This window comes from Triticum aestivum, chromosome 2D (assembly GCF_018294505.1).
Source record: "Triticum aestivum cultivar Chinese Spring chromosome 2D, IWGSC CS RefSeq v2.1, whole genome shotgun sequence".
Lineage (NCBI taxonomy): Eukaryota > Viridiplantae > Streptophyta > Magnoliopsida > Poales > Poaceae > Triticum > Triticum aestivum.
The window spans coordinates 132,918,588-132,990,676 of NC_057799.1; positions in this window are offsets into that span (position 1 = coordinate 132,918,588).

The following is a 72,089-nucleotide window of genomic DNA, read 5'->3' on the forward strand; positions in this document are numbered from 1 at the left end:
TATTCAAATGTACCACCTCCATTCCAAAATAATCGTAGCTTTAGGATTTTCAAGATTAAAGATTTGTGAAGTTTGACAAATCCTGAATGTTCAATTCAAGAGAACCGAAAACGTTAATGCTTCTGCTCCCAAATATTGAACGAAGCACCAAATAGGCCTCTGGTCACCCGAAACCGCGCGAGACTAATGTTTGGTGGTAGGAAATTACCGTCCTGACTTTGGCCCGTGTAGCTTATCGGCCCGATGTCCAAAGGTCTAAACCGGGGTAGGTTTGTAACTTCACCAAGATGCTAGTCTCAACCGCCTCCGAGAGGCATTCATACGCCGTGGGCACCTAAACACCCATGCGCTCGGCCGAAATCTATCCAGCCAACATTTGGGACACCTGAGATTACTATCCTACCCCCAACCCGCAATATGTCTGAAATTTTTGATGGGGGCAAAGTTTGTAACTTTCCCCAAATTTCAAACAAGCGTGTACCAAACCAAAAGATTGTTCCCCCTTAGTTCCCCTCCTCCCTCCGTTTCCCCATTCATACTCCGTGGGCGACAAAACGCCATCTCCACCAGCCGCAAAACCCCAGCCTCCTCCGTCCTCCACCCCATAGCGCCCAATCCACCACCGCCCTCCTCCATCACGCCGGAGCCGGTACCCCGACGTCGTCGTCCAACGCAACCGCAACCGCAACGCCCTCAAGGACTTAGCAGCTGAAGCCGAGGTAGAGCTGCCTGCACGACGCCGACGCTGACATGCGCCGTACTAGAACTACTCCGACCACGCCGTCCTGCGCCTCACTGCTGCCGCTCCACTATCGCAACCGTCCACCGCACCGGAGCTGTTCCCACTACGCTGTCGTTCGCCGCCTCGGATCTGCTTCCCCGCCGCCGACAGACCGCCACCGCACCACACTCAACAACTTGGCCATGGGTTCGTCCAAGGCTGCACCGTCCTCCACAACTTCTCGTTTGCAGCGAACCACAAGAAGATCGTTGGAAAAATAGAAGGAGGACACAGCACTGCCAGTAGAAAGAGGTACTCCTCTTCCCTTATTCGTGCAAACCTTACGTCTCTGCTCACACCATATTCATCCCATGAAAGAAACTAGTTGAGCGCTTCTTACTGCATCTTCTTTGTGATACTAAATGCACAAGGTTTCCTTCCTTTACTATTTCACCTTTGCTAGAGGTCAGTAGCCCGCCTGGATTTCAATTCAGGGTCAGTCAAACCGCAATTAAAAGAAGCAGCACCCGCTTAGGCGCACGGAGCACCTAGTCCGCATGTTCGCCAGGGAAGCGGCGCATCGGTGTCTATCATAGGGGTGTGGGCGCAGGAGCTGCTTGCGCCCGATCTGGAGGTCGGCGGGGCTTGAATGGATGCCCGGGGGCGGTACCAAGCACGGCGGTGCGGTGAGGTCGAGGGGAGGGCGCAGGCCAGGGACTGGGCCGGTGGTCGCTGCCGTTTCAAGGAAGATCGTCAACACTGACTGGCTGGAGGTAGATGAAGGTGATCTGCCCGTTCTTTGTACATCGGACGGTGCAGAAAAAATGGACTGACCTATTTGTTTTCAATCGAATGTTATTTTCATAGAATCCTGTAGTAATTTAGTGTGCCATGCATGTTCTAGAGCTATCATATGTCTCCCGTCATTTATTTCTCACCGACCTGCTATCTGCTACCTTTACACTTTACTAATTGTGCACACACTTCACCCATACTCACACTATTGTTTTTTATGCATGGGTATTTCAGACTCTCACGCAGTGTTGATGAATGCTGAAAAGAAAAGACAGAAGTCGCTCCAGTGTAATTCGAAGATAAGCACTAAGCGTTTTAGCGCTCTAAAGGATGCAGTGTCAGCAGTTGGAGACAGTAAACGTAGCTCTACAGTTGATGATCTCAATTGCCACACACAACCATCCCAGGTGCTTGCTTTAACTTCGCGCTGTCAAATGTGGTTGCATGTTGCATATGGTGTCTAGCTTGTATTGCTTCCAATTTGGTTAAATTGCATCTGCTTACTTTACACATTATACCTTTGATAATGACATGCCTTCCTGTTTTTGATACATACTACATATGTCTATTAACCATATTCGTACATCAAACTAATACTCTTTTGTATCCCTCGTCAATCACTTATGATGAGACAGTCACCCGAGTGGGTTACTGTGAGACGCCATACTCGTTTAAAGAGTGCAGTGTCATCCTCCCCACATGATTCTCAAGAAACAGCAAGGCTAAATGAAGATAGTCAATGTAGCTCTCTAGTTGATGACCGCAATTCCCCCACACCACCATCACAGGTGCTTGCTCTAACTTCGCAGTGTGATATGTGGTTGCATGTTGCATATGGTGTCTAGCTTGTAATGCTTCTAATTAGGGTAAATTGCATCTGCTTAGTTTACACATTATACCTGTGAATATGACATGCCTTCCTATTTTTGGTACACACTACATCTATGTGTTAACCTTGTTCTTACATGAAACTACCTCTCTTCTGTATCCTGCATCAATCACTTACGGTGAGTCACCTTTATTCATTGCATATTGCATATTATTTCTAGCATGTTGCCATGTATTGCTTCTAATTTGGTCAAATACATTTGTTAGGGCACCCTTTTAATTTGGCAGAGTGATATTGGTTTCATCTTTCATATTGTTTCTAGCTTGCATTGATTCTAACAAGTTCAAGCACCTTGTGCTTAGTTTACACTTTATACATCATACATGTCAATATGTCACGCCGTCCTGTTTTTCATACATATTCCATCCTCCTATCATGCGGCTGCCTTACATGAAAGTAGTGTTCGTCAGTATCATGCATAAATGAGTTCTGAAGAGCAAATTTTATTCCTTTTTCTTGTGGGTTTGACTTGACAAGGCAAAATCAAGAAAGAGGAAGGAAAAGAGTAAGGAGGGCGATGATGGTGGTCCTCTGCAGCAACGTAAATGGAGCATCTGTACCGATTCTCCTTGTACTGATAGTGCATTACAAGGTCCAAGTCTCCGCTCCCCTACTCCACCATCCAAGGGGCTTGCTCTAACTTGGCAGTGTGATATCTAGTTGCATGTTGCATATGGTGTCTAGCTTGTATTGCTCCTGATTAGTGTAAACTGCATCTGCTTAGCAACATGATACGTGTGAATAGGACACGCTTTCCTGTTTTTGGTACATACTATCTGTCTATCATACCATGTTCTTACATGAATCTACTCTTCTTGTGTATCCTGCATCAGTCACTTATGATGGAACACCTTTAAGTTGGCAGTGTGATATTGGTTTGCGTCTTGCATATGATTTCTAGCATGTATTGCTTCTAGTTTGATGAACGCCACCTATGACGAGACAGTTTTAACTTGGCAGAGTGATATTGATTGCACCTTTCATATGGTGTCTAGTTTGAAGTGCTTCTAATTTGTTGAAGTGCCTTCTGCTTAGTTACCACATCATAGGTTGAATATGTCAAGCCGTCCATTTTTTCGTACATATTCCATCCTCGTATCATGACTTTGCCTTTCATCAGAGTAGTGTTCGTCAGCATCATGCATGAATGAGTTTTGAAGAGCAAATTATATTCCTTTTTCTTGTCGGTTTGACCTCACAATGCAAAATCAATAGAGCTGAAGGAAATTGGCAAGGCATTGGATGATGGTGGTCTTTCCGAGCAACTGAAACGGAGGTTCTCTACATATTCTACTCCGCCATCCTCCCAACAAGATTCACAAGACAACGCATGGCTAGACAGTCAATGTAGCTGTGTAGATGATGAGCACATCTCCCCTACTCCACCATCACAGGTGCTTGCTCTAACTTGGCACTATTATACGTGGTTGCATGTTGCGTATGATGTCTAGCTTGTATTGCTTCTAACTTTGTTGAATTGCATCTGCTTACTTTACACATAATGCCTATGAATATGACACGTGTTCCTGTTTCTAGAACATACGTGTACATGATGAGCACATCTCCCCTACTCCACCATCACAGGTGCTTGCTCTAACTTGGCACTATAATATGTGGTTGCATGTTGTGTATGATGTCTAGCTTGTATTGCTTCTAACAACTTTGAATTGCATCTGCTTACTTTACACATAATGCATGTGAATATGACACGTGTTCCTGTTTCTAGAACATACGTGTACATGATGAGCACATCTCCCCTACTCCACCATCACAGGTGCTTGCTCTAACTTGGAACCATTATATGTGGTTATGTTTTCCGTATGATGTCTAGTTTGTATTGCTTCTGATTATGTTGAATTGCATCTGCGTAGCTTAGAACTTATACCTGCAACGATCACTTACCCATAAGACACGTTTAACTTGGGACTGTGATGTAGGTTGCATATTGCATTGTCTTCTAGCTTGTATTGCTTCTAATTTCTTGAAATGGCACTTACGATGAGACACTTTTTACCTAATAGAGTGATATTGGTTGCATGTTCATATGGTGCCTAGCTTTCATTTCTTCTAATTTTGTTGAAATGCCTTCCGCTTACTATTTTTTCATACATATTCCATCCTCCTATCGTACGTGTGAATATGAAATGCTGTCTTTTTTGTATATATTCCATCCTCCTATCCTGCGCTTACCTTACATCAAAGTAGTGTTCATCTGTATCATGCATCAACAAGTTATGCAGAGCTACATTTGTCGGTGCGGAGGACCACCAACATCCCCTAACTTACTCTAAGTTGACAGTGTGATAATTGGTTTCATGTTGCATATGTTGTCTAGCCTGTATTTCTTCTATTTTGATTAAATTGCACCTGCTGAGTTCAAACGTTATACATGTGCATATGACATGGCATTCTGTGACTAGAATACACTGCATCTATCTATCATACCATGTTCTTACATCAAAGTACTGCTGTTGTGTATCCCGCATCAGTCACTCATGATTGGACACTTTTAACATGGCAGTTTGACAGTGGTTGCATCTTGCATTGATTTCTATGTTGTACTGCTTCTAATTTTTCGAATTTTCACTTATGACAAGACACTTTTAACTTGGCAGAGTAATATTGGTTGCATCTTTCATATGGTGTCTAGCTTGCATTACTTATATTTTCTTGAAAATCCTTCTACTTAGTTTACACATCGTAGCTGTGAATATGTCATGCGCTCCTGTTTTTCTTACATATTCCATCCTCATACGGTTGTCTTACGTCAAAGTATTGCTTGTCTGTATCATGCATCAATGAGTTCTGAAGAGCGATTTTATTCTTTTGTGTTGTGGGTACGGCTGGCAAAGTCAAAAAAGAGCAAGGAAAATAATATAGTAGGGAGTGGTGTTACTCGTCGGGTGAAATGGAAAAGGATCTGTCGTCCAGATTCTGCTGCTACTTATAGTGCAGTAGAAGGTCCAAGTCCACCGGCTAAATCTACAAACACAGTATCACCTGCTCCACCAGCTGTAGCATCCGCTTCAACTGTACCAGCATCTCAATGAGTTACTCGTTCGTTTGCTCCGGAACTGGCCAGTTCCCAAGCTGCCTTCACACCTAACACTACTTCCGAAGCACTGCTGACACAACAGGACTTGGCAAGATCAGATGAACCTCATGAGCATCAACACCAAGATGGTACCTGACTGAGTAAAGTTGCAGTTGCATGCTCCTTTATATGTACTCTCACAGTTTGATGTACACTAACACTTTCCATATTCGTTGTTGAACTAGCACCACGATGCAAGCGGAAACAGACATCAGGGATAATGCTTGACAGATTAACAAAATCTAAAGGAGGAAGAATGGAGATCCATTTTGAGGCAGGTTTAAAAAGGCCACGTGATGCTACAGAGTCAGCCAAGTTAGTATCAGAGGCAGCCGTTGCCGTTAGGTGTCATGCACGTATTCTCCCAACGTGGATCCAGTACAGGAATGAGAAAGACAATACCCAGTTTAACACCTTCCTTGACCATTTATCTGTAAGTAATGTTATTCATCGCAATTAGTAATATTGTCTTGCTCTGTCCCATGCTTTCTAGCTTCCTCCTAATAAGACTCACATTCTTTTTTCAACAGATGAGGTTCAAGTTGGATCCGAAAGATGATGCAACTAAACAAGCATGCACTCATGTTTTTTAGTTTGCTCTGCGACAGTATCGGTACCACCTTAGAAAATATCACTTTGAAGGCAAGGCTAACAATGAAATCGCCCAAACATCTCCAGTGGAATATATTACAGATGAAGACTGGACAACCCTCGTTAAACACTGGTCTGATCCAAAGTATCAGGTAGGCTATATGTATTTGATCAGACCACATATTGAACTTGTATTTATGTATGTGCCTTACAAGTGTATCTTCTTCTAGGCTAATTGTTTGAAGAACAAGACCAACCGTTCTAAAGTGAAATTCCAACAAACAACAGGATCTCGTAGCTATATTGCACACTGCGAGGCTCTTGTAAATAGCTGCTACTTCCTTCTTTTTTCTGTGCCATATTATCGTATCTATATTGACTTGCTCCAAATACAGAGGAAAGCGTGTGCGGAGCAAAAAGAACCTGAACCAAATGCAGTGCAAATCTTCAAGGATTGGCACACCAGCAAGATGAAGGGCATGAGCACACCAGTTCAAGCCGCTGTTGTAAGTCCTTACTCCTCCTGCCTTTGAACTGATTGGTACTGTGATGTGTTCATTTAACTACTTGGTTCGCAACCAATGTCAGTTACTCTGTTCACTTTTATACACAGTTGTCTTAACGTATCATTTCACCTTACATGGTTTAAAAGAGATGAAGGATATTCTTTTGGTGTTGATCTGTATTCTAGTTGTTATGTTCACGTGCGCACACAATGATAAAATATCATGTTTGTTTTATATCTGTTTGCCCATGATATGAATGATATCATACTATGTTCATCCTACTTTAAACCATGTCTCTTTATCCTTAGATGTCAACGAATGTGAGGAAATAGACAATACAGTAGGCATGCTACATGGACATATGTTCCGAAAGTGATTTTATTATGTAGTTGGCACTACAATACATGCTAATGTATTACAATAGTTCACCAAAATAAGTTATGTATAAACGTGTAACCTACTTTGTTTGTTTTTGTCTCATTAGTAACTTATGTGGTACACTAATCTACAAGTTCAAACTTTCAGGAAGCTATGGAACAAATGATTGAATAGCCACAACCACCTGAAGGTGACGAGGCTACCACAGGCACAATGTCACCTCTTGCTGCAGTGCGTCAGTATCTCTCCACTAACAGTGCAAAAAGCACCTTCCTGCGTAATTCTGGGTTGGTTGTCAAGGTAACCTTGTCCAAATCGCCTACTGAACAAAATCTTCCTGCTAGACAGAGTGATATATCTGTGCTCCAGACACAAGTCCAATCCCTAATGGATGTCGTTTTGGAAACAAGAATAGTGGTTGACAAATGTCGTCAAGATATGAATGGTTTTGAAACCAGACTATCAGACATTCGCTTCGTTGTTCAAGAGCAATGGCGGAAAAAGGTGAAGATTGTGCTGCTCCATCAGATTCTACAGCCTGAAACATTAGCACTCAGGTCAAATGATATGTGCTTCTATACATCTGATGGTGCTTTTATCTGCAAGGACTATAAACTTTATGCCAACAGGCCTTTTGTTGTATGGTTGGAATTTATTTTTTTGTGATACAACATTTATGATGCTGCCAAAGGCTGCAATAATTACGATGCTATTTTTGTATAGTGTAGGTTTATCTTAGTAATGTATCCGGCCGAAAGCTTCGTAGGAGCCCAACATACCAACATCGTCAGGCCCATTCCAATTGGGTTAAAAACGATTATGGGCCAAAATTTGCATGTAGCCCACTAAAAATATTTGGGCCTAAATCAGCATAAGATTTCATATTTTTCTGGTAGGCCTGTGCCCATAGTGGGCCTTTAACAGGCGTAAACATAATTTGGGCCCTCAGTAACAATAGGTCGTCTACAGGTGTAAATATCTCGAGCCCATAAAAAACATGGGCCTTTAAAAGACCGAAAGTGAGATTGGGCCCTGATTGTGCCAAATAACCCACTGGTCTTAGCAGGTCGAAATGGTGGCCCATTTTTGATGTGGATCTTTCACAGGCCGAAATTTGGACGGGCCGTAAATGCGCCGACCTAATACACGGGCCTTTAACAGGCCGGAAGTTTGGTCGGGCTAGAATATCGTCATTTTTATATGGGCTGTTAATGGGCCCGATGTGACGTTGGGCCACATATGGCCCATGGATTTCGTCTGACGTTAACAAGCCAAAAATCACAACAGGCCGAAAGTGGCCCAAATCTATAGTGGGCCTCTAACAGGCCAAATGTCAGACATGACCGGATATGACCCAAATCCTTCACGGTCATTTATGGGCTGAAAGTTTCAATGGCCTGTAAATGGGCCCAAATGAAGCAGGACCTTTAACAGGCCGGAAATACACCGGACCATAATTCGGCCCATATACTTAGCGGACTATTAACGGGCCAGAAGTGACCATGGGCCGAGATGATGGCAAGTTTAGGACAGGCCATTGACGGGCCGATTTGACACTAGCCGTACGGGCCTTAATTGAGAATGTTGGGCCTTTAGCTGTTCAGGCCCATTATGGTCTGCAAAATCTTGTGGGCCTTTAGCTGGGCTGGCCCATTGTGGTCCGCTAAATCTTGTGGGCCTTTAGCTGGGCCGACCCATTATGGTCTGCAAAATCTTGTGGGCCTTTAGCTGGGCCAGCCCATTATGGTCCGCTAAATCTTGTGGGCCTTTAGTTGGGCCGGCCCATTTAAACTTTATGGGCCACTATTGGGCCCGTCCACATGTCAACATATCATAGGCCTATCTCGACCGTTGGATGAGTGACACCTGTGCCAACACGGAGCTGACGCGTGGTTCCATCGGCCAATGAGAATTTTACACGTGGAAAATCGGCATTGGTCGTGGCTGTTAGCGGGTTATCGGATCCAAAACCGGACCCGATAGCTTAACGGCGTCCCGTTATGGTGGATGCCACGTGTCGGTCACCCTTGACGAAAGCACTTCTATGACGCGCGATTTATCGTCATGGAAGTGGACACTTCCGTGATGATAATTTTGGTAATGTCATGGAACACTTCTACCACAACACATGTATGACTATCTTCATTCTGTCATAAATTTGTCATGGATGTACAGGCATGACAGAAAACGTGACCTACTGTGACAAACACGTATCATCACGTAAGTGTATTTTTTTGTAGTGAGAGAGACGATTCGGGCAAGGAATCAGAGCGCCCATGGAACGCAAATCTCCTTCGAAGATTTTACAGTTGATTCAGTATGTACCACGCTACCTTTTGTATTAAGTACAAGACATCGGGGCCCTCGAGGAGCACTCGAGGGCTACCCCTTTTATCTATATGATAAGTTCTATGCCTATGAATGTGTTACTTCATTATTCTGCCTGGCACCGGGTTCGACCAGTCGGCCCGGGGGCTTGCCGCCTTGTACTATGTCAATGCTACCTGCAGTCGGACAAGTAGTCTGCCGGCACCTAAGCCCTTTCTTGCCACAAGCCGTAGCTCACAGAGCGACTGTCCGGCCGGCAAGAGCTAAAGGCAAGAAACGGTGCCCAGATGAAAAAATGGCTACGGACTAAAGCATTTTCATAGGCCAAGCCGGCTTCTCGCCTCACCGACCGACTGCTGAGCAGCCGGCCGACCGGTTTCTAACTTAATTTTCTACACTCTACCAAACGGATAAAGTACTTGCCTTCCCCAAACGGCCAAGTACTTGACCCAGCCATAGACCGCAGAGCGGCTGTCAGGCTGGCAAGGCGGCAGCCAGGGGAAGGCGGCAAAGAAAAAAGCCAAAAAAGTAGAAAAGCAAGACAAGTCGGAAATCAGAAAAAGATATTTTTTATAGCAAAAGGCCCTTGGCCGGCATTCAACGGAGTTTGAATACACCCCCAGCGGCTGGAACTACGCAAGTCTAACAAATTTGTTCGAAGAGATTACAAAACAGGAAAGAAAGATAACTTGGCCGCCTAGGCCAGAGGAGCAGCAGCCGGATCAGAGGGGTCGGCGGAGGTCGAGGCTCCAGGTGGTGGAATGGTCGTCTGGTTGGTCTCATCTTGGTCGGCATCGGCGGTAGTCGGATCGCCGGTGTGCCGTCCGTTGGTCGAAACCTGGTCAGGATGAGGCCGGCAGCCGTCTCCACCATCCGGCGCATCGTCTTCGCCTCCTCGTCCTCATCCTCATCCTCCTCGCCTTCATCACTGGAGGCGATCTCCTTCACCGAGTCCTCGCCGCCTTCTGGGTTCAGCCCGAACCAGTTAGGCGGCACCTCGGCGCCCGCTTCGTCCAGCTCGGGGAGGAAGACGCTATTGTCCGTGTACTCGGTGATCGCCACGGCGCGGTGATAGAGCTAGGGCGCCACTGCCTCTAACTCCTCGCCGGCTTCTGCACGGAGAGTGGCCAGCTGGTCCAAGTTCAGCCCAGGGTACCACCCCTTGACGAACTCCAGGGCTCGCCGTGCACCTGCCCGGGCGCAAGAGCCTTTCCACGCCTCGAAGCGGCCAATGGCCACCTCCAACCAGTCGGAGGTCCAGCTGGTGGTGCGCAGAATGGGAGTACCAGGCCAGAGGGCGGAAACCACCTGGGCTCCAGCGCGCTGAAGACGGCGGAGAGCCCGATGCGCCGGTTGGAGACGAGCCTAAATGGCAAGCATCTGCTCAGCAAGAGTCCGAGGGGCATTGGGCACAATTGTCGCGCCAGCCAGCCTCCGCTCGTCGCGATGAGCCTCGATGGCTTGACTGGCGGCAATGGAGTAGCCAGGGAAATATTCTGCTCAAAGGAAGAAGAAAAGAGTGAGAAGTCGGAGGCTGGCTTGCAGGACAAACCGACAGGAAGAAGAAGGGAAAAAGCAACTTACCATTGATCATGTCCTCGACCTCGCCATAGCCGCCGACAGGGCCTTCTCCTTGTCAACCCAGTTCGAGCGATGAGTCTCGAACTCGGCCTGGAGAGCCTCCTCCACATCTTTGAGCTTCTGCAGCTCCGCCTGGTGCTTGTCCGCCTGGTCAGCCAGCTGCTTGGCCAGGCGGTCTCGCTCCTGCTCCACCTTGAGGCGCTCCTCCTCCTTAGCGTGCAGCGTGGTCTGAGCTTCGCCCATTTGCTGCCGCAAGGTGGCATTGGCTCCTGCAGAAGACAAGAGAGAGAAGAGATTAGCAAATCAACAAGGAAAGAAGTAGTTGCCGGAAGATCCGACCAGATTGCTCAGCAGTCGCCCCGAATCTCGAGGGCTACACCAAGCGGGTGCGCTGGCGCCCGCCCCCCCCCCCCCCCCCCCCGCGAAACTATGGATTGAGCAATTCAATGAAAGAAACAAGAAAAGATAGTTGCCGGAAGATCCGACCCGACTGCTCGGCAGTCGGCCCGAATCTCGGGGGCTACACCCCGCAGGTGCGCTGGCGCGCCCCCGCGAGAATAAAAAATAGAGTGCTTACTCCGGCTATCTGTTAGCTCGGCGGTCCGCTTAGCCAGCTCTTGGACTTGGGAGTTGTAGACGGCCGCTCGAATGTTATGGTAATCCTGCAACAGGATCAATAGAAGAAAAGAAAGGGTCAGCACTCGGAACTTACCTTTAAGTTTCGAGCCGCCTGCTCAGCAGCCGGCCCAGAACTCGGGGGCTACACCCAGTGGGTGCGCTTGTGCGCCACCACAGAAGATTGCAAAGATTGAAAGCAAAAGCATAAGGAGCATACCCGGACGGTGGCTCGCGACGCTAAGAACTTCTTCGTGTAGTCCCGGAGGGCGTCGCCCTGGGCCTGAAGCAGGGAGTGGACTTCCTGTGCAGCCTTGTTCAGGACGCCCGTCCTGCCCCCGGACGTCCACTCCCGCAGGACGGCACTAGTGGCCTCCGCTTCTGGGGCTGATGAGCTCGAAGCTCTGACTTCTTGAGGCCTCGGCGCCGAAATCGCCTTCGCCACATGCCGGCGCATCAGAGTGCGGATGACGGGAGTCGTCCCCACCACCAGCTCGCCGCCAACTCGAGGCGCCGACGGCGTGTCAGGCCGACTGCCCTGAGCCTTGGCAGCCGGCGTCTACTGGGACACCTCCATCCTCGGGATGACGGTGTCGCCTCCCTCCCTCTCCATGACTGGTTGGGCATTGCCGGCCCCTCCAGTCGGCGCCGGGATCTTTGTCGCCGGCGGCATGGAGCGCAGCGGAATGACCAGCTGTGGAGCCGGGCCACCCGGGGCTGCTCCTGCTAGCACCTTGGCGGCCGCGTCCTCCTGGGCCTTGATCGCATCCTCCTCCCGGACCTTGGCTGCGGCATCGGTCTGGGCCTTGGCCGCCGCATCCACCTCCTCCTGCACCGCCTTGGCCGCGTCCGCCTTCACCTTCTCCGCCTGCTCCTTCTCCTTGCGCTCCTCCCGCGTGTTCTTCTCCGTCGCCTCCTGGAGGTCCGCGAGTGGGTCTATGCGGCGGGCATTGGCGGAACCCTCCGTCCCTCCGATGATGGAGGCGGAGGTCGACCGCTCAAGAGAGAGCGGGGCTCTGATTCAAGCAAGACAAGATAAACTCAGAAGAAGTTTGCAAAAAAGACAAAAGAAAACACAAGGAAGAACAAGCACTTACGCGGACACCGTCGGCGACTGCTTCGGGGCCTTCTGTAACCGGGATGCCTTCGCAGCGGCCTCCTCCCGCCTGGTCGCCGCGGCCGAGCCCTTGGGCTTCTTCGGCCGGCCGCCTTGCAGCTGCGTGCCAGCTCGATGCTTCGGTGCGCCGCCTGGTGCGGGTGGTGCCGCTGAGGAGCTCGCCCCCGCCTTGTTAGCAGTCGGCGGGCGGCGCGGCTTTGCTTCCTCCTCGTCGTCATCCGGCCACGTCTCTACACCGCCTCCTCCACCGGAGCCGCCTGCCCCGTCACCACCGCCTGTGGCATCGTCTTCCAAGGCGGCAGCCCCCAAGTCGGGGTCGTCCGCGTCGTTCACCGCTCGATCCGGCAGGAATTCCTGGCCTTGCGCCGGGGCTTCGGCTGCCTGCTGGGTCGTGAGGAACTGTGACACGTCTGACTTATCAGTCGGCAAAGCAGAAGTTGGCAGAAGAAGAAAAGACCAAGAAAGAAAGGAGAGTCGGGATCTTACGGCAGGAGGCGGATGCGCGCGGGAGTACGGCCGCTTGCCGAACTGCCGGTCCGACTCCGAGAGCTTGAGGTTCGTGATCCCATTCACCATAAGGGCCACCTCCATGGCCGGCATCTCCCGGGTGGACAGCCGACACGGGTCTCGGTGCCCACTCATCTGGCTGATCATGTGAGGCCGGCCTTGGAGGGGGAGAACCCGGCGCACCACAAAGGCAGTCAACAGGTCGGACGCCTGGAGGCCCTCCAAGTCCGTCATCTCCTTAAGCCTGGCGACGGCGGCCGTGGAGGCGGGCGACATGTGCTTCGGTTTGAAGGTCCAGTTGGTGCGCGGCTCCGCCGGCGGGCCGGCTTCGTAGGCTGCCAGGTTGATGAAGTCCAGCGCCGGGTTGACGTTCTTCACGTAGAAGTACGACTTCTGCCACAGCTTGACGGACTGGGTCAAGGTGATGGATGGGAAGCGGTTGCCGGCTCCTGGGCGCCGTACCGCGATGAAGGCGCCGCACTGAGCCGCCTCTTCCTTGGCGGAGATGCCAAGTTTGGTGTAGAAGAACTCCCCCCACACCTCGAGTGTGGGGAGAATGCCAAGGAAGCCTTCGCACAGCGTGACGAAGGCCGATAGCAGCACCACTGTATTTGGTGTGAGGTGGTGCGGCTGGAGATGGTAAAATTGGAGAAAGGAGCAGAGGAAGCCACTCGCCGGCTGGCCGAAGCCCCGGAGGAAATGAGAGCGGAAGATGACACGCTCGCCTTCCTCCGGCACCGGCGAGATCTCCTTCTCCGGCACGACGCGCGCCTTGACGTAGCCCTCGCCGGGCAGCCGCCGCGTGTTGCGGAGGTAGGTGATGTGGTCCTCAATGACATCTGAGCCATCCCAGTCACCGGCTCGCGCTCGCACCATGGAAGCTCGAGGTTGACAGAGGAACGGCGCGGTGGAAGGGCCGGGCTTGGTGACGACTGGCCGCGGCGGCACTTCGGCGTGTTGCGGGAGTGCGGCGGCGGCAGAAAGAGAGAAGAGGAAGAGCAGGGCAAAGGGAGAGGAGGGCACGCGAGCCAGATCCGCCCCCTCCTTCCCCTACTTATAGCCCTGGGCTGCGAAGCCGAGGGGACGGGGCATGGGGATCGTGGGATTAATTGTGCCCACGACCCCACGAGCCCGCATTAACCGCGCAGTAACGACGTGGAGTAATCACGCCACGGAATCCCAACCGTTTGCCTCGGCCACAACGGATCCGCGCGCGTGCCGAGGCCCGGTAGTGGTGGGCCCTGGCCTGCGGCGATGTCCCATCATGCGCGTGGGTTGGCAGGCGGCCTGGCCGGCTGGTGACACGTGGCGTGCAGTTGACAGGCAGCAAGACTGCCGCCAGGCTGGCGCACCACCGAGCTCTGGCCAAGACATTTCAAAAACCACCAGACGGCCTGCCTAGACATAACCGACTCCTAGCAGTCGGTACGACGACAGACGGACGGAGCAAGATCAAATGAAGCACTCGAAATAGGAAGCTGCCGAGGCTCCTTCCTTTCACCAGCCACGGAGCCTCATCAGCTTCGGGGACTACTGTCAGAGTAATTGGCCATGGGTAGCCTCATCGGCCCCCCATGGCGCATCAAGACATCGGGGCCGGCTGGTCCGAGAGGCCGGCTGCGGGGAAACAACAAAGCCCAGCAGGCAGCCTCTAGAGAGGCCGGCTCCTAGCAGGCGGCCTCTAGAGAGGCCGGCTCCTAGCAGGCGGCCTCTAGAGAGGCCGGCTCCTAGCAGGCGGCCCTAGGCGTCCTCAAAGTTTGCACCCATATAAATGTGATGAGACAGGGCGTGGCTACAACACGCCTTGCCACCACGAATCTAGGGCCAAGCATGGCCACAGTGCATCGTACCAGACGGAGATCTCCCGTCCGGCGCGACACTGTTGCCATGCAGCCCATGACATCACCCCTGTCAGAGCTAGCCATGCTCCCATGACGGGTTGACGGTACGGCCCGCAGGCGGCGGGCCCTACCTGTGCACAAGGAGCCAGAAGGCGGCGAGCCCAGACCAGTCGGCTCGTAGGGAGGCCGGCCTCTGACCAGGCGGCCTTCCTCTCCTTGGAGTTTGTGCGCCATTAACCAGAAGAGACGGGGAATGGCTACAACGATCGCCCGCCAGGCGGCGGTACTATAGCCACGCCTCCCCCGACAAAGCACGCATCATTACGAGCATCTCTACAGTGCTGAGCAGCCAGCAAGACCCTGCGAGCGGCGGGCGCGGCCTGTTGGCCAAGTACAAGATAGCCGGCGGGGCCCACCAGGCGGCGGGCCCCAGCGGCCGGCGGAGAAGCCAGCGACCATAGACACTGACAGCCGAGGCCTACACCCGGCCAGATTACCTATGTACCCCTGGGGAGTAGGCCTATATAAACCCCCCAGGGCGCCCATGCAAAGGGTTCAGACTCTAGTTCATCCATACACCCATATAGAGAGAGGAAGCTAGGGCTAGACTTGTTCTTTTTCCCCCTCTAGAGAAACAGCTCAAGGAGCAAGCTTGTAGCCACCATTGTTGTTTGAGTGATCATGCGGAGACCCCGCAGAGCAGGACTAGGGGTGTTATCTCCTAGGAGAGCCCCGAACCTGGGTAAGATTTGCCGGCGTACATGTCTACGCCTCATCCCGTTTCCTGGCACCGGCGACGTCTTATTAGCCCCCTCCAAGATAAGCCATCCATTGGCATATGTCGCACGACACCCCCGACAGTGTCATACCTAGTGCATCGGGTCCAATGAAATCTTTTGTGACAATACTGGTGCAATTGCCTTGGCAAAGGAATCCAGATTTCACAAGAGAACCAAGCACATCAAGAGACGCTTCAATTCCATCAGCGACCAAGTCAAGGAGGGAGACATAAAGATTTGCAAGATACATACGGATTTGAATGTTACAGAACCATTCACTAAGCCTCTCCCACGAGCAAACCATGATCAGCACCAAGACTCCATGGGTGTTAGAATCATTACAATGTAATCTAGATTATTAACTCTAGTGCAAGTGGGAGACTGAAGGAAATATGCCCTAGAGGCAATAATAAAGTTGCTATTTATATTTCCTTATATCATGATAAATGTTTATTATTCATGCTAGAGTATTAACCGGAAACTTAGTACGTGTGTGAATACATAGGCAAACAGAGTGTCACTAGTATGCCTCTACTTGACTAGCTCGTTAATCAAAGATAGTTAAGTTTCCTAGCCATGGACAAAGAGTTGTCATTTGATGAACGGGATCACATCATTAGAGAATGATGTGATTGACTTGACCCATCTGTTAGCTTAGCACTATGATCGTTTAGTTTATTGCTATTGCTTTCTTCATAAATTATACATGTTCCTATGACTATGAGATTATGCAACTCCCGAATACCGAAGGAACACTTAGTGTGCTATCGAGTCACAACATAACTGGGTGACTATAAAGATGCTCTACAGGTGTCTCCGACGGTGTTTGTTGATTTGGCATAGATCGAGATTAGGATTTGTCACTCCGATTGTCGGAGAGGTATCTCTTGGCCCTCTCGGTAATGCACATCACTATAAGCCTTGCAAGCAATGTGACTAATGAGTTAGTTACGGGATGATGCATTAGGAACGAGTAAAGAGACTTGCTGGTAACGAGATTGAACAAGGTATTAAGATACCAACGATCGAATCTCGGGCAAGTAACATACCGATGACAAAAGGAACAACGTATGTTGTTATGCGGTTTGACCGATAAAGATCTTCGTAGAATATGTAGGAACCAATATGAGCATCCAGGTTCCGCTATTGGTTATTGACCGGAGATGAGTCTCGGTCATGTTTACATAGTTCTCGAACCCGTAGGGTCCGCACGCTTAATGTTCGGTGACGATCGGTATTATGAGTTTATGTGTTTTGATGTACCGAAGGTAGTTCGGAGTCCCAGATATGTTCACGGACATGACGAGGAGTCTCGAAATGGTCAAGACATAAAGATCGATATATTGGAAGGATATGTCTAGCATCGGAAGGGTTCCGACTGAATTCGGGCGTTTACCGGAGTACTGAGGGGTTACCGAAACCCCCCGGGGAGTTATTGTTGGGGAATACAATAATTTCAAAATTTTCCTACGCACACGCAAGATCTATCATGGTGATTGATGACCCACAAGTATAGGGGATCTATCGTAGTCCTTTCGATAAGTGAGAGTGTCGAACCCAACGAGGAGTACAAGGAAATGACAAGTGGTTTTCAGTAAGGTATTCTCTGCAAGCATTGAAATTATTGGTAACAGATAGTTTTGTGATAAGGTAATTTGTAACGGGTAACAAGTAATAAAAGTAAATAAGGTGCAACAAGATGGCCCAATCCTTTTTGTAGCAAAGGACAAGCCCGGACAAACTCTTATATAAAGGAAAACGCTCCCGAGGACACATGGGATGTTGGAGATATGCCCTAGAGGCAATCATGTATGATGATATTTCCTATGTGTTTATGAATAAAGATAGTCCTTGGACATTACCAATGATGTGTGATGACCCACAAGTATAGGGGACCGTAACAGTTTTCGAGGGTAGAGTATTCAACCCAAATTTATTGACTCGACACAAGGGGAGCCAAAGAATATTCTCAAGTATTAGCAGTTGAGTTGTCAATTCAACCACGCCTGGATAACTTAATATCTGCAGCAAAGTATTTAGTAGCAAAGTAGTATGAAAGTAACGGTAACAGTGGCAAAAGTAATAGTAGCAGCTTTGTAGTAATTGTAATAGTGGCAACGGAAAAGTAACTAAGCAAAGAACAATATATGAAAAGCTCGTAGGCATTGGATCGGTGATGGAGAATTATGCCGGATGCGATTCCTCATGCAATAGTTATAACATAGGGTGACACAGAACTAGCTCCAATTCATCAATGTAATGTAGGCATGTATTCCGAATACAATCATACATGCTTATGGAAAAGAACTTGCATGACATCTTTTGTCCTACCCTCCCGTGGGAGCGGGGTCCTATTGGAAACAAAGGGATATTAAGGCCTCCTTTTAATAGAGTACCGGACCAAAGCATTAACACTTAGGGAATACATGAACTCCTCAAACTACGGTCATCACCGGTAAGTATCCCGATTATTGTCACTTCGGGGTTAACGGATCATAACACATAATAGGTGACTATAGACTTGCAAGATAGGATCAAGAACTCACATATATTCATGAAAACATAATAGGTTCAGATATGAAATCATGGCACTCGGGCCCTAGTGACAAGCATTAAGCATAGCAAAGTCCTAGCAACATCAATCCCAGAACATAGTGGATACTAGGGATCAAACCCTAACAAAACTAACTCGATTACATGGTAAATCTCATCCAACCCATCACCGTCTAGCAAGCCTACGATGGAATTACTCACGCACGGCGGTGAGCATCATGAAATTGGTGATGGAGGAAGGTTGATGATGACGATGGATTCCCCTCTCCGGAGCCCCGGACGGACTCCAGATCAACCCTCCTGAGAGAGATTAGGGCTTGGCGGCGGCTCCGTATCGTAAAACGCAATGAATCCTTCTCTCTGATTTTTTTCTCCCCGAACGTGAATATATAGAATTGGAGTTGAGGTCGGTGGAGCACCAGGGGGCCCACAAGGCAGGGGGCGCGCCCCCACCCTCGTGGATAGGGTGTGGCCCCCCTGGCCTTGATTCTTTCGCCAGTATTTTTTATTAATTCCAAAAATATTCTCCGTGAAGTTTCAGGTCATTCTGAGAACTTTTATTTCTGCACAAAAATAACACCATGGCAATTCTGCTGAAAACAGCGTCAGTCCGGGTTTGTTCCATTCAAATCATGCAAGTTAGAGTCCAAAACAAGGGAAAAAGTGTTTGGAAAAGTAGATACGATGGAGACGTATCAACTCCCCCAAGCTTAAACCTTTGCTTGTCTTCAAGCAATTCAATTGACAAACTGAAAGTGATAAAGAAAACTTTTACAAACTCTGTTTGCTCTTGTTGTTGTAAATATGTAAAGCCAGCATTCAAGTTTTCAGCAAAGATTATGAACTAACCATATTCACAATAACATTTAGATCTCATGTTTACTCATATCAATGGCATAATCAACTAGCGAGCAATAATAATAAATCTCGGACGACAACACTTTCTCAAAACAATCATAATATGATATAACAAGATGGTATCTCGCTAGCCCTTTTCTGAGACCACAAAACATAAATGCAGAGCACCTCTGAAGATCAAGGACTGACTAAACATTGTAATTCATGGTAAAAGAGATCCAGTCATACCCAATATAAATTAATAGTAATGCATGCAAATGACAGCGGTGCTCTCCAACTGGTGCTTTTTAATAAGAGGGTGATGACTCAACATAAAAGTAAATAGATAGGCCCTTCGTAGAGGGAAGCAGGGATTTGTAGAGGTGCCAGAGCTCGATTTTGAAATAGAGATGAATAATATTTTGAGCGGCATACTTTCATTGTCAACATAACAACCTAGAGATCTCGATATCTTCCATGCTACACACATTATAGGCGGTTCCCAAACAGAATGGTAAAGTTTATAATCCCCCTCCACCAACAAGCATCAATCCATGGCTTGCCCGAAATAACGGGTGCCTCCAACTAACAATAGTCCCGGGGGAGTTTTGTTTGCAATTATTTCAATTTGATTTGCTTAGAGCATGGGACCGGGCATCCCGGTGACCAGCCATTTTCTCGTGAGTGAGGAGCGGAGTCCACTCCTCTTGAGAATAACCCGCCTAGCATGGGAGATACAGACAGCTCTAGTTGATACATGAGCTATTCGAGCATGCAAAACAGAATTTCATTTGAAGGTTTAGAGTTTGGCACATATAAATTTACTTGAAACGGCAGGTAGATACCGCATATAGGAAGGTATGGTGGACTCATATGGAATAACTTTGGGGTTTATGGAAGTGGATGCACAAGCAGTATTCCAGTTTAGTACAAGTGAAGGCTAGAAAAAGACTGGGAAGCGACCAACTAGAGAGCGATAACAGTCATGAACATGCATTAAAATTAATAAACATTGAGTGCAAGCATGAGTAGGATAGAATCCACCATGAACATAAATATCGTGAAGGCTATGTTGATTTGGTTTCAACTTCATGTGTGAACATGTGCCAAGTCGAGCCACTTGAATCATTCAAAGGAGGATACCACCCTATCATACCACATCACAACCATTTTAATAGCATGTTGGCATGCAAGGTAAACCATTATAAACTCCTAGCAAATTAAGCATGGCATGAGCAACTATAATCTCTAATTGTCATTGCAAACATGTTAATTCATAATAGGCTGAATCAGGAATGATGAACTAATCATATTTACAAAAACAAGAGAGGTCGAGTTCATACCAGCTTCTCTCATCTCAATCAGTCCATCATATATCGTCATTATTGCCTTTTACTCGCATGACCGAACGGTGTGGATAATAATAATAGTGCACGTGCAATTGGACTAAGCTGGATTCTGCAAGCATCTGACACACAGGAGAAGACAAGATAATATGGGATCTTTGTTAAATCAACAATAATGCATATAAGAGCCACTTCAACATTTTCATTATGGTCTTCTTCTCTCGACCCCCAAAGAAAAGGAAAGAAATAAAACTATTTACACGGGAAAGCTCCCAACAAACAAAAGAAGAACAAGAAATCTTTTTGGGTTTTCTTTTTAATTACTACTACTACAAGCATTGAAAGTAAACTAGCTAAAAGCTACAACTAATTTTTTTGGCTTTTCTTAAGGTTTTTCAAACACACAAGAAGAAAGCGAGAAAAGAAAATAAACTAGAATGGATAGTACAATGAAAAACTATGAGCACCGACAACTAGCATGAGTGTGTGAACATGAATGTAATGTCGGTGAGAAATACGTACTCCCCCAAGCTTAGGCTTTTGGCCTAAGTTGGTTTATGGCCACGGCTGGCCTGGCGGATATCCAAAGTTGTAGCTGGGGTCGTACTGTGATGCAGCAGCTATTGCCTCATGAGCTGCTGCTTGGAGGCGGGCTGCCTTAGCCCTCCTCTTATACTCGTTCGCCTCCTCCCTGGTTATAATATATCTCCCTTTTGTCTTAAAGTCAAAGAAAGTAGGAGCAGGGAGAGCAACATGGAAAATGCGGAGCCTATCAAACATTAGTCGGTACCGGAGAGGTTGTTCATTCCTCTCAATAAACTGATGGTGAACCATAGCCTCATAACATAGATAAGTGGGAGGCAATTCCATATCATTTTCATGTATGGGTATCTCAAGAAAATTAGCCACACGGGTTGCATAAATTCCATCAAACAAGTCTCCACTTAAACCATTATTACGCAACCTTCGTGCAACAATGGCCCCCAAGTTATATTGTTTATCTCCTAAAACAACACTCTTGAGAACACTAAGATCAGGAACACACATGTGACATGCCTCATCCTTACCGTTTATGCATCTACCTATAAAGAGAGCAAAATAATGTATAGCAGGAAAATGAATGCTCCCTATGGTAGCTTGTGTTATTTCCCTAGATTCCCCCACAGTGATACTAGCAAGAAAATCCTTAAACTCAGATTTGTGAGGTTCACTCGCACTACCCCACTGCGGAAGTTTACAAGCAGTATTAAAATCCTCTAAGTCCATAGTATAAGATTTACCATATATATCAAATAGGACAGTGTGAGAATTACGTGAAGATGAAAATTTGAACCTTCTCACAAAGGAATCGGTCAGGTAATAATGCTGAGGGCACTTATCTAGCATGCACCCTCGAGTTCAGCATTACGCACATATCCATAAAATTCCTCCTTAATTCCTGCTCGAACCATGAAATCTTCTCACGGCCATTCACAAGGCCGCACTTGAGCTTCTGTTGGTGGTTCATGGTCCGGCTCACGTATTGCGGGCCTGGGTCCTTGCTTCGTTGAAGAACCACCTTGGTACATTTTCCTAAACATATTTCTTCCTCTGAAAAATTTCTGAAATTATTAGTAACTCAAAATAAAAGTGAACCAAACTCAACAAAATTGATAGAAACTACTCCCACAAGTGCCTAGAGACTATATCATGCATTAGAACTACTTGGGACCATATAAATTTGACATGCAAGCTGAAGAACAGGTTCGCCTAAGCAGCAAAAATTTGCAATGAATAAAGCACTAGAACAAAAACTAATTGGACCATTGGAGGAGTCACATACCGAAGAACAATCCCCCAAAGCAGTTTTGTGAGTGGAGCTTTGAGCAAGGAGATCGAAAATGGCAGCAAGATGAGCTAGAACTCGTGCTTGACCTGGTTGGTGATTTTTTTGGGAGGAAGAAGGAGTGTGTGGTGGCTGGAATAAGTGGAGGGGGGCCACCAGGGGCCCACGAGGCAGGGGGCGTGTCCAGGGGGTGGGCACGCCCTGGACCCTCGTGGCCAGGTGCTTGCTCCCCCTGATGTGTTCTCAGTGCCAGATATTCTCAAAAATTCCAAAAAATCATATTTCATTTTCAGGGCATTTGGAGAACTTTTATTTTTGGGGTATTTTTTATTGCAAGGATAATTCAGAAAACAGACAGAAATACTATTTTTGCTTTATTTAATCTAAATAACAGAAAGTAAAGTGAGGGTACAGAAGGTTGTGCTTTCTAACTTCATCCATCTCATGCTCATCAAAAGGAATCCACTAAAAAGGTTGATCAAGCCTTGTTAACAAAATCATTCCGAATCGCATGAAACCGGAGAATTTTTGAATAGCACTATGTTACCTCAACGGGGATATGCACATCCCCAACAATAAGAATATCATATTTCTTCTTGACTGTAGGAAGAGGAAATTCAAAACCTCTAATAACAATCGATGGAATTTTTCCAGTAGAATTTATACTGTGGACTTGAGGTTGTTTCCTCGGAAAGTGTACCGTATGCTCATTACCATTAACATGAAAAGTGACATTGCCTTTGTTGCAATCAATAACAGCCCCTGCAGTATTCAAAAAGGGTCTACCAAGGATAATCGACATATTATCGTCCTCGGGAATATCAAGAATAACAAAGTCCGTTAAAATAGTAACGTTTGCAACCACAACAGGCACATCCTCACAAATACCGACAGGTATAGCAGTTGATTTATCGGCCATTTGCAAAGATATTTCAGTAGGTGTCAACTTATTCAAATCAAGTCTACGATATAAAGAGAGAGGCATAACACTAACACCGGCTCCAAGATCACATAAAGAAGTTCTAACATAGTTTCTTTTAATGGAGCATGGTATAGTTGATACTCCTGGATCTCCAAGTTTCTTAGGTATTCCACCTTTAAAAGTATAATTGGCAAGCATGGTGGAAATTTCAGCTTCCGGTATCTTTCTTTTATTTGTAACAATATCCTTCATATACTTAGCATAAGGATTCATTTTAAGCATATCAGTAAAATGCATACGCAAAAAGATAGGTCTAATGATTTCAGCAAAGCGCTCAAAATCCTCATCATCCTTTTTCTTGGATGGTTTGGGAGGAAAGGGCATGGGTTTCTGAACCCATGGTTCTGTTTCTTTAGCGTGCTTCCTAGCAACAAAGTCTCTCTTATCATAACGTTGATTCTTTGATTGTGGGTTATCAAGATCAACAGCAGGTTCAATCTCTACATCATTGTCATTACTAGGTTGAGCATCAACATGAACATGATCATTAACATTATCACTAGGTTCATGTTCATCACCAGATTGTGTTTCAGCATTAGAAATAGAAATATCATTGGGATTCTCAGGTGTGTCTACAACAGGTTCACCAGAAGCATGCAAAGTCCTACCATTTTTCTTTTTCTTCCTTTTAGAAGGACTAGGTGCATCAACATTAGTTCTCTGAGAATCCTGCTCAATTCTCTTAGGGTGGCCCTCGGGATACAAAGGTTCCTGAGTCATTCTGCCCCCTCTAGTCACAACTCTAACAGCACTATCATTTTTTTATTTAATTCTTTGAGCAAATCATTTTGAGCTTTCAGCACTTGTTCTACTTCAGTGGTAACCATAGAAGCATGTTTACTAATGAGTTTAAGTTCACCTTTAACGCTGGACATATAATCACTCAAGTGTTCAACCATATAAGCATTACGTTTCAATTGTCTACCAACATAAGCATTGAAGTTTTCTTGTTTAACAATAAAATAATCAAACTCATCTAAGCATTGGCTAGCAGACTTATAACGAGGAATATCACCTTCATCAAATCTATAGAGGGAATTTACCTTTAATACCCATGTCGGGTTATCAATACCACGTATTTCTTCAACAGGTGGCAAATTAAGACCATGTATTTCTTCAATAGGAGGTAAATTCTTAACATCTTCAGCTCTAATACCTTTATCTTTTATAGATTTCTTTGCCTCTTGCATATCTTCAGGACTGAGAAATAGAATACCCCTTTTCTTCGAAGTTGGCTTAGGAGTTGGTTCAGGAAGTGTCCAATTATTTTCATTAGTCAACATATTATTCAGTAGCAATTCAGCTTGATCAACATTTCTTTCCCCGAAAACACAACCAGCACAACTATCCAGGTGGTCTCTGGAAGCATCGGTTAGTCCATTATAAAAGATATCAAGTATTTCATTTTTCTTGAGAGGGTGATCAGGAAAGCATTAAGTAATTGGAGAAGCCTCCCCCAAGCTTGTGGGAGACTCTCTTCTTCAATTCGCACAAACTTGTATATTTCCCTTAAAGCAGCTTGTTTCTTATGAGCGGGGAAATATTTAGCAGAGAAGTAATAAATCATATCCCGGGGACTACGCACACAACCAGGATCAAGAGAATTAAATCATGTTTTAGCATCACCCTTTAATGAGAACGGAAATAATTTAAGGATATAGTAGTAGCGAGTTTTCTCATCATTAGTGAATAGGGTGGCTATATCATTTAATTTAGTAAGATGTGCCACAACAGTTTTAGATTCATAGCCATAGGAAGGATCAGATTCAACCAAAGTAATTATCTCAGGATCAACAGAGAAATCATAATCCTTATCAGTAACACAGATAGGTGAAGTAGCAAAAGCAGGGTCATATTTCATTCTAGCATTCAGAGATTTTTCTTTCAGCTTAGCTAATAATTTCTTAAGATCATTCCTATCATTGCAAGCAAGAAAGTCTCTAGCAGTTTCTTCATCCATAACATAACCCTCAGGCACAACAGGCAATTCATATCTAGGGGGAGAATCTTCATCATCACTTTCATCAATATTATCAGTTTCAATAATTTCATTCTCTCTAGCCCTAGCAAGTTGTTCATCAAGAAATTCACCTAGTGGCACAGTAGTATCAAGCATAGAAGTAGTTTCATCATAAGTATCATGCATAGCAGAAGTGGCATCATCAATAACATGCGACATATCAGAATTAATAGCAGAAGCAGGTTTAGGTGTCGCAAGCTTACTCAAAACAGAAGGTGAATCAAGTGCAGAGCTAGATGGCAGTTCCTTACCTCCCCTCGTAGTTGAGGGAAAAATCTTAGTTCTTTCGTCTTTCAAGTTCCTCATAGTGACCAGCAGATATAAATCCCAAGTGACTCAAAGAATAGAGCTATGCTCCCCGGCAACGGCGCCAGAAATAGTCTTGATAACCCACAAGTATAGGGGATCGCAACAGTTTTCGAGGGTAGAGTATTCAACCCAAATTTATTGATTCCACACAAGGGGAGCCAAAGAATATTCTCAAGTATTAGCAGTTGAGTTGTCAATTCAACCACACCTGGATAACTTAATATCTGCAGCAAAGTATTTAGTAGCAAAGTAGTATGAAAGTAACGGTAACAGTGGCAAAATTAATAGTAGCAGCTTTGTAGTAATTGTAATAGTGGCAACGGAAAAGTAACTAAGCAAAGAACAATATATGAAAAGCTCGTAGGCATTGGATCGGTGATGGAGAATTATGCCGGATGCGATTCCTCATGCAATAGTCATAACATAGGGTGACACAGAACTAGCTCCAATTCATCAATGTAATGTAGGCATGTATTCTGAATATAGTCATACGTGCTTATGGAAAAGAACTTGCATGACATCTTTTGTCCTACCCTCCCGTGGCAGCGGGGTCCTATTGGAAACTAAGGGATATTAAGGCCTCCTTTTAATAGAGTACCGGACCAAAGCATTAACACTCAGTGAATACATGAACTCCTCAAACTACGGTCATCACCGGTAAGTATCCCGATTATTGTCACTTTGGGGTTAACGGATAATAACACATAATAGGTGACTATAGACTTGCAAGATAGGATCAAGAACTCACATATATTCATGAAAACATAATAGGTTCAGATCTGAAATCATGGCACTCGGGCCCTAGTGACAAGCATTAAGCATAGCAAAGTCATAGCAACATCAATCTCAGAACATAGTGGACACTAGGGATCAAACCCTAACAAAACTAACTCGATTACATGGTAAATCTCATCTAACCCATCACCGTCCAGCAAGCCTACGATGGAATAACTCACGCACGGCGGTGAGCATCATGAAATTGGTGATGGAGGAAGGTTGATGATGACGATGGCGATGGATTCCCCTCTCCGGAGCCCCGGACGGACTCCAGATCAGCCCTCCCGAGAGAGATTAGGGCTTGGCGGCGGCTCCATATCGTAAAACGTGATGAATCCTTCTCTTTTATTTTTTTCTCCCCAAACATGAATATATAGAGTTGGAGTTGAGGTCGGTGGAGCACCGGGGGCCCACGAGGCAGGGGCGCGCCCAGGGGGGTAGGCGCGCCCCCACCCTCGTGGACAGGGTGTGGGCCCCCTCGCCTTGATTCTTTTGCCTGTATTTTTATTAATTCCAAAAATATTCTCCGTGAAGTTTCAGGTCATTCCGAGAACTTTTATTTCTGCATAAAAATAAAACCATGGCAATTCTGCAGAAAACATCATCAGTCCGGGTTAGTTCCATTCAAATCATGCAAGTTAGAGTCCAAAACAAGGGCAAAAGTGTTTGGAAAAGTAGATACGATGGAGACATATCAATGTGTATCGGCAAGTACGTGACTTGTTTGTGGGACTATGCATTGTATGATGACTGTCCTAAAAGGTCCCTAGTCGACAGGGCTGTGTGGACGCGCAGCCGACTAGACTAGCATATGACACAGTCGATGGCTTGGTCTCACTAGTCATGGAGCATTGGAATCTAACCGGATAATATGGACTTGGAAGGATCTGGTCGGATTCGACGTAGTCGAATCCGAGTCGAGATAATGTCCGAGTTGGACAGACCCAACTATGAGACGCAGCGATATGTCATCTGTGAGTCTCTAGTACAACATACGTTCTATACCCTAAGACCTGAGCTGACACATGTACTCGGGATGGTGACAGACCTGCTTTGGGCTGACCAAACGCTACTCCGTGACTGGGTAGTTACAAAGGTAGGTTTCGGGCTTCTCCAGACCCATGCTGCGAGACATGGTCGAGCAAGATGGGATTTGCCCCTCCGACCAGGAGAGATATACTCTGGGCCCCTCGTGTGATCCGACCAGGATAAGCATGGCCATGCGACAAGGATTATGAGATAATCCGGTTGCTGGTCGGCATCACTGGAACGAGAAAGAGGTCGGGCTAGCACAAGGATGACAGACTCGCCTTGAGCTCGACAACATGTATCGTGTGGAAAAAGGAATGGAAGTATGATGTACAGGTTCGCCTAACCAGATTCATAGTCTGCTTGGTGTTCGGCATGCCTTGCTAGAGGCTGCTACCAACTGTGCAGTTCGAAGGTGATCCGAACTGCAACCAAGCCGGCTTGAACCTAAGGGGTCGCGCGCTTAAGGGAAGGAACCTACGAGGTCGGATCCAAGGACACTGGTCGGATATGATCCGAGCTGTATTCAGATTATGGCCGAGTAGACTTATGGGCTTTAGGGTCCGTGCGAGGCCCAAGTGTTGGCCCGCGATGGACGCCTATATAAAGTGGAGGTGCGGCACACTTAGGGATTGATCGCTTCAGCGCTGTCACTAGGGTTTGCATGTGTTGCGTATAGACACCTCGACTCGCCGCCGGTTGTGTGATCGGACCTAGCAGTCCACCACACCATGTTCCTCCTGCATGCGTGGATACTGTTAGAGGCGGTGCACCTGCGCCGCTCTGGTGAACCTGTACGAGGGATCCGACGACCAGCTGTTCGAGGGAGATCGGACAAGGAGGAGACGAACCACGCGGACGCGCTGTCCCAACTCTTCTTCCGCTGCACGGCACTGCGCGTCTAGTGGTAACAAACTGTGATCCATCTCCCGTAGCATGTTCCTGGTTGTTCTGCGCGTCGGAAAATTTTAATTTGCAGTCGACGCACCCTACCGTAGAACCCAACATGGGAATCATCGTCATGCTAGTTTCATCACGCTCATATGATACACGTTCATTACTTTGATAATTTGATATGTGGGTGGACCGGTGCTTGGGTGCTGCCTTTCCTTGGACAAGCATCCCACTTATGATTAACCCCTACTACAAGCATCCGCAACTACAAAATAAGTATTAAGGTAAACCTAACCATAGCATGAAACATATGGATCCAAATCAACCCCTTACGAAGTAACACATAAACTAGGGTTTAAGATTCTGTCACTCTAGCAACCCATCATCTACTTATTACTTCCCAATGCCTTCCTCATGCCCAAACAATGGTGAAGTGTCATGTAGTCGACGTTCACATAACACCACTAGAGGATAGACAACATACATCTCATCAAAATATCGAAAGAATACCAAATTCACATGACTACTATAGCAAGACTTCTCCCATGTCCTCAGGAACAAACGTAACTACTCACAAAGCATATTCATGTTCATAATCAGAGGGGTATTAATATGCATAATGGATCTGAACATATGATCTTCCACCAAATAAACCAACTAGCATCAACTACAAGGAGTAATCAACACTACTAGCAACCTACAGGTACCAATCCAGACTATGAGACAAAGATTGGATACAAGAGATGAACTAGGGTTTGAGAGGAGATGGTGCTGGTGAAGATGTTGATGAAGATTGACCCCCTCCCGATGAGAGGATCGTTGGTGATGATGATGGCGATGATTTCCCCCTCCCGGAGGGAAGTTTCCCCGGCAGAACAGCTCCGCCGGAGCCCTAGATTGCTTCCGCCAAGGTTCCGCCTCGTGGCGGCGGAGTCTCGTCCCGAAAGCTTGCTTATTATTTTTCCTCAGACGAAAGACTTCATATAGCAGAAGATGGGCACCGAAGGGACACCAGGGGGCCCACGAGGCAGGGGGCGCGCCCAGGGGGGTAGGGCACGCCCCCCCACCCTCGTGGCCAGGGTGTGGGCCCCCTCTGGTATTTTCTTCGCTCAGTATTTTTTATTATTTCCAAAAATAACTTCCGTGGAGTTTCAGGACTTTTGGAGTTGTGCAGAATAGGTCTCTAATATTTGCTCCTTTTCCAGCCCATAATTCCAGCTGCCGGCATTCTCCCTCTTCATGTAAACCTTGTAAAATAAGAGAGAATAGGCATAAGTATTGTGACATAATGTGTAATAACATCCCATAATGCAATAAATATCAATATAAAAGCATGATGCAAACTGGATGTATCAACTCCCCCAAGCTTAGACCACGCTTGTCCTCAAGCGAAAGTCGATAACGATAAATATGTCCACATGTTTAGAGATAGAGGTGTCGATAAAATAAAATACGGACATGAGGGCATCATGATCATTCTTATAACAACAACATATATGGATATTGTCATATGATTTCTTATGCTCAAGTAATAATCTATTCACAATGTCAAGTGTGAATCAGAAACTTCATTGAGAACTAACAAACTATAATCTCAGTCATTGAGGCAATTGCAATTTATCATAACATCAGAAAGAGTCATACAAGAGCTTTTCAGCAAGTCCACATACTCAACTATCATTTAGTCTTTCACAATTGCTAACACTCACACAATTTTTGTGGTTACGAAGTTTTAATCGGACACAGAGAAAGATAGGGGCTTATAGTTTCGCCTCCCAACCTTTTACCTCAAGGGTAATGTCAACAATAATAGCCCATGCTAACTTACATCCAATTGGATATATATATCAGGATCTTTCCAACACACTGTGCTTACCAAAGGATAAAGTGTAAAAAGGAAAGGTGAAGATCACCATGACTCTTGCATAAAGTAGAAGATAATAGTAAAAGATAGGCCCTTCGCAGAGGGAAGCAGAGGTTGTCATGCACTTTTATGGTTGGATGCACAAATCTTAATGCAAAAGAACGTCACTTTATATTGCCACTTGCGATATGGACCTTTATTATGCAGTCCGTCACTTTTATTGTTCCGCATCACAAGATCGTATAAAGCTTATTTTCTCCCACACTAATAAGTCATACAAATTTAGAGAGCAATTTTTTTGCATGCACCGATGACAACTTACTTGAGGGATCTTACTCAATCCATAGGTAGATATAGTGGACTCTCATGGCAAAACGGGTTTGAGGGAATTTGGAAGCACAAGTAGTATCTCTACTTGGTGCAAGAATTTGGCTAGAATGAGGGGAAAGGCAAGCTCAACATTTTGGATGATCCATGAAAATATACTTTCTCTCAGATATAAGAAAACATAACCCATTACGTTGTCTTCCTTGTCCAACATCCAATTTTAGCATGTCATATTTTAATGAGTGCTCACAATCATAAAAGATGTCCAATATAGTATATTTATATGTGAAACCTCTCTTTCTTTATTACTTCCTATTAATTGCAACGATGACCAAAACTATGTTTGTCAACTCTCAACAACTTTTAATCATCATACTCTCTCTATGTGAAGTCATTACTCTTCATAAGATCAATATGATCTCTTTATTTCTTTTTTCTTTCTTTTCTTTTATTCCTCAAGATCATAGCAAAATAATCAAGCCCTTGACTCAACACTAATCTTATTATATATAGCTCACGGACTCGATTACATAGAGGAATCATAAAGCAAAACTCAAAACTAGATCATACTAAAACCTTATTCTACTAGATCAAGATATTACCAAAAGGATCGAACTAAGAAAAATGGTAAAGATAGGAGTGTGATGGTGATACAATACCGGGGCACCTCCCCCAAGCTTGGCAGTTGCCAAGGGGAGTGCCCATACCCATGTGATTAGATTTCCTTCTTCGGAGGTGGTGATGGGGATATTTGTGCCTATTTTCAAGACCCTTTTTTTTTTCTTTTTTTCTAATTGTAGATCTAGGAGCGAGAGCAATTTCCTCCTTTAAATCAATCAACCTTCGCCAAAGGAGATGTCTGTCTTGGTCAGCTTCAGGAGATACTTGTCACGCATAGAACTCCTATTTGCCAAAACGTTATTGTCGAGTAAATGGCCACGGGTAGCCTAACCGACTCCCCCTGGCTCTTCGAAAAATTACCAGGCCAATCGAGCCTTCAAGCATCCAGAGCACGGGGCCGCCTTCCTCTGGCCGGCTATCCCCAAGGCGACTACCAGAAGGCGACCCGGCCTCAAAAACCTTCCCGAAGAAAGCTACGAGATGGCCGACTCCAGGAAGCCGCCCCAAGAGGACCGACTCCCAGAAGCCGGCCATGAAGAAGGGCCGACTCCCAGAAGCCGGCCAAGACTGCACCCACCAGGGCTGCACCCACATAACGGTGATAAGACGGGGCGTGGCCGCAGTACAGCCTGCCACCCCCGAATCCCGGAGCATGCATGGCCACAGGCGCCGTACGGGTCAGCCATCCCCCGTCCGGCGCGGCACTGTAGCCATGTTGACCGCGACGTCACCCACGACAGGCGCCAGTACGGCCCGCGGGCGGCGGGCCCCTTCAGCCAGAGAGACGCTCGAAGGCGGCCCGGCCTCCCCTAGTCGGCCTGGGGCGTAGCCGGCTCCCAATAGCCGGCTACCTCCCTCCCTCGAAATATGTGCATCATTAAGGAGACAAGACGAGGTGAGGCTACAGTGAGAGCCCGCCAGGCGGCGGCACTGTAGCCACGCTTACCTCGACAAAGCCCTCGTCATCAGGGGCGAGGCAACAGTAACCAGCCGCCGACAAGGCCCCCAGGCGGTGGGGCCGGCCTGTCGGCCAAGAGGCCGGCAGCCGGCGGGACCCACCAGTCGGCGGGCCCCAACGGCCGGCGGAGAAGCCGGCGAGCACAGACACTGACGGCTGGGACCCGCACCCAGCCGGATTACCATTGTACCCCTGGGGGTAGGCCTATATAAACCCCCGGGGCACCCATGCAAAGGGTTGATCTCATAGAGTTTTACACACCACATAGAGAGAAAGGAGAGCTAGCCTTGCCCTTTCTTCCTCCTCTAGCCAAACAGCTCAAGGAGCACTTGTAGCTACTTGTGTTGATCTAGTGATCATGCGGAGACCCCGCAGAGCAGGACTAGGGGTGTTATCTCCACGGAGAGCCCCGAACCTGGGTAAGATTCGCCGGCGTGCATGTCTTCGCCTTATCCCGTTTCCAGGCACCGGCGATGTCTTACTGGCTCCCACAATGATAAGCCACCCGTTGGCATATGTCGCACCTACCACCCGACATTTGGCGCCCACCGTGGGGCCAGGTGCACCGTCGTCCGGAGACCTGTTCTGGACGGGAACCCTTTTCCTCCCCCGCGAGCGTAGCCAGCCCGCTACGCCCGATGGCGCTTGCCCTGACGCGCTGCAAGGCGTCGACGACGCCTGCGCGGCGAGCTGCCTCGCCGATCTTCTTGGCGAGACTCGCATCTCCGACGAGCCTGCGTCCGACGCGGGCACAGACTGCCCCGAGAGCCGCCTCGTCAGCCTCCTCGACCAGCTTCACGTCTCCAGCGAGCTTGCTGTGGACTTGGAGTCGGTCGGCTCCACCGACCCGATGCTTGTCGACTCCGACACGGCATCGCTTGACGCCTTCCCCACCAACGTGGTGATCATCGACGACCCTCTCCCTCGAGCCGACAGTGGCAGCAGCGTTGTCACTGAGGTGCTGGTCATCAGCCACGGCGCCGTCTCGGGCGAGAACGCCCACGACGCCCTACAAGCGGCGCTGCACGACTTGTTCGTCCCCATCCCGGCCGACGCCGACGCCGAGACTCTGGAGGCACGCCGCCTCGCCCTCATCGCGGAGGGCCAGAAGATAGCATCCATGAGACGCCTCACTGAGGCTCACCAGCGCGAAGTCGACCGCGCCGCCTTTGGTACGCCGCCTCCTGGCGGGCCGAGCCGAGCCGGCCTCGTCAAGAAGCGCGGCGCGGCCATCGCCAGCATGCTGGGAGCAGACCGCCCAGTCTACGCCACGCCACTCGAGAACCTGCGTGCCGCTCAGGCGGCCGTAGACGAGCTGAACGGGCTGGGGGCTGATGAGCTCCCCTACATGACTAGACGGATCCAGCAGCTGATCGATGCGGCCGCAGAACGGCATGAAGCCGGTGCCCGTGCTGAGAGTCCTCCCCACGCCGAGAGCACGCCGCGACATCCCGGACGCCGACTGCAAGCGGCGCCCGCGCAAGAAAAGACAAGGAGCCGGCTGCTAGCCGCAGCCGGACTCGGGTCACCATTGAGCGCGACGCAGAAGGCCGCCCCCGAGCGGTGGAACGACAAGGCAATCCGCCTCCCCCCCCGCCTCGTGGGGAGAGATATCCAACCCCACTGCCTGTCACGCATCCGACTCTCGGCGGCCGACTAGGCCACCGCGAAGGAGTCGGCAAGAATGATGCCCGCCACCGGATCGACCGCCTAGCGCGATCCCTGGCGCTAGAAGAAGATGATGATGTCGGCCCGCCTTGCTTTGGCCCCCGCATCCGCGACGAGCCCTTCCCCAAAGGGTTCTCACTCCCAAGAGACACGCCAAAATACAACGGCTCCGTGAAGCCGGAAGATTGGTTGATCGACTACTCTACCGCAGTCAGCATAGCAAACGGCAACAGGCGCGTTGCCGTGAAGTACGTCCCTCTCATGCTTCAAGGCACGGCACGCACCTGGCTGAACAGCCTCAAGCCCTACAGCGTCAACAGCTGGCTAGACTTCACGGAAGTCTTCGTCCGCAACTTCACCAGCACATACAAGCGGCCTCCCAAGCCCCGCCAGCTCTCCTTATGCGTCCAAGGGCCCAGCGAATCGACTCGCGACTACCTCACGCGTTGGGCCGAGCTCCGCAACTCCTGCGAGGGGGTGCACGAGGTTCAAGCCATAGAGTACTTCACCGCCGGGTGCCGAGAGGGCACCCTCCTCAAGCACCGACTCCTCTGCGACGAGCCGACTACCCTCGACGAGCTGCTGATCATAGCAGACAAGTACGCCACGGCCGACTCCTCAATGAAGACCGAGCTCCGAGTGGACGCCTCTGGAAAGGTGCTCGCTCCGGCTCCCAAGACGCCGGCTGGTGACTCCAACCGACGCCCCTACCAGAACGACCACAAGCGCAAGGCCCCTATGCCGCCTTCCACCAGTCGGCAAGTAGCCACCGTCGAAGACGAACAGCCCGAAGAGCGGCCCGCGCCCAAGAAGAAGGGCGGCAGGCCGGCTTGGCAGCCGGCCTTCTCCTACGAGCAAACTCTTGATGCCCCCTGCAAGTTCCACAGCGGCGCGAAGCCGTCCAACCACACGACCCGGAAGTGCCATTGGCTCACGCGGATCTCCAAGGGCGAGGGGCTTGTGCCGCCTCCACCTCCTGGCCCGCCGCCTCCAGCCCCTCAGCAGCCGGCTGTTCGACCAGCAGTCGGAGCCATTCAAGATGAGTTCCCAGATGAGCACGCCGCCTACGTCGTCTTCACGAGCCAGATTGAAGACAAGCGCAGTCGGCGCCGACAGCACCAAGAAGTCAACGCGGTCGCCTCCAGCAACCCCGAGTTCATGCATTGGTCTGAGAGGCCTATCAGCTGGAGCCGGGCCAATCACCCAGAGGTGATACCGTCTCCCGGCTCCTATGCATTGGTGTTGGACGCCACCCTCGCGACGGAAAGGCAAGCTGCCCGTTTCTCCCGTGTGCTGATTGATGGTGGAAGCAGCATCAACATACTGTACCGCGACACCATGGAGAAGTTGAACCTCAAGGCGAAGCAGCTCATGCCAAGCCGGACTGTGTTCCATGGCATCGTACCCGGCCTGTCCTGTTCCCCAATCGGCAAGATCAAGATGGATGTTCTCTTCGGAGACAAGGATCACTTTCGCCGAGAAGCGATCTGGTTTGAAGTAGTGGATCTAGAGAGCCCTTACCACGCCTTGCTTGGCCGACCTGCCCTGGCCAAGTTCATGGCTGTGCCCCACTACGCCTACCTCAAGATGAAGATGCTGAGTTCAAAGGGGATCATCACCATAGCCAGAGACTACAAGAAGTCCATCGAGTGTGCTGCAGCCGCAGCCGGCTGGCCGAGTCCCTCGTGATTGCTGAAGAGAAGAAGATGCTGGACCGAGTCGTGGCCATGGCCGGCAAGCAGCCGGCCCAGTCCCCCAACCCCAAGGAATATGATGCTCAGGGCTCCTTCCAGCCGGCCAAGGAGACAAAGAAGATACCTCTGGACCCGGAGAACCCGGAGAGGTTTGCTGTCATTGGTGCAAACCTGGACAGCAAATAGGAAGGCGAGCTCGTCGACTTCCTCCGTGAGAATCGGGACATCTTTGCATGGTCCCCAAAGGACATGCCGGGTGTTCCGAAGGATTTCGCCGAGCACAAGCTACACGTCCGAGCGGACGCGAAACCAGTCAAGCAGCCTCTCTGCCGACTGTCGGAGGAGAAGAGAATGATCGTAGGAGAAGAGATAGCCCGGCTCCTGGCCGCCGGCTTCATTATGGAGGTGTTTTTTCCAGAGTGGCTTGCCAACCCGGTCTTGGTGTTGAAGAAGAACAATAAATGGCGTATGTGTATAGATTACACCAGCCTCAACAAAGCCTGCCCCAAAGATCCGTTTGCCCTACCACGGATCGATCAAGTGATAGACTCCACAGCCGGATGCGAGCTGTTGAGTTTCTTGGATGCTTACTCAGGCTACCACCAGATCAAGTTGGACCCAGCCGACCGCCTGAAGACCGCCTTCATCACACCATTCGGAGCTTTCTGCTACCTGACTATGACATTCGGCTTGAGAAATGCCGGTGCCACTTTTCAGCGTTGCATGCAGAAATGCCTCCTCAAGCAACTCGGCAGAAATGCCCACGTCTATGTAGACGATATTGTGGTGAAGACGGAGAAGCGCGGCACCCTGCTGGAAGACCTCAGAGAAACATTTGCCAACTTGCGCCGATTCCAGATCAAGCTCAACCCTGAGAAATGCGTGTTCGGAGTACCAGCCGGCCAGCTTCTAGGCTTTTTGGTCTCCGAACGCGGCATTGAGTGCAACCCAGTGAAGATCAAGGCCATAGAGAGAATGGAGATTCCTACCAAGCTGCGAGACGTTCAGAAGTTTACCGGGTGCCTGGCCTCCCTAAATCACTTTATCAGCCGGCTAGGGGAGAAGGCTCTCCCCCTGTACCGACTCATGAAGAAGTCCACCCACTTCGAGTGGAACGACCAAGCAGACCAAGCTGTCCACGAGTTGAAGAAGATGCTGACCACACCACCTGTCCTGGCAGCACCGACTGAGAAAGAGCCCATGCTCCTTTACATTGCTGCGACTAGCCGAGTGGTCAGTACAGTCATCGTGGTCCAGTGCCCAGAAGAAGGCCGAGCTCAGTTAGTCCAGAGGCCGGTATATTATTTAAGCAAAGTACTGTCCACCTTGAAGCAAAACTACCCGCATTACCAGAAGATGTGCTATGGAGTGTACTTCGTCACCAAGAAGCTGAAGCCCTACTTTCAAGAGCATCCCATCACGGTCGTATGCACTGCCCCGCTTGCCGAGATCATAGGCAGCCGGGATGCATCCGGCTGGGTGCTAAGTGGGCCATTGCGCTGGCTCCTTACATGATCTTCTACCAGCCCCGCACCGCCATCAAGTCCCAAGCATTGGCTGACTTCCTTGTCGACTGGGCCCAGACCCAGAACCTACCGCCGGCTCCCGACTCCACTCATTGGCGGATGCACTTCGACGGATCCAAGATGCGCACCGGCTTGGGAGTCGGCATCGTCCTCACCTCTCCCAAGGGCGACAAGCTCAGATACACATTGCAAATTCATTTTGCCGCCTCCAACAATGTGGCCGAGTACGAGGCGCTCATACACGGGCTCCGGCTAGCCAAAGAACTCGGCATACGCCGGATCCTGTGTTATGGCGACTCGGATTTGGTAGTCCAGCTGTCATCTGGCGACTGGACGCCAAGGACGCAAACATGGCGAGCTATCGATTCCTCGTCCAGCAAATCAGCGGATACTTTGAAGGGTGCGAGTTCCTCCACGTGCCACGGGCCGAAAACGACCAAGCAGATGCCCTAGCACGGATCGGCTCCACCCGACAAGCTATACCAACCGGTGTCTCTCTCCAGCGCCTCCTCAAACCGTCTGTCAAGCCGTCTCCAGAATCAGACTCTATCTTCGTACCGCCTGCCCCTGATGCAGTTAGATCCGACTGGAGGAACCCAGCAGGCAGCTCGGGGACTTCGACAAGCGGCCCAGGGACTGCCGTAGTGGCACCCGGCTCGGGGACTTCAGAACCCGGCCCGGGGACTGCAGCAGTCGGCCCGGGGACTGCAGCGACACAGCAGGGAGTGGCCGACTCCAACTCTCCACCACCCAACCCACCCACCCGGGTCACAGTAGCCGTGCTGACAACAGAAGAAGTCACAGCTCCATCATGGGCCCAGCCCATCCTCAACTTCCTAGTAAACAGAGAGCTGCCGACTTATGAGATCTCGGCAAGGCTAGTTCAACGCCGAGCCGGAGCATACGCAATAATAAAATGAGAACTTGTTAAGCGCAGCGTCACTGGAGTCTTCCAGCGCTGCGTCGAGCCAGAGAAGGGCATAGGAATCCTCAAGGATATCCACCAAGGCGAATGCGGCCACCACGCGGCCTCAAGATCACTTGTCGCCAAAGCTTTCCGCCATGGTTTCTTCTGGCCGACTGCTTTGGAAGACGCCAAGGAATTAGTCAAATGCTGCAAAGGATGCCAAGTCTTCAGCTCCAAGCAACACCTGCCGGCTTCTGCACTCAAGACCATCCCCCTCACCTGGCCCTTTGCCGTTTGGGGGCTGGACATGGTGGGCCCATTCAAGACAGGCAGCGGCGGCATGACACATCTGCTTGTCGCCGTGGACAAATTCACCAAGTGGATTGAAGCGAAGCCAATCAAGAAGCTGAATAGGCCGACTGCTGTGACATTCATCGCAGATATCGCCAATCGGTATGGTATACCACATAGCATCATCACCGACAACGGCACGAACTTTGCCAAGGGAGCACTGGCACGTTTCTGCGCGACACAGGGCATCCGACTGGACTTAGCGTCCGTTGCCCACCCGCAGTCAAACGGCTAGGTCAAGCGAGCAAACGACCTCATCCTCTCCGGCATCAAGCCCCGACTGGTCGTACCACTGGAGCGTTCGGCCGGCGGCTGGCTCGATGAGCTGCCGGCTGTCCTCTGGAGTCTGTGTACTACCCCGAACAAGTCAACCGGCTTCACTCCTTTCTTCCTTGTATATGGTGTCGAGGCTGTCATCCCAACTGACATCGAGTTCGACTCGCCTCGGGTCACCATGTACACGGAGGCGGAGGCCAAGGAAGCGCGAGAAGACGGTGTCGACCTGCTGGAAGAAGGCCGGCTGTTAGCACTCAGCCGGTCCGCCATCTACCAGCAAGGTTTGCGCCGTTACCACAACTGGAAGGTCAAGCCAAGATCCTTCCAAGAAGGCGATCTTGTGCTCCGCCTGATCCAGCGAACAGCCGGCCAACACAAGCTCTCGGCCCCTTGGGAAGGCCCATTATTCATCAGCAAGGCCCTAGGCAACGACTCCTACTACCTGATCGATGCACAGAAGCCGAGGGCACGCAAGAGGGATGATTCTGGCAAGGAGTCGGAGCGACCATGGAACGCCAATCTCCTAAGAAGATTATACAGCTAAAAGCAGTATGTATCATGCTACCTTTTTGTATTAAGTACAAGACAACAGGCCCCCCGAGGCGCACTCGGGGACTACCCTCCTTTATCTATGAATGATGAGTGTCATACCCATGAATGTACTATTACATTTGATTCTCTATCTGGCACCGGGTTCGACTAGTCAGCCCGGGGACTGGCCGCCTTGAGTTATATTAAAAGTTCTACCTGAAGTGTGTAAGCACCCGAGCCCTCTCTTGTTGTAAGTCGCAGCTCAAAGAACCGACTATCTGACTGGCAAGAGCCAAAGGCAGGAAAGGTTGCCCACATGAAAAACGGCTAAGGACTAACGAACCTATATAACACAAGCCGGCCTCCCACCACACCTACCGGCTGTCAGAACAGCTGGCTGGCCGGCTTCCCAGTCACTTCTCTACAATCCAAGAAAGCTAGAGTACTTGCCCTCCCAACCGGCCAAGCACTTCTCCAGCCACAGACTGCAGAGCAGCTGTCCGGCTGGGAAGGCGGCAACCAAGGGAGGGCGGCAAAGGAAACAGCCAAAGGATGAAAAGCAAGAACAATGGGAAGCCAAACACATGCATGATTATATTTACACATAAGGCCTTCAACAGGCCGGCAGTAAATATAGTTTGAATACACCCCCAGTGGGTGGAACTGCGCAAACTTAACAAAATATCGTTCAAAGAGAAATAAAACCGGAAAGTAAAGGCGGCAGATTAGGCTACGGGCGCAACAGGCGAGCCGGGCTGGTCGGTGGAGACGGCAGCGCCGGCTGGAGGAGTGGCCGGCTGGCGAGTCTCGGCTTGATCATCGCCGGCTGCAGGTGGTGCGCTCGCACGCGCCTTGTTGCTGGAGGCACGGTCAAGCTGAGGCTGGCCGGCTGCTCCACCATCTGGCACGGCGTCTTCACCCTCCTCCTCCTCCTCCTCGCCCCCGTTGCTGGAGTCGATCTCCTCCGCCGAGTCCTCGCCATCTGCTGGGTTCAGCCCGAACCACTCCTCCGGCTGGGCAACGCCGTTATCATCCACCTCAGGAGCAAAGGCGCTGGTGTCGGTGTAGTCGGAGATCACCGAGGCACGCTGGATGATAGCCGGCCGCGCCGGCTCCAGCTCCATGTCCGCCTCCTGCCGCCAGGTGGCCAGCTGGTCCAAGCTCAGCTCAGGATACCAGGCTTTGACGAACTCCAACGCCCGCCTGGCGCCTGACCGAGCTGTAGAAGCCTTCCAGGCCTCGAAGCGGCCGGCCGCTACCTCCAGCCAGTCGGTAGTCCTACAAAGGGTGCGGGGAATCACCTCGCCGGGCCAGAGAGCGACCGGCACTTGCGCCCCAACACGTTGAAGCCGGCGGAGCATGCGGTGAGCCGGCTGGAGGCGGGCTTGAATCGCCAGGAGCTGTTCCTCAAGAGACCGGTGAGCGTTCGGCGCGATCTCAGCGCCAGCCTGCCTTTGCGCCTCGCGGTGGGCCTCGACGACCTGGTTGGCGGCGGTAGAGTAACCAGGGAAGTACTCTGCACAAGAAAGAAAGAAAGAGAAAAACACAAAGTCAGAGAATGGACTAAATGGCAAGCGGCAAGCAAGGAACGAAGAAGAAGGCGGCCTACCGTCAACCAAGTCTTCGATCTGGCCGTAGCCGTTGATTAACGACTGTCTCGCCTCAGCCCAGCTCACCGCCTCGGTCTCGTACTCGGCTTGGAGGGCGGCCTCGCTATCCTGCACCGCCTTCAGGGCCGCCTTGTGACTCTCCTCCTGGTCGGCTAGCTTCTTGACCAGGCGGTCACGCTCCTGAGCCAAGGCGTCGAACTCGGCTTCCTTAGCGCGAAGGGCGGCCTGGGTCCCACCCAGCTGCTCCCTCAGTTTGGCGTTGGCCGCTGCAGGTATGGCAAAGAAGAAAAGAGCAATAAGAAAGAAGTCATCAGGAAAGATCCGACCCGACTGCTCAGCAGTCAGCCCGAATCTCGGGGACTACACCCAGTGGGTGCGCTGACGCGCCCCCACATGAGATAAAAGATGGAGCACTTACTCCGGCTCTCTGTTAGATCAGCAGTCTTCTGGGTCAGCTCCCAAGCCTGGGAGTTGAAGGCAGCCGCACGGAGGTTGTGGTAGTCCTGCAAGTTGGACAGAGAAGCGAATGAGAACAAGATAGCAAACAAAGCCTACCAAAAAGTTCCAAGCCGCCTGCTCAGCAGCCGACTCAGAACTCGGGGACTACACCCAGTGGGTGCGCTGACGCGCCCCCACTGAAGAAACCAAGATCAAGAAGCAAAAAAAGGGAAGACTCACCCGAATGGCCGCCCGTGTCGCGAGGAACTCGTCATTATACTGCCTCAGCACTGCGGCCTGGGACTGAAGTCGGTTCCGGACTTCTTGCGCCGCCACATTCACCACGGTCGTCCCACCATCCGGCATCCACCCCGAGCTGGCGCTGGCCGTCTCCACGTCCTGGGCCGACGAGCTGGAGCCCGCAGCCTTCTGCAGGTCCGGAGCCGAAGTTGCCTTCCCCGCGCGCTGGCAGATGGCGACCGGACCACCAGGTCCGTCCTCACAGCCGGCTCGCCTCCAGCCGATTGCGCAGGCGGCGCGTTAGGCTGGCTGCCTTGGGCCGCCCCAGTCGGCGAGGGCGGTGCCGCCTCCCTCTCCTGGACGACGACGTCGTCCTCCCTCTCCATCCCCGGCAGGTCGCCGCCGGCTTCCTCCGGCGTGGGCTCCGGGATCTCGGGCGCCGAGACACGCAGGGGGGTGACAAGCAAGGCCCCCTCCGCTGCCGCTGCGGCTGCAGCCTCCGCCTGGGCATTGGCCGCCGCGTCGGCTTTGTGACGCCCGGATAATTATGCTACACTAAACCTACGCTAATTCAAAACCAGATAATCTCACGTTACCTCTGTTAGTGTTGATAATCTCACGTTAGTTCAAAACCGGATCAAAATTCAAATTCAAAATATGGCAAACAACAAAAGTTTTAAAAAATTAAAACTAAAATGTTCGGGTTGTTTCAAATAAATCGTAAGCAATTATGGTGGAGAAACACCAATTTTATAAAAGCTTTAAATACTCTAAAATGAATAAAACTGTAGCAAAACAATTAATGAAATGCCTTTTATAATTAATAAAATGTTAAACTAAACAATTAATGAAATGCGTTTTATAATTAATAAAATGTTAAACTATTCTATTTAGGGACTAAACATTTTATGGTAGTGGGTTTAGTGGTAGTACTAATTTAGGGGTCATTTTTGTACTTTACAAAAATAAAATAAAAGGAGGAACAAAGTAAAACAGAAAAGAAATAAAATACATATAAGAAAATAAAAAAAATACAAAAAAGGGCCTCGTGGCCAACTGAACCTCGGCCCAGCCAGTGGCCCAGCTGGCCCCAGCCGCCCGAATGGGCCGGCCCACCCCGCGCCCTAGCCTACTAACCCCCTGGTCCGAGCGACCGAACCCCTAACCCCCTCACCGCCCCCACTCGCCCCCTCCCACGATCCCCCTCGCTCCTCCCACTCCCCACCGATCTGGATCGGGGATCCACCGCGACGACGGCGCCCATTCCCGGCAGCTGCTCGGCCGCCGCTGCGGCTCACGGCCTCGACACGCCGGGCCTCATCGCCGTCGTCTCCCCGCCGCGACCCCTCGACCTTGCCTCCGCCCACAACGGCAGTCGGCGCCCCCGTCGCTCGGCGCCGGCGCCCTGCCACTCGTCGCCCCGTCCAAGACCGCGCCGTCGCTGGACCCCGCCCGGAGTTACCTCGACCCCGCCTCCCCAAAGCCGCGTCGCCGGACTGCCTCCTTGTCTTCCGCAGCGCCGCACGTCGACCCCGTCCTGCTCCCCAAGGGCTTCACCGAGCCACGCCGACCCTCTCCCCGGCAACGCTAGTGAGCGCCACCCCCTCTCCCCCTCGTCTAACGCGCACACGCCATGGTCGCCGCGCCCCGCGTGCGCTCGGCCGCGTTCACCGCATCCTCGCCAGCCACCCGTGCCCGCCCGCGCCGGCCTTGGCCTCCTGCGACCAAGCACCGACCGCGCCCAGCCCCTACCGTCGCCCGGCCACCACCGCCTCCATCCTGCGATGCCTGGCCGCACCCGCCAGGGCCGCCGCCGTCTGGGGCCGCCCCTGCTCCCCGCCACCTGCCGCTGTCGAGCGAGGCCGCCGACGCAGCTGGGCCTCATGCCCTCGCTGCGGTGGCCTCGGGCACGGACACCCATTGCCCGAAACCGCAGCGCCCCTACGCCCGAATCGCCCGGCGCCCGTTGGCCCGACCCGATAGGGCCCCAGGGCCAACGGCAAGTGGGGCCCAGCCCCCTGGAACGTTTTAAAAAAATGAATATAAAAAAATAAAGTAATTAATTAAGTTAATTAATACTATTTAATTAATCTAATTAACTAGTTAGTTTAATTAAACCGAAATTAGACTAGTTAAACCCTAATTAGACTAAAGAGTCAATGACGAACGGGCCCCGCACGTCAGTTGACCAGTCAACGCCTCGTTGACTACTGACGTCATGCTGACATCATGCTGACGTCAGCGTGCACTGTTCTGGATAATGTTGGATTAAAATAATTAAATAAATGCTAAAAAATGATTTAAACCTTTTAAAATTAATATAAAATAAACCGTAGCTCGGATGGAAAAACTTTGTACATGAAAGTTGCTCAGAACGACGTGACGAGTCCGGATACGTAGTCCGTTCGTCCACCACACATCCCTAGCATAGCAAACACGCAACTTTCCCCCTCCGCTCCATCTGCCCGAAAACGCAAACACCGATGATACTTCCGGGATGTTTTCCCCCCTTCGCCGGTAACACCTCCTACTATGTTAGGTCATCTCTAGCACCGCGCTTTGCCATGTCTTGCTTTGTGATGCTTTTGATTGCTCTGTTATTTATTGTGTTCCCCCTCCGTTACTTCTTTCCGGTAGACCCTGAGACTGTCGGCGAACCCCAGTTCAACTACGGTGTTGACGACACGTCCTTCTTGCCAGAGCAACCAGGCAAGCCCCCCCTTGATCACCAGATATCGCCTATTCTTCTCTATACTGCTTGCATTAGAGTAGTGTAGCATGTTACTGATTTCGGTTAATCCTATTCTGTTGCATAGCCTCTCATTGTGGCTACAGTTGTTACCCTTACCTGCTATCCTACTGCTTAGTATAGGATGCTAGTGTTCCATCAGTGGCCCTACACTCTTGTCCGTCTGCCATGCTATACTACTGGGTCGTGATCACTTCGGGAGGTGATCACGGGTATATACTATATATACTTTATATACATGACACATGTGGTGACTAAAGTCGGGTCGGCTCGTTGAGTACCCGCAAGTGATACTGATGAGGGGGCTGAAAGGACAGGTGGCTCCATCCCGGTAGAGGTGGGCCTGGGTTCCTGACGGCCCCCGACTGTTACTTTGTGGCGGAGCGACAGGGCAGGTTGAGACCACCTAGGAGAGAGGTGGGCTGGCCCTGGTCGGCGTTCGCGGATACTTAACACGCTTAACGAGATCTTGGTATTTGATCTGAGTCTGGCCATTTGGTCTATACGCACTAACCAACTACGCTGGAACAGTTATGGGCACTCGACGTCGTGGTATCAGCCGAAGCCTTCGTGACGTCAGCGACTGAGTGGCGCGCGCCGGATTGGACTGGAACGCCACTAGGCTAGGTCTGCTTCCGGTCGCGTTCGCAACATGCAGGTGTGCAATGGGCGATGGGCCCAGACCCCTGCGCCATAGGATTTAGACCGGCGTGCTGACCTCTTTGTTGTGCCTAGGTGGGGCTGCGACGTGTTGATCTTCCAAGGCCGGGCATGACCCAGGAAAGTGTGTCCGGCCAAAGGGGATCGAGCGTGTTGGGTTATGTGGTGCACCCCTGCAGGGAAGTTTATCCATTCGAATAGCCATGTCCCTCGGTAAAAGGACGACCCGGAGTTGTACCTTGACCTTATGACAACTAGAATTGGATACTTAATAAAACACACCCTTCCAAGTGACAGATACAACCCGGTGATCGCTCTCTAACAGGGCGACGAGGAGGGGATCGCCGGGTAGGATTATGCCATGCGATGCTACTTGGAGGACTTCAATCTACTCTCTTCTACATGCTGCAAGATGGAGGCTACCAGAAGCGTAGTCTTCGACAGGATTAGCTATCCCCCTCTTATTCTGGCATTCTGCAGTTCAGTCCACTGATATGGCCCTTTACACATATACCCATGCATATGTAGTGTAGCTCCTTGCTTGCGAGTACTTCGGATGAGTACTCACGGTTGCTTTTCTCCCTCTTTTCCCCTTTCTATACCTGGTTGTCGCAACCAGATGCTGGAGTCCAGGAGCTAGAGATCCGGAGGATGATTCTACATGGAGTTCGGCTTCGAGGAGTAGTTAGGAGGTCCCAGGCAGGAGGCCTGCGCCTCTTTCGATTTGTATCCCAGTTTGTGCTAGCCTTCTTAAGGGAAACTTGTTTAACTTATGTCTGTACTCAGATATTGTTGCTTCCGCTGACTCGTCTATGATCAAGCACTTGTATTCGAGCCCTCGAGGCCCCTGGCTTGTATTATGATGCTTGTATGACTTATTTATGTTGTAGAGTTGTGTGGTGATATCTTCTCGTGAGTCCCTGATCTTGATCGTACACATTTGCGTGCATGATTAGTGTACGATTGAATCGGGGGCGTCACAAGTTGGTATCAGAGCCGACTGCCTGTAGAAATCCCCCTTTCCAACTCCTTGGCCGAAGTCGAGTCTAGTCATTGAAAAACTTTTACTAACAGGGATGTGTGGCTTACGGGCCCACGTCACCATTGGGTGGTATTAGGATCTTTTACTCCTTGTCTATACTCTGGGACTCTGATCTCTCTTCTATTCGGGTTAAGTGAATTTTGCTAAATCTAACATTAGGATCTCGTTATCACTTTCACCCGGAGAGCCCCTTATTACTGATGATCATCTGCTGCACGTGAAGACCCTGAAGATACTCTCCGCTGATAACCCGAGAACTTGTGTTCATCGCTTTTGCAATTCCCTTCCATCGATAAACTCCTATGGATAACCACGTATACTCGCCATTCATACAATGTTTCCCCGTTGATCTTGTTATTACAAGATACCCCAAAATTCTCTCTGTTGTTCCGAGAATCCTTTGAGCTTACTGCATTGCTGTTCTTTGTCACCTGAATACCCAAACGGATAATTCTCGCACTTACCGAGTATCCGCTCATCCCCAGTTGAATCAAGTATTTCACAAAAGTGTTCAAAATACCATTCGATCTTCCGAAAATCCTCAAGAGCCTTTTGCTCTTGAAATTCTTGCTTACTTGCATTATGATTAATCTTAAGTCTCGTAATCTTATTGGCATCTCTTGTCATTATCATTTTGAGTCCGTTGATTCAATTTGTTGCGAATGCTCGCAATCCTCAATCAGAGCCTAGAATTCATCCTTCCGGCTCAGACGTCATTTGAAACGTGAGCTGGTTCTCGCCAATCAAATTGTCGTCGATTTTGCCCCTATGTCTATTGAACTTATCCATCCTTGATCAGAGCGTCTGTTTCTGATCCTTCGCTTTGTAAATCATAATTCCTTTGCAATTGAGCTCTAAGTTACTTGTTGTTTCTATAATCCAAGGTCTTTGCATTGATTCTACCTCTGGTTGTGTGCCGGTACTCACATCAGATCCTTTATGGACCATCAGAACCTTGTTGGATTTTATCCGACAACGTCCTGCATATTCAATCACTTTGGAAGTTCTTTCCCTGATACATAATGCCTTTAGTAAATTGTATCCTCTCATTTTGTCACCCATGCTCTACTATCGAGCTTGAGTTATTTACCCCTGAAGCTTGTGGTATATGTTTCCACGATGCCCCGATGGGTTGAACCTATGCCTTTCATAGTATGTGTGAACTCAAAAGTTTTCATGAGTCATACTCTTCTGGTATTTTGCCAGATAAAAAATTTCAACACTGCAACTTCATCAAACGCGAGAAGTGAATGAAAGGGTATGCATTGGAGAAGTGGGAGTCGACCTTGAACTTTGTGTTCATGCCCATGGATACGATGTAGATCCTATCATAGAAGCTTCTTGTAATAATAACTATTTCCTTGATATGATATCGTCTAGTATCTGTGTATTGATCCTTTTGCAATCGTGGTTCCGACCATGTTCTCCTTTAAATACCATTTCTCGTGCAAGTTTAAGCACTTGTCCTCTGCAGAGCAATACCCCCGTCCAACCTCTACTTTGGTCTGTCATCGAGTATTACCCCCTGGTATCTCGAGAATGCCAAGGAACTACTTAACTTCTTATGAGTTCTTCATCAACTAATATTCTTGCCGATTCCATTTTTCCAACGGGTTCTGAGTTGTTAGAACCCCTCAAGGACACCGATAAGTGAATCAATTCCGCACTCCGATTCAATAACTCTAAGTAATTTTTGTTGCTTACGAGTTTAATAATCCTTCAAGTCATTCCTAGCCTCCTCGACTATGTCATTATCGTGCCGATTTTAACTGTGCTACCTGGACCTTCCCAGCGCACAAATTTCGACAGTGAGCTAATCTTGCGTCGATCTTCCTCGTCATATCACTTCTCCTTGAACAGCAAACTTGATTTCGAGTTTGTGTCCTACCCGTGGTTCCAATAACCTTTCGCTTTCATCATTCCTTTGACTTGATGTCATCGTCGATCAATTACATCTTCTTGAAACCCTCTCGACAAATTTGTCGTGATCATTGTCAACAATTTGACTTCTTCCAAGTTGTGTGTCGAAATTCAGGATGAGAAATACCATCCTTGCCCCTCGATGAATTGTGTTATCATCGACAACATTCTTGCCTCCCCTCCAACACAAACTTGTTCATATTTTGTGTTGTATCTTGATTTCCCTGCTATCCAACTTATGTTATGTTCTACCGTGGGGTATTACCATCTATGATGTCAAGAAAGTCGTGAGCATTACTCCACCTCTTAAGAATTCTTGGTACAGTGATACTTCTCACCATCACCATTCTTTCTTGGTCCCCGTGTTGTTTCTAAACGAAATACCGACAAATGGTCTGTGATGTGTAAATTCTAAACTTCTAGCAACCCTATTGCTTTGAAGATATTGGTCTATAGTTTCATTCTACGTCTATGGCTTAATGAATCATCATTCGAACATTCATCGTGCTACCTAGCAAATATTTCGGGTGCACATTTCAGCCAATGTTTAACTGTGTATGTTTTCCTCGAGCATACATCATTAAGTCATTCGATCTAGCTAACGTTATCTCCTTTGTTCACATAGTTGTGGAAATCCATCTTTTGGAAATCTCAATGGATTGTCGCTGAGTCAATCAGTCACCTCCTCACCTCTCCTTGATTTAATGATGAACCCTTGTTCAGGACTCGCTCTCATAGTTCATTTCCCGAGAATCTTACAATGTCATCTCGTCAAATTGTGTCACACCTTTTCTTCTCAGGCATCCTGAGGCTGAGATACCCTGACACCAATCAGATCTGAATCTCGGTCAGATATGATGGTTGGAATATATTTCCAAGAGTTATAACAATGGTCTTTATGTGACCCGGTAAGGTGATGTCGTGCCTAGCACACCTGGCCGGAGGCCCTATTGTTATAGTTTCCTTTTTAACAAGGTTAACCATTTTTTTCATGAGGAAATTGAATGCCTTGTGTAATAAGTTTATCCTGATGGATCCTTCGTGTATCCGAAGTCCGACCTTTGCTTGAATACCATGTCAATGCTATCTCGAAGCATGTATGTGGTACTCCTATCATCAATAAGAACACTTGAAGCACAATGCTAAATTTTCTTAATCAAATTATACAAACATCGTTGTATGGGTAATGCCATGAAATTTCTCTCCCCTTTCCTAACGGGTTTTCTACTTAATATCCTGCCATGGTTATCATGCTCTACTTGTCCTTGGGAAGGATGTACCCCTGAAATATGTGTTTAAACACATTTTCCTTTCCATTGTTCTGTTTAATCTGATAATCGCATTCTGCTTCCCATCATTTTAGTTAACCTTCTTGAGGTTTATATGAGCTAAGCAGTAATAAGTCACTGCTTTTGTAAGCACCTCGGCGTACAACCCTGTCAGTAAGACCCTGTTACTATTGTTGATGACATTTCGGTAACCGCCGATGGATGAGAACTTTGCCTATTGGTCCGCCTCGTTCAACGAGCAGGAAAATGGTTCTCTTTGTCCCTCGCCCTTGGTACCGATGTTGTTGCCGACATAACCGACAGACTATCCTCTGACATGCCTTGCTATCATGATCAAGCAAGACGTCATCGCCCATAACCCACAGTTCCACAGGATCGAAACCTGACTCTCATGTGCACCCCCTTTTTCCAAGGTTGTTCCTCGCGCATGGCCTCGTATGTAATTCACGAGCCACCTTCAGGTCTGATATCGGACACAATACTTGTTCCCGTTGCTTTGACCCTTTCACGCCCTATAACAGGCATCGAACGATTGCCTGCCCGCTCGAAACTGCCCAGGTTACCTCCTTACTTTGCTCTCGATATTTTCTTAAGTTTCGATTCGAGGGTTACTTTCCGCCACCTTCCTCGATGTTGTTGACCCGATAGTCAACCTTGTCGAGGCCCGTTCTCCCAGAATGCCCACCCTTTATTCTTTCGTAAGTACGATGGAGTTCCTGAAGAAAGGACGCCGACTTCATCGTGATGACTTGAAGCAGAGAAATGAAGACATCAATGTATTGGACCAGCCTCTTCGAGAAGAGCAAGCCAGGATGAGAAGACCCGCTAGATTCGTTACCAAACCTTCCCCCCTTACTCCCCTCTTAAATCTCGGGACGAGATTTCTTGTAGTAAGGAGAATTGTGACGCCCGGATAATTATGCTACAGTAAACCTACGCTAATGATGCCACGTCACCTCTGTTAGTGTTGATAATCTCACGTTAGTTAAAAACCGGATCAAAATTCAAATTCAAAATATGGAAACAACAAAAGTTTTCAAAAATTAAAACTAAAATGTTCGGGTTGTTTCAAATAAATCGTAAGCAATTATGGTGGAGAAACACCACTTTTATAAAAGATTTAAATACTCTAAAATGAATAAAACAGTAGCAAAACAATTAATGAAATGCCTTTTATAATTAATAAAATGTTAAACTATTCTATTTAGGGACTAAACATTTTATGGTAGTGGGTTTAGTGGTAGTACTAATTTAGGGGTCATTTTTGTACTTTACAAAAATAAAATAAAAGGAGGAACAAAGTAAAACAGAAAAGAAATAAAATACATATAAGAAAATAAAACTAAAATACAAAAAAGGGCCTCGTGGCCAACTGAACCTCGGCCCAGCCAGTGGCCCAGCTGGCCCCAGCCGCCCGAATGGGCTGGCCAACCCCGCGCCCTACCCTACTAACCCCCTGGTCCGACCGACCGAACCCCTAACCCCCTCACCTCCCCCACTCGCCCCCTCCCACGATCCCCCTCGCTCCTCCCACTCCCCCCCCGATCTGGATCGGGGATCCACCCCGACGATGGTGCCCCGCGGTCCCCACGACGACGGCGCCCATTCCCGGCGCTGCCCCGCCGCCGCTGCGGCTCACGGCCTCGACACGCCGGGCCTCATCGCCGTCGTCTCCCCGCCGCGACCCCTCGACCTTGCCTCCGCCCACAACGGCAGTCGGCGCCCCCGTCGCTCGACGCCTGCGCCCTGCCACCTCGTCGCCCCGTCCACGACCGCGCCGTCGCTGGACCCCGCCCGAAGCTACCTCGACCCCGCCTCCCCAACGCCGCGTCGCCGGACTGCCTCCTTGTCTTCCCCAGCGCCGCACGTCGTCCCCGTCCTCCTCCCCAAGGGCTTCACCGAGCCACGCCGACCCTCTCCCCGGCAACGCTAGTGAGCGCCACCCCCTCTCCCCCTCGTCTAACGCGCACACGCCGTGGTCGCCGCGCCCCGCGTGCGCTCGGCCGCGTTCACCGCATCCTCGCCAGCCACACGTGCCCGCCCGCGCCGGCCTTGGCCTCCTGCGACCAAGCACCAACTGCGCCCAGCCCCTACCACCGCCCGGCCACCACCGCCTCCATCCCGCGACGCCTGGCCGCACCCGCCAGGGCCACCGCCGTCCGGGGCCGCCCCTGCTCCCCGCCACCTGCCGCTATTGAGCGAGGCCGCCGGCGCAGCTGGGCCTCGTGCCCTCGCTGCGGTGGCCTCGGGCACGGACACCCATCGCCCGAAACCGCAGCGCCCCTACGCCCGAATCGCCCGGCGCCCGTTGGCCCGACCCGATAGGCCCCAGGGCCAATGGCAACTGGGGCCCAGCCCCCTGGAACATTTTAAAAAAATGAAAAAAAATAATTAAATTAATTAATTAATTAAGTTAATTAATACTATTTAATTAATCTAATTAACTAGTTAGTTTAATTAAACCGAAATTAGACTAGTTAAACCCTAATTAGACTAAAGAGTCAATGACGAACGGGACCCGCACGTCAGTTGACCAGTCAACGCCTCTGTTGACTGCTGACGTCATGCTGACATCATGCTGACGTCAGCGTGCACTGTTCTGGATAATGTTGGATTAAAATAATTAAATAAATGCTAAAAAATGATTCAAACCTTTTAAAATTAATATAAAATAAACCGTAGCTCGGATGGAAAAACTTTGTACATGAAAGTTGCTCAGAACGACGTGACGAATCCGGATAGGCAGTCCGTTCGTCCGCCACACATCCCTAGCATAGCAAACATGCAACTTTCCCCCTCCGTTCCATCTGCCCGAAAACGCAAACACCAGGGATACTTCCCGGATGTTCCATGCAACCAGATGCTGGAGTCCAGGAGCTAGAGATCCCGAGGATGATTCTACATGGAGTTCGGCTTCGAGGAGTAGTTAGGAGGTCCCAGGCAGGAGGCCTGCGCCTCTTTCGATTTGTATCCCAGTTTGTGCTAGCTTTCTTAAGGCAAACTTGTTTAACTTATGTCTGTACTCAGATATTGTTGCTTCCGCTGACTCGTCTATGATCAAGCACTTGTATTCGAGCCCTCAAGGCCCCTGGTTTGTATTATGATGCTTGTATGACTTATTTATGTTGTAGAGTTGTGTGGTGATATCTTCCCGTGAGTCCCTGATCTTGATCGTACACATTTGTGTGCATGATTAGTGTACGATTGAATCGGGGGTGTCACAGGCTTGTGCCTTCGCCGACTCCTCCGCCTCCTCCTGCGCCGCCTTGGCGGCAGCCGCCCTCAGCTCTTCCGCCTCCCGCTCCTACCGCGCCTCCCACGCATTTCGCTCCGTCGCCGCTTGAAGCTCGGCGCGAGGGTCCACGCGGCGGGTGCTCCCGGATCCTCCCGGCGATCCAACCACGGAGGCGGCAGCAACCCGCTCAAGAGAAAGCGGAGCCCTGATTTGTGAGACAAGACAAGGATTCAGAAATTGACAAGAAAAGAAGAAGGAATATGCAAAAGAATCTACACTTACGCTGAAACCGTTTGCGGCTGCTTCACCACCTTGCGGAAGCGGGCCGCCTTCGCGGCCGCCTCATCCCGCCTGGTCGCTGCAGCCCCGCCCTTGGGCTTCTTCGGCCGACTACCGAACAAGCCCGACGCGGCCCGGCGCTTCTGTGCGCCGCCTCGAGCAGGCGGCACGGCGGAGGAACCCATGCCATGGTCGGACGTCGGCTGGCGGCGCGGGATGATTTCCGCCTCGTCGTCATCCGGCCAGTCGTCGAAGCTGGCTCCAAACCCAGAGCCGCCTGCTTCGCCGCCTCCCGCCTCGGTGTTGTCGTCCATGGCGGCCGCCCCCAAGTCGGGGTCCTCCAAGTCATGCTCCGCCCGGTCGGGGAGAAATCGGCGATCCGCCCCCGCTGTCCCAGCCGCCGGTCGAACGAGAGGGCTCTGCAAAGACGTGCCGACTGGTCAGAGTCGGCCAAGAAAAACTTGGTGACAAAACTAAAAGAAGAGAAGATAAAGAAAGCATACCGTAGGCGGGGGATGAGCACGGTAGTACGGCTCCTTGCCAAACTGCCACTCTGCGGAGAGCTTGCTGTTCGCGAGATAGTTCACCATATGAGCCACCTCCTCATGAGGCATCTCCTTGGTGCACATCTGACTCGGATCGAGTTGGCCGCTCATTTGACTGATCAAATGAGGGCGGCTTTGAAGCGGGAGCACCCGGCGCACCACGAAGGCGGCCAGCAGGTCGGACCCAGTCAGGCCCTCCGACTGGATCATTACCCGGAGTCGGGCGACGGCGGCGGCTCTAGCCGGCGACAACGTCCTAGCCCGATAGGACCACTGGGGGCCACCTCCCAGCCGGCGGGCCGGCTACGTAAGCCAGCAAGTTGACGTAGTCGCCTTGCGGGGCGACGTTCTTCACGTAGAAGTACGATTTCTGCCAACGCTTCACCGACTGGATCAGCGTGATGACAGGGAAGGGGTTGTCGGCTGCCGGCCTCCGCATCGCGATGAAGGCGCCGCTCTGAGCCGGCACGCCCTGCATGCGGGTGCCAAGCTTGGATTGGAAGAATTCCCCCCAGAGCTCGAGGGTGGGAAGAACGCCAAGAAAGCCCTCGCACAGAGTGACGAAGGCGGACAGTAGCACCACCGTGTTGGTAGTGAGGTGGTGTGGATGGAGCTGATAAAAGTCAAGGAAGGAGTGGAAGAAGGCGCTCGCGGGCAGACCGAGGCCGCGCAGCAAGTGCGAGCGAAAGATTACCCGCTCGCCTTCCTCCGGCGCCGGCGTGATCTCCTTCTCCGGCGCGACACGGACCTGCACCTGGTCCTTGCCGGGCAACCGCCACGTCTTGCGGAGGAAGTCGATGTGGTCCAAGTGGACATTGGAGCCGTCCCAGTCTCCGCCGTACTGCATGATGGCAAGAAGCTGACGAGAAAGGGTGCGGCGGTGGAGAAAGCACGGCCCCGCGGCGGCGAAGCTGCGGGGTAGTGCGAAGATTGGTGGGACGGCACGGCGGCAAGATGCTGCTGCGATGGAAAGAAGGAGGAAGAAGATGGCGGAGAGAGGATGAGCGTGCGAGCGTCTGCCGCTCCCCCTCCTCCCCCTATTTATAGCCTCGTGCAGCGAAGCCGAGGAGGCGAGGCGTGGGGGGAACGTGGGATTAACTGCGCCCACTCCCCCACGTCCCGCGATTACTGCGCCCTAACGACGTGCAGAAACTGCCGCCGGAAGGCGTGCGGCCCGCTTTGGGCCACAGAGAATCCGCGCCTGGGCCTAGGCATGGGAGTGATGGGCCCCCGGCCTGCGGCGACGTCCTGTCGCGCGCGTGGGTCGGCAGGCTTTTTTTAGCCGAAGGCTGCCATGTGGTACGCGGGCGGCGAGCGGCCGGCCCGCAACCCGGCGTGCGGACCAACCGACTCCCGCCTTCAGACTTCAAAAATTTCGCCAAGACGGCGCACCCAACTGAAGCCGGCTCCTAGCTGCTGGCTCGTCAAGATAAGAAGCTGACCGAGCTTCTCGACCGCCTCTCAGCCTCGAAGCCCAACCAGCTTCGGGGACTACTGTCGGAGTAAATGGCCACGGGTAGCCTAACCGACTCCCCAGGCTCTTCGAAAAATTACCAGGCCAATCGAGCCTTCAAGCATCCAGGGCACGGGGCCGCCTTCCTCAGGCCGGCTATCCCCAAGGCCGACTACCAGAAGGCGACCCGGCCTCAAAAACCTTCCCGAAGAAAGCTACGAGATGGCCGACTCTAGGAAGCTAGCCCCAAGAGGACCGACTCCCAGAAGCCGGCCATGAAGAAGGCCGACTCCCAGAAGCCGGCCAAGACTACACCCACCAGGGCTGCACCCACATAACGGTGATAAGACGGGGCGTGGCCGCAGTACAGCCTGCCACCCCCGTATCCCGGAGCATGCATGGCCACAGTGCGCCGTACGGGTCAGCCATCCCCCGTCCGGCGCGGCACTGTAGCCATGTTGACCCCGACGTCACACACGACAGGCGCCAGTACGGCCCGTGGGTGGCGGGCCCCTTCAGCCAGAGAGACGCTCGAAGGCGGCCCGGCCTCCCCTAGTCGGCCTGGGGCGTAGCCGGCTCCCAATAGCCGGCTACCTCCCTCCCTCGAAATATGTGCATCATTAAGGAGATAAGACAAGGTGAGGCTACAGTGAGAGCCCGCCAGGCGACGGCACTGTAGCCACGCTTACCTCGACAAAGCCCTCGTCATCGGGGGCGAGGCAACAGTAACCAGCCGCCGACAAGGCCCCCAGGCGGTGGGGCCGGCCTATCGGCCAAGAGGCCGGCAGCCGACGGGACCCACCAATCGGCAGGCCCCAACGACCGGCGGAGAAGCCGGCGAGCACAGACACTAACGGCTGGGACCCGCACCCAGCCAGATTACCATTGTACCCCTGGGGGGTAGGCCTATATAAACCCCCCGGGGCACCCATGCAAAGGGTTGATCTCATAGAGTTTTACACACCACATAGAGAGAAAAGGAGAGCTAGCCTTGCCCTTCTTCTTCCTCTAGCCAAACAGCTCAAGGAGCCTCTTGTAGCTACTTGTCTTGATCTAGTGATCATGCGGAGACCCCGCAGAGCAGGATTAGGGGTGTTATCTCCACGGAGAGCCCCGAACCTGGGTAAGATTCGCCGGCGTGCATGTCTTCGCCTTATCCCGTTTCCAGGCACCGGCGATGTCATACTGGCTCCCACAATGATAAGCCACCCGTTGGCATATGTCGCACCTACCACCCGACAGCTTTTCTGCCGAAAACGAGAAGGAATAGATCGGTTATTAGACCAGTTAGCCCTCTTAGGGAGGCCAGACTTCTTGAACTTCACGTGCATATCCCCATGTTGAGGTAGAGGAACAACCTCCTCCTCCGAACTTGAATCATTGATCCTCATCAGATGAGCATCCTCCTCATCATCTGTAGTTAGACCATAAGGAGATAGGTCCCCATAGGTCTTTGGATCAGCAATGAGATGTGAGACATAGCTCTCCCCGTCGGAGTCTTGAGATGACATCTTGCTCTAAATCTGCAACAGAAACAGCTCGAAACAAAAACAGAGGATATTTGCGTGGTACAGTGGTCAAAACCTTCAGGAGATTATATAATGAATTTTTACCGACCAAAAGAAGTATCGTGCAAGAAAACGGAGTCCAGAGGGCACACGAGGTGCCCACGAGGAAGGGGGGCGCGCCCAGGGGTAGGGCACGCCCTCCACCCTCATGGACGCCTCGTGTACTTCCCGGACTACTTATTATTTCCCTATTTTCTTAAATATTCCAAAACAGAGAAAAATTGCTATTAGAACTGTTTTGGAGTCGGTTTACTTACCGTACCACATACCTATTCCTTTTCGGAGTCTGAAACGTTTTGGAAAGTGTCCCTTATGTATTCCTCCAGGGTTACGGTTTCAATAACATTAGTTTCAACATTTATTGGATTACCAGAGATATAATGTTTGATTCTTTGACCGTTCACCACCTTTGGATTTGTGACTTCGAAGTTGTTGATTTTTATGGCACCGGAACGATAGACCTCCTCGATAACATAAGGACCTTCCCATTTAGAGAGAAGCTTTCCTGCAAAAAACCTTAAACGAGAGTTGTATAGCAGAACATAATAACCTTAAACTCACGCTTTTGTATTCTTTTGTCATGCCATCTTTTAACTTTTTCTTTAAATAGTTTGGCATTCTCATAGGCATGGGTTCTCCGTTCATCAAGTGAGCTAATGTCAAATAGCCTCTTCTCACCGGCAAGTTTGAAATCATAATTGAGCTCTTTAATGGCCCAATATGCCTTATGTTCTAGTTCGAGAGGTAAGTGACATGCTTTTCCATAAACCATTTTATATGGAGACATACCCATAGGATTTTTATATGCAGTTCTATAGGCCCATAATGCATCATCAAATTTTTTGGACCAAGTCTTTCTAGATCTATTAACAGTCTTTTGCAAAATTAATTTAATCTCTCTATTACTCAATTCTACTTGTCCACTAGATTGTGGATGATATGGAGATGCAATTCTATGATTAACATCATACTTAGCAAGCATTTTACGAAAGGCACCATGAATAAAATGTGAACCACCATCAGTCATTAAATATCTAGGGACTCCAAACCTCAGAAAAATAACTTCGTTAAGCATCTTAATAGAGGTGTTATGATCAGCACTACTAGTTGGAATAGCTTCTACCCACTTATTAACGAAATCGACAGCAACTAAAATATGTGTATACCCATTAGAGGAAGGAAATGATCCCATATAATCAAAGCCCCAAACATCAAATGGTTCAATAACAAGTGAATAGTTCATAGAAATTTCTTGACGTCTACTAATATTACCAATTCTTTGACATTCATCACAAGACAAGACAAACTTACAGGCATCTTTAAAAAGAGTAGGCCAATAAAAACCGGATTGCTATACCTTATGCGCAGTTCTATCTCTAGCATGGTGTCCTCCATAAGCCTCGGAATGACACTTGCGTAGGATCTGTTCATGTTCATGCTCAGGTACACAACGTCTAATAACACCATCTACTCCTTTTTTTATAAAGGTGTGGGTCATCCCAGAAGTAATGTCTTAAATCATAGAAAAACTTTTTATTTTGCTGGTATGTGAAACTAGGTGGTATAAATTTAGCAACAATGTAATTAGCATAATCAGCATACCATGGAGCAGTACGAGAAGCATTTATGACAGCTAATTGTTCATCAGGAAAACTATCATCAATAGGTAGTGGGTCATTAAGAACATTCTCTAACCTAGACAAGTTGTCTGCAACGGGGTTCTCAGCTCCCTTTCTATCAATAATATGCAAATCAAATTCTTGTAGCAATAGAACCCATCTTATAAGTCTAGGTTTAGCATCTTTCTTTTCCATAAGATATTTAATAGCAGCATGATCAGTGTGAACAGTTACTTTAGAATCAACAATATAAGGTCTGAACTTATCACAAGCAAATACAACTGCTAAAAATTCTTTTTCAGTAGTAGCATAATTTCTCTGGGCACTGTCTAGAGTTTTACTAGCATATTGGATAACATTTAAGTTCTTATCAACTCTTTGTCCTAGAACAACACCTACAGCATAATCACTAGCATCACACATAATTTCAATGGGTAAATTCCAATCGGGTGGCTGAACTATAGGTGCAGATATCAAGGCTTTCTTAAGTATTTCAAATGCTTATACACAATCATCATCAAAGACAAAAGGAACATCTTTTTGTAAGAGATTAGTCAGAGGCCTATAAATTTTTGAGAAGTCTTTAATGAACCTCCTATAAAAACCGGCATGACCAAGGAAACTTCTTATACCTTTAATGTCCTTTGGACACGACATCTTTTCAATAGCATCAACTTTAGCTTTATCAACTCCAATACCTCTTTCATAAATTTATGCCCCAAGACAATACCTTCATTAACCATAAAGTGGCACTTCTCCCAATTCAAGACAAGATTAGTTTCTTCACATCTCTGCAAAACTCGGTTAAGGTTGCTTAAGCAATCATCAAAAGAAGTTCCATAAACGGAGAAATCATCCATGAAAACCTCAACAATCTTTTCACAAAAGTCAGAGAATATAGCAGCCATACATCTTTGAAAGGTAGCAGGTGCATTACATAAACCAAAAGGCATACGTCTATAAGCAAAGGTACCAAAAGGGCAAGTAAAAGTGGTCTTTTCCTGATCCTCTTTTGACATAGGTATTTGAGAGAAACCAGAATAACCATCTAGAAAGCAAAAATGTGTATGTTTGGATAATCTTTCTGGAATTTGATCAATAAAAGGTAAAGGGTAATGATCCTTTTAGTAGCTTTATTTAGTTTGCGAAAATCTATTACCATTCTATAACCTGTAACAATTCTTTGTGGGATCAATTCATCTTTATCATTAGGAACAACAGTAATACCTCCCTTCTTAGGGACACAATGGACAGGACTTACCCACTGACTATCAACAACAGGATAAATTATACCTGCCTCTAGAAGCTTTAGTATTTCCTTTCTTACCACTTCTTTCATCTTAGGATTTAACCGTCGTTGGTGATCAACAACCGGTTTAGCGTCTTTCTCTAATTTTATTTTGTGTTGGCATAGAGTGGGACTAATTCCCTTAAGATCATCAAGAGTATATCCAATAGCAGCACGGTGCTTCTTCAGAGTTTTGAATAATTTCTCTTCTTCCTACTCTAAAAGGTTAGCACTAATAATAACAGATATCTTCTTTTCATCAAGATAAGCATATTTAAGAGCATCAGGTAATGGTTTAAGCTCAAACACGGGATCACCCTTGGGTGGAGGAGGATCCCCTAGAATTTCAACAGGCAAGTTGTGTTTCAAAATAGGTCCCTGTTTAAAGAATACTTCATCTATTTCCCTTCTTTCATTCATAAACATATCATTTTCATGGTCTAACAAATATTGCTCTAAAGGATCATTAGGAGGCATGGCAATAGAAGCAAGAGCAATAATTTCATCTTTACTAGGCAATTCTTTATCATGGGGTTGTCTACGAAATTTAGCAAAATTAAAATCATGAGACATATCCCCTAATCCAATAGTAACAACATCCTTTTCACAGTCTATCCTAGCATTAACAGTATTCAAGAAGGGTCTACCGAATATAATGGGACAAAGGTTATCTTGTGGGGAAGCAAGAATAAGAAAATCGATAGGATATTTAATTTTCCCACACAAGACTTCAACATCTCTAACAATCCCAACCGGTGAAATAGTATCTCTATTGGCAAGCTAAATAGTAACATCAATATCTTCTATCTCAGTAGGTGCAATATCATGCATAATTTCTTCGTATAAAGAATAAGGTATTGCACTGACACTAGAACCCGTATCACATAAAACATGATAGCAATGATCTCCTATTTTAACAGAAATAATAGGCATGCCAACAATAGGTCTATGTTTATCTTTAGTATCGGGTTTAGCAATTCTAGCAGCTTCATCACAGAAGTAAATAACATGCCCATCAATATTATCAACCAAGAGATCTTTAACCATAGCAATACTAGGTTCAACTTTAATTTGCTCAGAGGGTTTGGGTGTTCTTATATTGCTTTTGTTGACCACAGTTGAAGCTTTAGCATGATCCTTTATTCTAACAGGGAAAGGTGGTTTCTCAATATAAGCAGTAGGAACAATAGGATCAACATTATAAGTGATAGTCTTTTCTTCAACTTTAATAGGTTCAACTACTTTTACTTCAATGGGAGGATGGTATTTAAACCACTTCTCCTTAGGGAGATCAACATGAGTAGAAAATGATTCACAGAAAGAAACTACTATCTCGGAGTCAAGTTCATATTTAGTGCTAAATTCACGAAAAACATCGGTGTCCATAAAAGATTTAACACAATCAAACTTAGGTGTTATACCTGACTCCTTACCTTCGTCGAGTTCCCAGTCTTCAGAGTTGCGTTTAATTCTTTCCAATAAATCCCATCTGAATTCAATAGTCTTCATCATAAAAGAACCAGTACAAGAAGTATCGAGCATGGAGCGATTATTGAGAGAAAGCCGAGCATAAATTTTTTGAATAATAATTTCTCTTGAAAGCTCATGATTGGGGCATGAATATAATATTGACTTAAGCCTCCCCCAAGCTTGAGCGATGCTTTCTCCTTCGCGAGGCCAAAAATTATATATATAATTATGATCATGATGAACCAGATGCATAGGATAAAACTTCTGATGAAATTCAAATTTCAATCGGTTGTAGTTCCATGATCCAATATCATCACATGGCCTAAACCATGTCAATGCCTTTCCCTTCAAAGATGAAGGGAAGACCTTCTTCTTGATAACATCCTCGGGCATACCTGCAAGCTTAAATAATCCACAAACTTCATCCACATAGATTAGGTGCATATCGGGATGTAATGTTCCATCTCCTGTGAAAGGATTAGCTAGCAGTTTCTCTATCATACCCGAAGGAATTTCAAAGTAAACATTTTCAGTAGGTTCAGTAGGTTGAGGAGCAACTCTTTGCTCTACTGGTCGGGGTGAAGATACCCCGAACAAGCCCCTCAAAGGATTATGTTCCATAGTAACAAGTGACAGTAAATTTCAGCACACTATATAAATTTTTCCTTACCAAATTCCACCTACCAAAGGCGCTTCACTCCCCGTCAACGGTGCCAGAAAAGAGTCTTGATGACCCACAAGTATAGGGGATTTATCGTAGTCCTTTCGATAAGTACGAGTGTCGAACCCAACGAGGAGCAGAAGGAAATGACAAGCGGTTTTCAGTAAGGTATTCTCTGCAAGCACTGAAATTATCGGTAACAGATAGTTTTGTGATAAGGTAATTTGTAATGGGTAACAAGTAATAAAACTAAATAAGGTGCAGAAAGATGGCCCAATCCTTTTTGTAGCGAAGGACAAGCCCGGACAAACTCTTATATAGGAAAACGCTCCCGAGGACACATGGGAATTATCGTCAAGCTAGTTTCATCACGCTCATATGATTCGCGTTCGTTACTTTGATAATTTGATATGTGGGTGGACCGGTGCTTGGGTGCTGCCCTTCCTTGGACAAGCATCCCACTTATGATTAACCCCTATTGCAAGCATCTGGAACTACAAAAGAAGTATTAAGGTAAACCTAACCATAGCATGAAACATATGGATCCAAATCAGCCCCTTACGAAGTAACGCATAAACTAGGGTTTATGCTTCTGTCACTCTAGCAACCCATCATCTACTTATTACTTCCCAATGCCTTCCTCTAGGCCCAAACAATGGTGAAGTTTCATGTAGTCGACATTCACATAACACCACTAGAGGAAAGACAACATATATCTCATCAAAATATCGAACGAATACCAAATTCACATGACTACTTATAGCAAGACTTCTCCCATGTCCTCAGGAACAAACGTAACTACTCACAAATCATATTCATGTTCATAATCAGAGGGGTATTAATATGCATAAAGGATCTGAACATAAGATATTCCACCAAATAAACCAACTAGCATCAACTACAAGGAGTGATCAACACTACTAGCAACCCACAGGTACCAATCTGAGGTTTTGGGACAAAGATTGGATACAAGAGATGAACTAGGGTTTTAGAGGAGATGGTGCTGGTGAAGATGTTGATGGAGATTGACCCCCTCCCGATGAGAGGATCGATGGTGATGACGATGGTGATGATTTCCCCCTCCCGGAGGGATGTTTCCCCGGCAGAATAGCTCCGCCGGAGCCCTAGATTGGTTTCGCCAGGTTCCGCCTCGTGGCGACCGTGATTCGTCCCAAAAGCTTGCTTCTGATTTTTTCCAGGGCGAAAGACTTCATATAGCAAAAGATGGGCACCGGAGACCTGCCAGGGGGCCCACGAGGCAGGGGGCGCGCCCAGGGGGTAGGGCACGCCCCCACCCTCGTGGATGGTGGGTGGCCCCCTTTGGTACTTTCTTCGCCCAATATTTTTTACATATTCTAAAACTGACTTCCGTGGAGTTTCAGGACTTTTGGAGTTGTGCAGAATAGGTCTCTAATATTTGCTCCTTTTCCAGCCCAGAATTCCAGCTGCCGGCATTCTCCCTCTTCATGTAAACCTTGTAAAATAAGAGAGAATAGGCATAAGTATTGTGACATAATGTGTAATAATAGCCCATAATGCAATAAATATCAATATAAAAGCATGATGCAAAATGGACGTATCAGTGATGCATACAACGAGAGGGGAGAGTGTAGTCCACGTACCCTCGTAGACCGTAAGCGGAAGTGTTATGACAAGGCGGTTGATGTAGTCGTACGTCTTCACGATCCGACCGATCCTAGTACCAAAAGTACGGCACCTCCGCGATCTGCACACGTTCGGCTCGGTGACGTCCCACGAACTCTCGATCCCGCTGAGTGTCGAGGGAGAGCTTCGTCAGCACGACGGCGTGATGACGGTGATGATGAAGCTACCGGCGCAGGGCTTCACCTAAGCACTGCAACGATATGGCCGAGGTGGATTATGGTGGAGGGGGGCACCGCACACGGCTAAGAGATCAACTTGTGTGTCTATGGGGTGCCCCCCTCCCCCGTATATAAAGGAGTGGAGGATGGGGGGAGGGCCGGCCTTCTATGGCGCGCCCTGGAGGAGTCCTACTCCCACCGGGACTAGGATTCCCCCCTTCCCTAGTTGGAGTAGGAGAGAAGGAAGGGGGAGAGAGGGAGGAAGGAAAGGGGGCGCCCCCTCCTTCCTAGTCCAATTTGGACCAGAGGGGGAGGGGGCGCGCGGCCTGCCCTGGCCTACTCTCTCTCTCTCTCCAGTAAAGCCCATTAGGGCCCATATACTCCCTGGGGGTTCCGATACCCCCCCCCCCTCCCGGTACTCTGATAAATGCCTGAACTCACCCGGAACCATTCCAATGTCCAAACATAGTCATCCAATATATCGATCTTTATGTCTCGACCATTTCGAGACTCCTTGTCATGTCCGTGATCATATCCGGGACTCCTAACTACCTTCGGTACATCAAAACAAATAAACTCGTAATACCGATCGTCACCGAACGTTAAGCGTGCGGACCCTACGGGTTCGAGAACTATGTATACATGACCGAGACTCATCTCCAGTCAATAACCAATAGCGGAACCTGGATTCTCATATTGGTTCCTACATATTCTACAAAGATCTTTATCGGTCAAACCGTATAACAACATACGTTATTCCCTTTGTCATCAGTATGTTACCTGCCCGAGATTCTATCGTCGGTATCTCAATACCTAGTTCAATCTCGTTACCGGCAAGTCTCTTTACTCATTCTGTAATGCATCATCCCGCAACTAACTCATTAGTCACAATGCTTGCAAGGCTTATAGTGATGTGCATTACCGAGAGGGCCCAGAGATACCTCTCCGATACTCGGAGTGACAAATCCTAGTCTTGATCTATGCCAACTCAACAAACACCATCGGAGACACCTGTAGAGCATCTTTATAGTCACCCGGTTACGTTGTGTCATTTGATAGCACACTAAGTGTTCCTCCGGTATTCGGGAGTTGCATAATCTCATAGTCATAGGAACATGTATAAGTTATGAAAAAAGCAATAGCAACAAACTAAACGATCATCGTGCTAAGCTAACGGATGGGTCTAGTCAATCACATCATTCTCTAATGATGTGATCCCGTTTATCAAATGAGAACTCTTTGTCAATGGCTAGGAAACTTAACCATCTTTGATTAACGAGCTAGTTGATACGTCTCCGTCGTATCTACTTTTCCAAACACTTTTGCCGTTGTTTTGGACTCTAACTTGCATGATTTGAATGGAACTAACCCGGACTGACGCTGTTTTCTGCAGAATTGCCATGGCGTTATTTTTGTGTAGAAACAAAAGTTCTCGGAATGACCTGAAACTTCACGGAGATTATTTTTGGAAATAATAAAAAATACTGGCAAAAGAATCAAGGCCAGGGGGCCCACACCCTGTCCACGAGGGTGGGAGGCACGCCTGCCCCCCTGGGCGCACCCCCTGCCTCGTGGGCCCCCTGGTGCTCCACCGACCTCAACTCCAACTCTATATATTCACGTTCAGGGAGAAAAAAATCAGAGAGAAGGATTCATCGCGTTTAACGATACGGAGCCGCCGCCAAGCCCTAAACTCTCTTGGGACAGCTGATCTGGAGTCCGTTCGGGGCTCCGAAGAGGGGAATCTGTCGCCGTCGTCATCATCAACCATCCTCCATCACCAATTTCATGATGCTCACCGCCGTGCGTGAGTAATTCCATCGTAGGCTTGCTGGACGGTGATGGGTTGGATGAGATTTGTCATGTAATCGAGTTAGATTTGTTAGGGTTTGATCCCTAGTATCCACTATGTTCTGAGATTGATGTTGCTATGACTTTGCTATGCTTAATGCTTGTCACTAGGGCCCGAGTGCCATGATTTCAGATCTGAACCTATTATGTTTTGATGAATATATGTGAGTTCTTGATCCTATCTTGCAAGTCTATAGTCACCTACTATGTGTTATGATCCGGCAACCCCGAAGTGACAATAATCGGGACCACTCCCGGTGATGATCATAGTTTGAGGAGTTCATGTATTCACTATGAGTTAATGCTTTGGTCCGGTACTCTATTAAAAGGAGGCCTTAATATCCCTTAGTTTCCATTAGGACCCTGCTGCCATGGGAGGGTAGGACAAAAGATGTCATGCAAGTTCTTTTCCATAAGCACGTATGGCTATATTCGGAATACATGCCTACATTACATTGATGAATTGGAGCTAGTTCTGTGTCACCCTATGTTATAGCTGTTACATGAATAATCGCATCCGGCATAATTCTCCATCACCGATCCAATGCCTACGAGCTTTTCACATATTGTTCTTCGCTTATTTACTTTTCCGTTGCTATTGTTACAATCACTACAAAACCCAAAAATATTACTTTTGCTACCGTTACCATTACTATCATACTACTTTGCTACTAAAATACTTTGCTGCAGATATTAAGTTATCCAGGTGTGGTTGAATTGACAACTCAATTGCTAATACTTGAGAATATTCTTTGGCTCCCCTTGTGTCGAATCAACAAATTTAGGTTGAATACTCTACCCTCGAAAACTGTTGCGATCCCCTATACTTGTGGGTTATCAAGACTATTTTCTGGCACCGTTGCCGGGGAGCATAGCTCTATTCTTTGAGTCACTTGGGATTTATATATCTGTTGGTCACTGTGAAGAACTTGAAAGATGAGAAAACCAAGATTTATCCCTCAACTACGAGGGGAGGTAAGGAACTGCCATCTAGCTCTGCACTAGATTCACCTTCTGTTTTGAGTAAGCTTGCGACACCTAAACCTGCTTCTGTTATTAATTCTGATATGTCGCATGTTATTGATGATGCCACTTCTGCTATGCATGATACTTATGATGAAACTACTTCTATGCTTGATACTACTGTGCCACTTGGTGAATTTCTTGATGAACAACTTGCTAGGGCTAGAGAGAATGATATTAATGAAACTGATAATATTGATGAAAGTGATGATGAAGATTCTCCTCCTAAATATGAATTACCTGTTGTGCCTGAGTGCTATGTTATGGATGGAGAAACTGCTAGAGACTTTCTTGCTTGCAATGATAGGAATGATCTTAAGAAATTATTAGCTAAGCTGAAACAAAAAACTCTGAATGCTAGAATGAAATATGATCCTGCTTATGCTACTTCACCTATCTTTGTTACTGATAAGGATTATGAATTATCTGTCGACCCTGATATAATTACTTTGGTTGAATCTGATCCTTTCTATGGCTATGCATCTAAAACTGTTGTGGCACATCTTACTAAATTAAATGATATAGCCACCCTGTTCACTAATGATGAGAAAAGTCGCTACTATTATATCCTTAATATTTCCGTTCTCATTAAAGGGTGATGCTAAGATATGGTTTAATTCTCTTGATCCTGGTTGTGTGCGTAGTCCCCAGGATATTATTTATTACTTCTCTGCTAAATATTTCCCTGCTCATAAGAAACAAGCTGCTTTAAGGGAAATATATAATTTTGTGCAAATTGAAGAAGAGAGTCTCCCACAAGCTTGGGGGAGGCTTCTCCAATTACTTAATGCTTTGCCTGATCATCCTCTCAAGAAAAATGAAATACTTGATATCTTTTATAATGGACTAACCAATGCTTCCAGAGACCACGTGGATAGTTGTGTTGGTTCTGTTTTCACGGAAAGAACACCAGATGAAGCTGAAATTCTATTGAATAATATGTTGACCAATGAAAATAATTGGACACTTCCTGAACCAACTCCTAAGCCAACTCCGAAGAAAAGGGGTGTTCTATTTCTCAGTCCTGAAGATATGCAAGAGGCAAAAAATCTATGAAAGAAAAAGGTATAAAAGCTGAAGATGTTAAGAATTTACCTCCTGTTGAAGAAATACATGGTCTTAATTTACCGCCTGTTGAAGAAATACATGGTTTTAATCCATTACCTATTGAAGAAACACATGGTCTTGATAACCCGACACAGGTAGTAAAGGTAAATTCTCTCTATAGATATGATAAAGCTGAAATCCCTCCTACTAAGTTTGCTAGCCAGTGTTTGGATGAGTTTGATAATTTTATGGTTAAGCAAGAAAACTTCAATGCTTATTTTGGTAGAGAAATTAAACACAATGCTTATATGATTGAACACTTGAGTGATTATATGTCTAGAGTTAAAGGTGAACTTAAACTCATTAGTAAACATGCTTCTATGGTTACCACTCAAGTAGAACAAGTACTTAAAGCTCAGAATAATTTTCTCAATGAATTAAATAGTAAGAATAATGATTTTGCTGTTAGAGTGGCTACTAGAACTGGTAAAATGACTCAGGAACCTTTGTATCATGAAGGCCATCCTAAGAGAATTGAGCAAGATTCTCAGAGAAATAATGTAGATGCACCTAGTCCTTCTAAAAAGAAGAAAATGAAAAATGATAGGACTTCGCATGCTTCTAGCGAACCTATTGTTGACACACCTGAGAATCCCAATGATATTTCTATTTCTGATGCTGAAACACAATCTGGTAATGAACATGAACCTAGTGATAATGTTAATGATGATGTCCATGTTGATGCTCAACCTAGCAATGATAATGAAGTAGAAATTTAACATGTTGTTGATCTTGATAACCCACAATCAAAGAATCAACGTTATGATAAGAGAGACTTTGTTGCTAGGAAACATGGTAAAGAAAGGGAGCCATGGGTTCAGAAACCCATGCCTTTTCCTCCTAAACCATCAAAGAAAAAGGATGATGAGGATTTTGAGCGCTTTGCTGAAATGATTAGACCTATCTTCTTGCGTATGCGTTTAACTGATATGCTCAAAATGAATCCTTATGCTAAGTATATGAAAGAAATTGTTACAAATAAAAGAAAGATACCGGAAGCTGAAATTTCCACCATGCTTGGTAATTATACTTTTAAGGGTGGAATACCAAAGAAACTAGGAGATCCAGGAGTACCCACTATACCATGCTCCATTAAAAGAAACTATGTTAAAACTGCTTTATGTGATCTTGGAGCCGGTGTTAGTGTTATGCATCTCTCTTTATATCATAGACTTGACTTGAATAAGTTGACACCTACTGAAATATCTTTGCAAAAGGCTGATAAATCAACTGCTATACCTGTCGGTATTTGTGAGGATGTGCCTGTTGTGGTTGCAAACGTTACTATTTTAACGGACTTTGTTATTCTTGATATTCTAGAGGACGATAGTATGTCTATTATTATTGGAAGACCCTTTTTGAATACTGCAGGGGCTGTTATTGATTGCAACAAAGGCAATGTCACTTTTCATGTTAATGGTAATGAGCATACGGTACACTTTCCGAGGAAACAACCTCAAGTCCACAGTATCAATTCTATTGGAAAAATTCCATCGATTATTTTTGGAGGTTTTGAATTTCCTCTTCCTACTGTCAAGAAGAAATATAATATTCTTATTATTGGGGACGTCCATATCCCCGTTGAGGTAACATAGTGTTATTCGAAATTTCTCCGGTTCCATGTTATTCGGAATGAGTTTGTTAACAAGACTTCATCAACCTTGTTAGTGGATTCCTTTTGATGAGCATGAGATGGATGAAGTTAGAAGGCACAACCTTCTGTAGCCTCCTTTTACTTTCTGTTGTTTTGTTGAAATAAAGTAAAAATAGCATATTCTGTCAGTTTTCTGAATTATCCGTGCAAAAAAATACCTCAAAAATAAAAGTTCTCCAAATGCCCCGAAATTGAAATATGATTTTTTCTGGAATATTTGAGAATATCTGGCACTGAGAACACAGCAGGGGGAGCAAGCACCTGTCCACGAGGGTCCAGGGCGCGCCCCCTGCCTCATGGGCCCATGGTGGCTCCCCTCCACTTATTCCAGCCACCACACACTTCTTCTTCCTCCCAAAAAAAATCATCAACCAGCTCAAGCACGAGTTCTAGCTCATTTTGCTGCGATTTTTGATCTCCTTGCTCAAAGCACCTCTCACAAAACTGCTTTGGGGGATTGTTCCTTGGTATGTGACTCCTCCAATGGTCCAATTAGTTTTTGTTCTAGTGCTTTATTCATTGCAAATTTTTGCTGCCTAGGTGACCATGTTCTTGAGCTTGCATGTCAAATTTGTTTGGTCCCATGTAGTTCTAATGCATGATATAGTCTCTAGGCACTTGTAGGAGTAGTTGCTATCAGTTTTGTTGAGTTTGGTTCACTTTTATTTGAAGTTACTAAAAAATCAGAAACTTTCTGAAAATGATGAAGAAATTTTTGAGGGGCTCTTCGAGCCGAAGCTCAAAGGATAAGCAAAGTGAAGAAGAAGAGAGGCCCAAATATAATTTGCCTCGCACCGCGGAGGTTCGGCCGTGTGAGTGGCCTTGCGATGATTTCTTGAGAGCAGCCGGGATTTATGATGATTTTTATGAGTTGGCCGAGAATGCAGGTCTCACCGACTTCCTCCACGACCAACGCGAATAGTATCTCTTACTCACAAATATATTTGTGCAAAATTTTCATTTCCATTCTAGGAGTTCACCACCTACGGTGGATTTTTATTTATATGATGAGTATAAGGAGATGACCCTTCGTGAATTTTGTCAGGTTTGCAAGTTTCCCTTTCCGGGCCTCATAGAGGAACCACATCGTGACGATGTGGAGGGGTTTATTGTTACAATTGTTGTAGGGGAAACAAGGAAGGTTTCCGACGCACGAATCACTAGCATACATTTTCCTGTTTTAGGTTACTTTGCATTATTTGCTAGTAGATGCCTTATTGGTCGCGGAAACTATAGAAACCTGAGTGCCCCTGATATTGTTATTTTGTTCCATGCCTTGTTTTGTGATGACACATTTAGTATGGGTGCTATTGTTGCAAAGCGATTAAATCTTAACCGTACTAAGGGCCCCATCTTGGGAGGTATCTTCGCCTCGTGCCTCGCTGCATACTATAACATGCCTATTAGGCATTATGAGAAAGAAGAAAAGTTGTTGCCTACTAATTTTCTAGATTACAAGAGTATGGTAGCGCATGATTTTATTGTTAAGAATAGGGAAAAGGCGCTTAAGTACAGACTGTTATTTGATAAAGATCACCCTGAGACTATTACCTTGCCTGCTCCTTCCTTGTTTGATTTATCTGCAGGCAAGTATCTCGTTCCGCTGGCGGCCATCCACACTTACCGGAACCCTACATCAGCTACAGAGCCAGAGCCGGAACCACAATTTGATCCTCCATGATAGTCTGATTACCAGTGGGATCCGGAAGTTATTGCCAACCAGTGGCAATCCGAGGCTGCATATCAGTACGACCCCAACTACAACTTTGGACATCTGCTAGGCCAGCCGTGGCCATAGACCAACTTAGGCCAAAAGCCTAAGCTTGGGGGAGTACGTATTTCTCACCGACATTACATTTATGTTCACACACTCATTGCTAGTTGTCGGTGTTCATACTCTTCCATTGTATTATCCATGCTAGTTTATTTTCCTTTTTATGCTTTCTTCTTGTGTGTTTAAAAAAATTAAGAAAACTAAAAAAATTAGTAGTAGCTTTTAGCTAGTTTACTTTCTGCTTGTAGTAGTAATAATTAAAAGAAAACCCAAAAAGATTTCCTGTTCTTCTTTTGCTTGTTGGGATCTTTCCCGTGTAAATAGTTTTATTTCTTTTCTTTTCTTTGGGGGTCGATAGGAGAAGACCATGATGAAACTGTTGAAGTGGCTCTTATATGCATTATTATTGATTTAACCAAGAGCCCATATTGCCTTGTCTTCTCCTGTTTATTGAATGCTTGCAGATTTCAGCTTAGTCCAATGCACGTGCACTATTATTATTATTCACATCATTCGGTCGTGCAAGTGAAAGGCAATAATGACGATATATGATGAACCGATTGAGATAAGAGAAGCTGGTATGAACTCGACCTCTCTTGTTTTTGTAAATATGATTAGTTCATCGTTCCTGATTCGGCCTATTATGAATAAACATGTTTGCAATGACAATTAGAGATTATAGTTGCCCGTGCCATGCTTGATTAGGTATGAGTTTATAATGGTTTACCTTGCGTGCCAACATGCTATTAAAATGGTTATGATGTGGTATAGTAGGGTGGTATCCTCCTTTAAATGATTCGAGTGACTCGACTTGGCACATGTTCACGCATGTAGTTGAAACAAATCAACATCGCCTTCACGATATTTATGTTCATAGTGGATTATATCCTACTCATGCTTGCACTCAATGTTCATTAATTTTAATGCATGTTCATGACTGTTGTCGCTCTCTAGTTGGTCGCTTCCCAGTCTTTTGCTAGCCTTCACCTGTACTAAGCGGGAATACTGCTTGTGCATCCAATCCCTTAAACCCCAAAGTTATTCCATATGAGTCCACCATACCTTCCTATATGCGGTATCTACCTGCCGTTCCAAGTAAATTTGTATGTGCCAAACTCTAAACCTTCAAATGAAATTCTGTTTTGTATGCTCGAATAGCTCATGTATCAACTAGGGCTGTCCGTATCTTCCATGTTAGGCGGGTTATTCTCAAGAGGAGTGGACTCCGCTCCTCACTCACGAGAAAATGGGTGGTCACCGGGATGCCCAGTCCCATGCTTTATGCAAACCAAATCGGAATAATTGCAAACAAAACTCCCCAGGACTGTTGTTAGTTCACTACAAAAAAATACACTTCCGTGATGATACGTGTTTGTCACAGTAGGTCGCGTGTTTTGTCATGCATGTACATCCATGATGATTTTATGACAGAATCAAGATAGTCATACCTGTGCTGTCATAGAAGTGTTCCATGACATTACCAAAATTATCATCACGGAAGTGTCCACTTCCATGACGATAAATTGCGCGTCACAGAAGTGCTTTCGTCAAGGGTGACCGACACGTGGCATCCACCGTAACGGAACGCCGTTAAGCTATCGGGTCGGATTTTGGATCCGATAACCCGTTAACAGCCCTGACCAATGGAAAATTTCCATGTGTAAAATTCTGATTGGCCGAAGGGAACACCTGTCAGCTCGTCAGTGGGCCAGATGTCGCCCGTCCATTGGAGGAGACATGCCTATGATACGTCG